The 71,010-nt window shown below is 44.4% G+C and overlaps 3 protein-coding genes across 4 annotated transcripts in view; 2 read left to right on the top strand and 1 right to left on the bottom strand.

Annotated features, from left to right (window-relative positions):
- Window positions 1–10,867: 10,867 nt before the first annotated feature.
- Window positions 10,868–30,725, bottom strand: DNAJB11 (DnaJ heat shock protein family (Hsp40) member B11). The gene is made up of 10 exons (XM_002716458.6): window positions 30,454–30,725; window positions 25,950–26,106; window positions 21,189–21,286; window positions 18,496–18,628; window positions 14,912–15,054; window positions 14,340–14,422; window positions 13,676–13,733; window positions 12,592–12,703; window positions 11,987–12,146; window positions 10,868–11,313 (listed from the first exon to the last, which is right to left on the bottom strand). The coding sequence occupies exons 1-10, from the start codon at window positions 30,519–30,521 to the stop codon at window positions 11,249–11,251; spliced, it is 1,077 nt and encodes a 358-aa protein (XP_002716504.1). The 5' UTR covers window positions 30,522–30,725; the 3' UTR covers window positions 10,868–11,248.
- Window positions 30,726–31,196: 471 nt separating this feature from the next.
- On the top strand, window positions 31,197–65,731 carry TBCCD1 (TBCC domain containing 1). Of its 2 annotated transcripts, none has more exons than XM_070072455.2 (8): window positions 31,197–31,323; window positions 36,661–37,039; window positions 45,520–45,675; window positions 50,476–50,842; window positions 54,811–54,997; window positions 55,150–55,647; window positions 59,143–59,292; window positions 65,127–65,731. In XM_070072455.2, exons 2-7 carry the CDS (start codon window positions 36,704–36,706, stop codon window positions 59,270–59,272), a joined length of 1,674 nt encoding a protein of 557 aa, XP_069928556.2. In that variant the 5' UTR covers window positions 31,197–31,323; window positions 36,661–36,703; the 3' UTR covers window positions 59,273–59,292; window positions 65,127–65,731. The 2 variants fall into 2 exon arrangements, with proteins under 2 accessions (XP_069928556.2, XP_002716505.3); XM_002716459.6 differs by lacking the exon at window positions 31,197–31,323 and adding an exon at window positions 33,773–33,896.
- A 3,327-nt stretch (window positions 65,732–69,058) lies between these two features.
- CRYGS (crystallin gamma S) overlaps window positions 69,059–71,010 on the top strand; it is a 5,382-nt gene continuing 3,430 nt past the window's right edge. Inside the window, 1 exon segment of the mRNA NM_001099960.1 lies at window positions 69,059–69,121. Within this exon segment, the coding sequence (NP_001093430.1) occupies window positions 69,101–69,121 (21 nt within the window). The 5' untranslated portion in view covers window positions 69,059–69,100.

The raw sequence follows: 71,010 nt of genomic DNA, 5'->3' as shown, positions 1-71,010 counted from the left end.
ATTAAATCCAGCAGAACAATTCTCCAACTTGGCGGGGGGGGCCCTCATCGGAAAGCAGGGTCGATGTCATACTCAATCTTGTGTCCCCGACTCCTGCCTCCCACCCAAACAGGCTCCCTCACTGAGGGCTTCCGGACCAGACTCCACTCAGTGCAGGTGAGGGTGTCCAAATCCAGAAACCTCTCTACTCTGGAAGTCCATTTCATTGTTGAATGACTCAGGTTACTAGGAATGTTCTCCTCCTGTGGAAGCAACACCTGCCCACCTTGTAACCTCCTAGATGGACCCAGATTCGACCCCAGGAACTGCACAGACAAGTTCAACTACAGACTGAACCCCTGATTTCCATGTTGGGACCCAGGGATTTAGAAAGAGCTCTGTTGTGTTCTGTTGCCCTTCTGTGTTCTTTCTGTTCTCAGATGAAGTAGCTTTGGGTCAATCTCATCATTCTATTGAATAGCCAAGAGGTGCACCACTGGTTCAGCAATAGGATGAACCATCTTGTGATCAGCAGTCAAATTCCTTACGTAGGTAGTTCTCCCAGTGGGTGAGAACTTGGGTACGCAGGTGTGGACCAGCGGACAATTCGAGAATCACGAGACGGAGTTTGGCCAACTGCTGACGTCCTGGTTTCCAGAGGCTTATCTGGACCCTTAAAAGGATTAAGAATGGAATCAGCAAGTGGGTCGTTCTCCTCCCTGACTGGGCTTCGGGCATGAGGAGAGAGGGGTTGGGGGCTAATGCAAGACCTGGACAAGGGAACTAAGCCTCCTGCTTGTCCCGAATCTGGCGAGGCCCTCCGTGGGGAGCATTTTCTTCACTCTTTGTTGTCTGACCCCTTGAACACACTGAAGGACGTGGGAAATCTTTGCTTCTGGTGTTCCTGTGTCAACTTATGAGTGCAAAGAGCCAGCCCTGCAATGTGAGCAGTTTCCTCTGTGCTGGAATTGTACAACAGGCAGTCCCATCGTGTTCTGGGTTAAGCAACAGATCGAAGCTCCAGGCCTCAGGTTCTAATGGAACTAGTGGGAAGACAAGGGTAATACGGAGAGAGGCCGGATGCGTGGGGACAGGTGCGTGGGAGAAGCTCACCTTGGTTAGGGACCCTACATTTAGAGTGAGTACAGACACACAGCCAGACTCTGGTACAGGGGATTCTGCTGTCTCAATCAGGGTGGTAGTGCTCAGGGAAAGAACCAGTGGTGCCCAGGAGCAGGCAGCCATGTCCAGGGACAGGCAGCAGTGTGCTGAAGGAAGCGTTGGTGCTCTCACAGTCCCTACGTCATTTGTTCACTGTTAGCGATCATGTCCATGCCTTGTAAATAGCTAAAACATGGCACATTTTGAGAAGTTAACAGAGAATATGAGATTCAATCAAAAGAAATTTAGGATCATTCCACTTAAGAAAGGTTAGGAAGTGGTTATTCAGGAAAGGCGAGACCAACAGAAAATGCATGTAGTGAGATTGTGGAGAGAGGAGGGAGCATGTGCTCTTTGTAGAAAACCCAAAACTAACAGCTCAAGGTTGGTTTACTTTCTGTTGTAATCAACTGGCAAGTTCAAAGGTAGTTTGTTATTCCTATGTCCGCTGTCCACAAACTCAAAGAATAGTCCAGGGTAGAGCTGTTGGCCAGGGGACCTGAGAAGGGAATGTGGGAGAGGAGGGCGCAGTGTAACCTGGAGTGGGTGGAGGGGGCCTTGGCCCCCCTAATTCTCATCATCACTTCCCTGCCTTTGCCAAGAATGACTGATACTTCCTCCACGGAACATGAAGTGCCATAAAGCGTGAGCACTGCTTTATGGCACGTCAGCTGCCCCCACTCCTCCCAACTTCCAGGCAGCTACTTTGAGCCCCATTGTCTCCTGGCCTCAGTTCTGCTTCTCTCTCTCTCTCTCTCCCTCCCTCTCTCTCTCTTTTCCATTTGCAGGCCAGACTGCTTTGTGGGGCAGAAGGGTAGAGCCAGGGAGCCTGCCAGCTACTCTGGAAATGGGGCCACAGTCAGACAGGGATATTTTGCAACCAGAGTATCTCAAGTGCTTAGTTTTGTCCCCACCAGAAGCATTTGGCTAACTATTCAAGCAAGTGTGGTGTCAAGTTCATGCTGTCTGACACTGTCCACTCAGCTATGTTCCTGCACTAGGGGAGATCGCCTCTTAGGGCACAGAGACCATGTTTGCTGCAGCCACAGCTGGCCTGCCACCCTGTCTTCATGGCAACTCTTCTGCCGTGGCTGGCTTGTGTGTTATGAACATACAGGGCTCTAGCCCTGTGCCGCTGATGGGGGAGAGACAATGACACTGGCAAACAAGAGCATGGGTGAAGGAGGCAGAGAAGGGTGGAGGCTCCACTCCGGAAGTGGAAACCAATGACTCAGCACTGGACCCTGGGAGCCATTAGGAGCCATCTGCCCATGAACCAGAACCATCTTCAGCAAACACTGGCTCAGGGTGGGTCCCTCAGGAGTTGTATGTTGGGAAGGGGTCTGAGCTCAAGGATCAGTTGCCAGTGCTGGGTGAGGCACGGTCTACACCTGCCCTGCCCCTGCCCTGCACCTGCTGGGCTCTTCCACACTGAGGCTGGCTTAGACATCCCCAGTTCCCAAAAAGTTCATGCACATAGCAACTGCTTAATCTGCATTTAATGAATCAATAGAGTATATTTTTCCACCTTATATTTCCCATTGGAAAAACCTACACTTGCTCCCACTTGTTTTGTTTTACCAAATTAAAGTTGTAAAAGTTTTCCCAGTCAAGCTCGTCCTCTGACCCTTGCTGTAACCTTGCCCACTTCCTCTCTGCATCACATACCGTGTGCTTCTCTGGCTGGAAGAGTACGAGGAGCCCCTCCCTGAATCAGGGGGAGGGGCAGCACGCATAGGCCTGGAAGCCAAGCCGTGTGGGGAGCTAAGATGACACCTGCATCAGATACTAGAGGCCAAGCAGCCGTCAAAGATTCCATAATGACTTCTTTTTTTTTTTTTTTTTTTTTTTTTTTTAAAGTGTATTCATTTTCATCTATCTGCAAGGCAGAGAGAGAGAGAGAATTCATCCACTGGTTTATTGCCCAAGCCAGGAGCCCAGAACACCATCTGGGTCCCTCATGTAGATGGCAGGGGCCCAAGTACTTGAACTGCGCTACCTACTGCCTCCCGGGGTGTGCAGTAGTAGGAAGCTGGGTCAGAAGCAGAGTAGCTGAGTTTTGCTTAAACTGTCGCTCTGATATGAGATGCTGGGATTCCAAACGGTGGCTTAGCCCACCGTGCCACAGTGCCGGCCCCCATGATGCCTTCTAAAGTTTGCGGAAAACGGAAGTCAAAGTAAGTTTATTTTGGTATAAAATATAATTGAAATCCATGCATACAAAGAACATCCAAAAGTTCACGGAAAATACGTATTATTAAAAAATTCTACATGAATTTCAACATTTTTTTCACATCAAAATTAACTTCTCATCCCATTTCCGATGAACTTTTTGAAATAACCGTGTGGTTGGCAGAATGTGCATCAACCCTGACCCTTCCTAGTAGACAGCGCCCTCTCATGGAAATAAAGATGCATTAACAAAATGTTCCCTGTGGGCAGAGGGCTCTAGCAAGCTCCGACTGTGATAAGGTCTCTGAGGACAGCCAGTTGGCTGCTGGGTGCTGTCAGTCAGAGGAGGCTGCAATTCTGAAATACCACTGTAGCAACTAATGCATTTTCTTACCTGAATTGTAAAAGCCCCTTAATGAGTTTCTTAGGAAGATGTTTGGCTCAAGACTCCTAAAATTAATAACCACACACAAACCAAAGGAAAAACAGACAAAAATAAAGAACACAGACAAAGTGGGGAAATTTTGAGAACATACGGTCAGGAAAGAAATAATTTCAAAGCTAAAATATTTTTTAAAACTTGTATAAAACAATTTTAAAATCAACAGAAAACTTTGAAATTAAAGACAATTCCGATTAAGTTTACATTTTTATAATACAGCCAATACATGCAAAAAATCCCTTATTTTCCATATAAAGGGTGACATGCATGTACAACATTTAACAAAGAAAATAATTTTTTCTCTGTCCAGTGTGGGATGTTATTTTTTTAAAATTTACTTATTTGAAAGGCAGAGTTACAGAGAGAGAAGGAGAGACAGAGAAAAAGAGATCTTCCATCTGCTGGTTCACTCCCCAGATGGCTGCAATGGTCAGGGCTGGGCCAGGCTGAAGCCAAGAGCCAGGAACTCCATCCAGGTCTCCCACATGGGTAACAGGGTCCTAGTACTTGGGCCATCATCTGCTGCCTTCCCAGACACATTTGCAGGGAGCTAGACTGGAAGCAGAACAATTGGACTCCAACTGGTACTCCCATGTGGGACCCAGCCCCGTTGGCAGCTTAACCTGCTGTACCACAACCTGGCCCTAAAGTATGCTATTTTCAGCACATGCCAATCTGTGAACCAGCCTGGGAAGGACTCCCTTGGCCTGACCCTGCACCCCCCGGTCACCTCTGACAGCTGGTCTGAAGGTCTGGTCCTATGTTTCTAGGTCTCCATGCACAGTTCCTGTGGCTTCCTCCTTCACAGAATGTTTTCAGGACTCAACCTGGCTCTAGCTCCTCCTGTCTCTTCAACCATCGCTCTGCACTTGCCCGTGGCAGTTATGAATGACGTAAGCTGCAGGGACTCTGTGCAAACAGCTCTGGCAGTGCTGGCACTTAGGGTGACCAACTGCCCTGGTTTGCCTGGGATGGAGGGGTTCCGGGGGTATGGGACTTTCACTTCCAAAATGGGAAAAGTCCTGGGCAAATAGGGATGAATTCCCCCAGTGCTGGGCTGCAGGGAAAGCCACATCAAGTGCTATGACTCAACTGCCTATGCAATAGCAGAAGGTAAGAGGTCTGAGGCTTTGCACTGCACGCACACCTGCTGGACGGCACGTCTCGAGCCAGCTCCTGAGAGCGCTGGGGTCGGTTTGTCTACCATTTAGTGTATGTCCATCCCTCCTAGCAGTTCCTGCCTTTCTGGGCAGGGTGCAGGCTGAGAACGCAGTGTGGGCTTCCATCTGTTCTCTACAGGTGTTCTTCAGCAGAGGCATTCCCGAGAGGCTTCAGGAACCAGATCTGTCATTTGAGGTCCTTCTCAGGTTTGAGCATCCACAGCTTTGGTCTGCACCCTCCTGTTCTCATGCAGATCACTGATGTCTGCCTATTTCCCAGATCCTCCAGCCGAGAGAGGGCCAACCCCAGAGGCCGGAGCGCCGTGACAATTGCTCAGGGCCCGTGCCCGAAATCCCAGCGGTCAGAATCCTTTGCTCCTTTGACGGCGGGCGCGGAGGCTGGGCTTGTGGACTACGGAGAGCCCTTCCCTCTTAGCGAGTTCCTCTGACCCCCAGCAGGCCTTATGAGCATCCCGTGGCTTCTCCACTGCAGTTCGGACATCCCACGGCCTCACAGATGCTGCTTGTGTGGGCATCTCATGCGATCACCTGGAGCAAATCGGATTTTCCAGAATCAGCCAGGGGCGTATTGGATGCTTACACACTCCTTCAGAACCCTGGAGATGTTCTTTTGCCGAAACATTGAGTCTAATCCATCCCCTGCCCAAGAATGCGGGTGCCTTTGTGGCTGTCCTGTGAACAGAGATGCAGCGGAAGAGATGCCCCTTGATTTAAGAGGCTTGATTTATGTCCCCTCTTCCTTTGAGGACACGTGACTCAGGACCCCTGAGCTTCCCTGTAGGAAGTCCAGTAATGCCAATGCCACATGTGCAGGGGCCACCTTGAGACAAAAATGGCCAAGGAGCCCCGCTTGAGCAGCACTCAGCTCCCGCATCCTCCTAGAGCCACCTGCCGGACGTCTTCACATGATCCCAGCCCCAGCTTTTGAGCTGTCCCAGTGCACACCAAGGGCAGCCCAGGAGCCATGGCCCATGCTGCAGAGTCCTGAGAAAAAAAATCAGTGTAGCTGTTTTCAGCCACTAAATGCGGGGTAGTTTGTCCATGGCCAGTGTAACTGGGCCTTCCCCCATGGTGTCATGAGGCTCTCTCCTGAGACCCTCGCTTCTCTTCATTGCAGGGGAGGTTCCTTCCCTAAACCACAAAGCACAGAGGCATCTCACACTCATGATATGAAACCTTAGGGTTTCTTACAACAGCCGTGAGGCTTATACCTTTTATTCAATCATTGCAATTATGGTTCCTCTGCCCACAAAAGTTAGTGTTGTGTTGGGAGACATCGATCCAAGTGGCACTGACAGCATTGCTGTCACTCACGCTTCCCTATCGAGCTGTGAACAAAGCTGGTGCACCCCACCCCTGACCCTCCAGAGCAAGCATCAGGCAAGAGTCAGAAGCAGGTCTGGCCAGCTTTACGGTGTCCTGGCCCTGTCTGAGTGACTGGTACACTCAGGAGGGCAGCTGGCACTTTAGTCTCCCTTCTTGGGATGCTCACGAGCAATAAAAGCATTGACCAGACCAGGACTGAGCACGGAGCTCCTTTATGCCAGCAGAGCGTCTCTCCCTTCCAGGCTGGCGGTGGTCCACGAATCAACGGCATGTTCAGCCATACCCACTGAGGTTCGAATCCTGCCACCCACCTTCAGATTGTCCCCGAGGATATCACAACGTGCACCATCAAACACCTTGCTAGAAACCTTGTGTATCACAGGTTCTCGTCTCCCAGCTCAACGATTTAACTGGGAGGGGAGGCAGAAGCTTGAAGTACCTGGCATGTTCCCGATCACAAGGTCTTGCTCCCAGAGGTGATTCCCACAGCTGTAATCAGTTCCTAGGAGCCATCCTCTACTTTTAACTATGTTATTCTTTTTGGTAGAATCAAGCACCAAATCAAATCCAACCCACTTGGAATCTGCCTTCTCTACATTGGGCTTATGGGAGTCTAAGAGAGGAGGGCAGATACGGCCAAGGTGCATTGCTTATTAAGATTTGTTTTGAAAATTATCTGTATTGTTGTTTTTCTTAATAGCTTGATTTCTAGTGGCAATAACCAAAGATGACTTAAAAAAAAAAAAAAAGTCTGGAGCTTCAGGGCTGATTTTGTATCTCTCACAGCATTATTTTAGCACCACCTGGAGACAAACATTGTGCATTGCAGAGGGGAGGCAATAAATAGCAGAGGAAAAAAAAATCAGAAACCTTGCAAACCTCAGTAAAGCAACATAAGAGGTACTAATTGGCTCCTTTTCGCTGGTGTGTCCTAAGACACACCTTCCGGTTGTAAATGTTCCATGATCCAACAAGCCTATGAGACAGGTACTATTACCACCATTTCTAGATGGAGAGATTGAGGCATGGTAGAATTAGAATTCTGAACCTAACTGTAGAGCATCAGCATTGTAACCACTTTGGTGCATAACACCTCGAATTTTGCATGTTTGACACACCAAAGGTCGAGTGAACAGCAACGGGCACCGGAAGCCCCAGAGGGAACAGACGGTTGTTCAGGGCAGAGGATGTTACTAGGGCTAGCAGCAGCAGCTTCTCTTTTTGAGGAATAGGATTCAATTTCTTTCCATTCCCATTCCTAATAACATCCAATGCAACTTTTCAAATAGTTCCCACATCCTGTTATTTTCCCCTAGTGATTGCCAAGTACTAACACCCGTTGAGGGTTTATGAATCTAGCAACCCAACCAGTAGTTAACACCGCTGAGGAGCAGAAAGTACATGTCTGAATAAAATGTCTGAAAACCAACATAGATGTTAAAAATGTCACCTTGCAGGCCGGCGCCGCGACTCACTAGGCTAATCCTTCCCCTGTGGCACCGGCACCCAGGGTTCTAGTCCCGGTTGCTCCTCTTCCAGGCCAGCTCTCTGCTGTGGCCCGGGAAGGCAGTGGAGGATGGCCCAAGTGCTTGGGCCCTGCACCTGCATCGGAGACCAGGAGGAAGCACCTGGCTCCAGGCTTCGGATCGGCGCAGCGTGCTGGCTGCAGCGGCCATTTGGGGGATGAACCAACGGAAAAAGGAAGACCTTTCTCTGTCTCTCTCTCTCACACTAACTATGCCTGTCAAAAAAAAAAAAAAAAAGTCACCTTGCATCACCTCCATTTTACAGATGAGAAAACTGAGGTTCAGAGGGGCACTTGTTTCCTCAATGTCAGATTAACTCGGATTCCAGGCCAGGTATCCACTCTGCCTCATCACATAGCTCCGTGGATTGACATTTTCCCTGCAGGACGAAGGAGCTGCTGTTTTCCCCCATAGTTAACCTAGCATCCCTTTTCCAGAGCGTGTGTTTTCTCTACTTACAGACTTGTGGCAGGTGAGAGTGCTTGTGGTCAAATGCTGGAGCCCCTTGTAAGCTGCAAGACATAACCCCACTTCCCCATCTGTCAACTGGGGATGATGAGTCCCTCATCCACAGGTAAGTCCATCTGGATAAAGCCCTAAGAACCCAGCTTCTAACAGACACGCAGTGAGTACTGTCTCACTCAGTGAGTAAGCCAACAAGTTTTCACGGCTCCTCACTTGCACTCTGCTACATATGAAAGCTTCCAGCTTGTAGGGGATTTAAATGTGGATTCCTACAACCTCCTAAACCTCGGAGCACTTCCTGCAACACTCCTGGACAGAGGGTATCTTCAGTGTACTTGCTCACCACCACTCCATTTTGGGACAGCACTAACTTTTGGGAAGGCAGTTGTACCACAGTGCAGAAAACTTGGACTTTGGAGTCTGTTTTTATGGTCCTCTTATCATCCATGCTCCTGACACGAGGGTTCATTACAACAAAATCAATGAAACTTTCCTATCTTTCCAAGTTACAACATGCTGCAGACAAAGCACTCCACTGCAAACCAAGGCTCAGAGTCCAAACATTAAAGTATATATATATTTTAACTAAGTAAAGCATGGCAGTCTAGAACAGGGGTAAAAAGGAATGCCAACACCCTGTTAATTCTCCTTTGCAGGAAGAGGACCAGCTCTATTAGGTCTTTCTAGCCAACATTAGTAACTCTAGCTTCCACTAGCGTAGTGTCATCACTGAACTGAATATACATCTTGGAAAAATGGGGGGATCAGTCAGTACAAATAATCACCAAGAGTTTCCGGGGCTAAGTTCATGTTAGGGAAACAGTAATGATCATTTCTAAGAAACGATCCACTAGCGGACGTTTAATACATAATGAATAATGTACAACAAACCTACTAAATAGGGCCAGCATTGTGGCACTGTGGTTAAGATGCCACCTGCAATGTCACCATCCCATACTGGAGAGCAGGTTCAAGACCTAGCTGCTCCACTTCTGACCCAGTTCCCTGATAATGCAGCTGGGAAAGTATGGCCCAGGTGCTTGGGCCCCTGCATCCATGTGAGAGACCCATGATGGAGTTCTAGGCTCCTGGCTTAGGCTTGGTCCAGCCATTGCTGCTGAGGCCATCTGGGGAGTGGATCAGCAGACAGGTCTTTTTCTGTCACTCCACTTTTCACTACTACATTTTTTTTTTTTTTTTTTTTTTTTTACAGGCAGAGTGGACAGTGAGAGAGACAGAGAAAGGTCTTCCTTTGCCGTTGGTTCACCCTCCAATGGCCGCCGCGGCCAGCGTGCTGCGGCCGGTGCACCGCGCTGATCTGATGGCAGGAGCCAGGAGCCAGGTGCTTTTCCTGGTCTCCCATGAGGTGCAGGGCCCAAGCACTTGGGCCATCCTCCACTGCACTCCCTGGCCACAGCAGAGAGCTGGCCTGGAAGAGGAGCAACCGGGACAGAATACGGCACCCCGACCGGGACTAGAACCTGGTGTGCCGGTGCCGCTAGGCAGAGGATTAGCCTAGTGAGCCGCGGCACCGGCCTTGTCACTCCACTTTTCAGATAAAGCTTAAAACATTAAATAAAGGCCTACTAAACTCACATATGTATATATATTGTTTGCTTTCTAAAATACTTTTAAATAGTACTGAATACTGCATGGCCAAAGGCAAGGGGACTGTGGGAACCATGCAGATGGTTGGAAGGCAGCTCTACACACTGCAACAACAGTTCACCAGCATTGAAGTGTCGTAAGCTGAGGTCAAAGTTCAAGATGCAGGAAAAGTAGAGTGTGATGTGACTCTATAGGGACTCTATAATGTAACACAGTGAAGGTGGTCCAAAAGCCAAATGTCCAAGTCATGGATTTAGATTCTGACAGTAGAAAATGCAAGCTGCAACTACTTTCTAAATTTCCTTTCTAGAACCAGTGGTAATCCTACTTCTAAAAGACACACAGAAACCAAGGTTCTAATCTTGAAATCAGCTGAGACACATGAAAAGTGGTTTTCTAAAGAGTACTCCTATCAATTTTATTATTCCCAAAATAAATGGGGAAAATCATTTTCTCAAGGACAATCAGATCTTTGTATAACCTTGAATCCTATATCCCAATTTCATTTTTAAAAAGATTTATTTATTTATTTGAAAGTCAGAGTTACATAGAGAGAGGAAGACAAAGAGAGACAGATCTTCCATCCACTGGTTTACTCCCCAGACAGCCACAATGGCCAGGGCTGAGTCAGGCCAAAGCCAGGAGCCAGGAGCTTCTTCCAGGTCTCCCATGTGGGTAGCATGGGCCCAAGTGCTTGGGCCATCTTCTACTGCTTTCCCAGGCCATTAGCAGGGAACCAGATAAGAAGTGGAGCAGCTGGGATGCAAACCAACGCCCACATGGGATATGGGCATCGCAGGCGGCAGCTTTCCCTGCTGCGCCACAGCGCCGGCCCCTTGTGTACCCCAATTTCTATTCGGTTTCCTCCAGCTCCTCTGCAGAAGACGCCATGTGTGTTGACTTGTATGGGGGTTGGATCTTTACCATTCTTTTGTATGCTGTGCATCCAGCCTGCTTGACGGGAGGAGGAAAACCCAACTCACAGGAGAAAAAACAGGAGTCAAGAAAAAAATAACAATAACATGTATTTAAAAACAGACTTCTCCAGTTGGCATTTTAAATGGAATCGCTAACAGTGAACTCCAACCCTCTATATTGAGTTTCTTTTGTTTCTGGGGTCCTCTTGCAGCTTTAATTCTTGAAACTCAGGCGGCAGCACCAGACGTCAAATCCCCAAAGGGAGAGGTATTAGTAAACCTTATGCTGGTCATTCTTGTCTGAATGCAAACGGACAAATTTCTTATACCCTCTTATTCATTTCATGATGATCATTAGAAAAAAAATTAGGACAAACTTGTATAATGCAAATAAACACACACAAAAAAACCCTGCTGATAATAAATATCGCTGATTCACTTATTTTTAACAAAGTCCAATTTTATTCACTCTTAATATCCTTGGAGTCCGTTATATACCTTCTGCACCGATGCTTGTTTCAGTAGCTGTTTGATACCTGAAGAAAGAATGGACAAATGACCACATTAGAAAACATGTGCCTTCTGTGGCATTTGGAGAACATGTTTATGAAGAGACTCACAAAGGACCTTCTGACAACCATGGATCTGAATTAAACAAACAAAAACTACCAGTCTCCAACTTCATGGGCTATCCCACACATTCCCGTGTGACCCACAGGTCCCTGTGGCTTTCTGTGTCTCTGGCCCACAAAGCCACAAAGCCTGTGGGATCAAAGAGAGAAAACTCTTCAGCTAAGTCTTCCACTGCTTCTTCCTTGTTCTCTTTTCAGCGTTTACCACACTCCTTTCTTTCACTATTTAAGTTCCCCAGTTGGGCCCTCTTTTCAACCAGTCCTCACAGGCATCTCCCCCATGGCTCTCACGCAGCTGCTCTGTAGCTCATCTTCGCTTTAAGTTGGGTCCACCTCGTTTGTTACAAGTGATTCTGTTTCCCCCCATGCACCATACCACTTCCTAGGTTTCCAAGTCTAGTTTACACGGCCTTTGTAACACAGCAACAGGAGATTTTAAACACTGCCTTTACAAAGACGGTCAAGTCCATTCCTATTCTTGTGTTCCGTTAGTGCTAATGGTTGATGTCTCACGTCCCTGCAGGGTTTATGGCCACCTTATTCTCATACACACACGCGCACTCATTACACCCCGTACCTTCTCTGGTTTCCTGTGTTAACTGTTCTTTTGGAAAATCTACATCAAAAGTGATTATCAAAGAGCCCTTGATGTTGTTGTTGTCGAAGTTGGGAAGGCCTTCCCCTTTCTTCCACAGTTTGGCTCCTGGCCTGGTGACCTTATCCCGGGAAATATGCACCTGGAAAGCAAAAGGGAGACTTGAGGAGGACGGGTCCACTTGGGATATATCACACAGCTTCTAGCGGGCGCTTGTGCACAGACTAGTGTCACAGCTCAGCAAAGACAGAATGAAGGGACAAGTGAAACAGGACATGAGAGTCAAAGAAAGAAGGTTTTAAAAAAGACAAAGAAAAAATCAACACATGAACAAGTGAAGAAGTCACACTTTCGCCAATGGAAACTGTAAGGACATGACTACCAAAGGCTGTGCCACCAACGCAGAACAGCTGAAGGCCTGTGGCTGTCGCTGCTTGGCGGGCAGCAGTGACCTAAGGCAGGAAGGCAGAGCAAAAGCATCAAAGGGTTCCCTGTGGTTCTAAATAACTGAAATGGCCAAAAGCATCTCAAGAGCCACCCAGGGGAGGCTTTGCAAGAATAGAAAACGGGAAGGTTGGTCCGTTTACCTTGTGACCATCCAAGTGAGTGATATCCATCTCAAAGCCGACCAGAGACTCGACCAGTGAGACTGTCACATTTGTGTACAAATCGTCTCCTCTCCTTTCAAATATCGGGTGCCTAAAAACACAAGGTAAAAATGATTAACTTCCATTTTTTTCTCCAGGAACACTGAACAAGTTGTTAGAAACATCTTAGAGAAAGATAAACATTGCTCTCTCAAACAATAAGCATTTATTGGAGATGCCTTTGTGCAGTATTAAGCAAGACAATGAAGTCACATATCAGACGCTACAGTTAGGTGCTCTCAATCAGAAGCCAAAGCGTACAACTGGAAGGACTGTCATTAGAAAATGGAAAAGAGAGAGTGACAACTCCTGGCAGTGGCGGCTGGGGGATGGGCAACAGGAATGGTGGCTGTGGTGGTTTCTGAGCTGCCTCGAGAGGCAGATGAGGTGTGTGCAAGGTGAGGGAAATTCTGCAGAGCCAAGGACTTGAGAAGTTACCAGGCTTATTCCAGGAGCAGCGCATGGGCCAGTGTCTCTGGGAAGTGATGAGAAAGACAAGGTCGGGAAGGAAGGCTGGGGGAGATCACAGGGACTAAGGACAGTGGTGAGGGACAGGTCTCAGGCAGTGGAAGGCCGTTCCTCCAGATGCCAGCGGGAACCCTGTTCCAGCAGATCTTTAGATCAGAGGCTTCACTGATTTCCAAGGTGGTAACAAGAGAGGATAAACAAGAAAGCCCGAGGCCCAGGAAGCAGTACTTTGTGCTTAGGGAAAAGTCCCCCATTCTTTCACGGTGCCAGAGATCCTCAGCTAAAATTTCAGTTCTCCTTGACTTTTATTCTTGTTTGCTTCTCTTTTACAAGTCCTTACTTGTTCTATCAATTTTTTTCCTTAAGACATCTTTTGGACTTGTAAGTCCTAAGTAAATAATAAAGGGGGCTCAATCCTGGGGTCCAACCCCACATTTTCAGTACTGTTCAAGAGTTACAAAGACTCGTTCAGGGCACGGAACAGAGAAGAACACTGGATGCTCTGATGCCTGCGGAAAGCAGGGGCTAGAGAAGCCTCTGGAACTAGGTCACTTACTTGACAACCTTGATTCGGAACCGTAAGTCTCCAGGCTCCCCGTCCACATGAGGCTCGCCTAGTCAGAACAGATGACAGCATACCGTAAGTCACACAAGTCGAATACCACAAATCTATTTGGCAGCTGAGAGAATTCTTTTAAGCCACCACCTTGGCATTGATTCTGTCAAGTTTATCTGTGAAGGAAGTGTCTCTGCCCGGTTACAGCGTTTCAGATTACTAGTGAAGATAAGATCACTTTGTGCCTCAGGCATGGTAATAAATAACTTGACCTATTTCTCAAACAAAGAATGATTCATTGATGCCCTGAACCTGAAGTCTGAAAGCTTTTATCCTTTTAGAGTTTTAAATTTGAGCCCAAAGGTACAGTCTGGCAGCGAATCTTCTTTCACTGTCAAGTTAAAATTAATCCATAAAGGTCTGGACACTTTAAATTCTGGTGAAATTGAGGCCACCTGATAGTAACTTTTGGGCATGATATTTGAAGGACAAATAGTAATGACACCGCCTCAGGTGACTAACCGTGATGGTCAGAAAAGATTCTCCATGTGTGGTGAATTTTATATGCATTCACTACGAGGCCATTAGGATATGGGGTGAGACAAATATTCGTAAGTGGAGAGCAGAAAGTTATGATCATAAAACATCAGTATCAATATCCCACCTTCTCCAATAAAGGGGTACTCCATGCCATCTCTCACTCCAGGTTCTATTTCTACTTCCAGAGTTCGTTCTTCATTCACTAGTCTAAGACAAAGAGAATTTAAGAAGAAAAACAAAATGAAGATACAAATGAAAACCCAAGATACAGATAATTAAAGTGTTATCTATGTTATCAGGACTTTTTCTTGGAAGACTACAGTGTACCTCTCCTCTGCAAAGACCTCTGAAATCCACTTACACCTTCTAAATGTCCAAACTTAGGGCAGAACTACTATATAGTACACAAACACATAAGACTGCTCTGCTATGCAAGCAGGAAGAAAATGAAACCTCAGCACTTGGTAAGTCTACTCAGACATAGACAGCACTGCTTACTGTTTCAGAAACATTAAAGATACGCATATTCTGAAGAAACACTTCTGGAAAAAGTTAAAATGTCCATTCCTGCTCTATCCTTCGGTAGAACATGGTAAGGGGAGTGAGAAAGAGCTGGGGATGGACCACTGACGCCTCATTAGACAAAAGCGATTACTCGAGTGTTTCTTGGCGGAACCAAGAAGATGCTTCACTTACTTGACGTTAGGGCACTCATCGCAGACCACCTCCTGGGTCATCTGGAAGCGCCCTGGGCCCAGCTGGGTGGTCCGCATCTCTTGCCGACAGTTGCACTTCCGTTTGCCGGGAGCCTGCCTTGCCACAGGTTTGTTTCTAACTACCTAAGAAGTGCATAAACAACATCAGCTTCACTGTCTTTGGGGACCTCAGCCAACCAGGGCTCTGGCCACTGGCTGGACCTGGAGCTGCCCCTTCCCAGACAAGCCATCCCTCAGAGAGACCAAGAGCTCACAGGACTCCCTGGGGAGCACAAACAGGAATGAGGCAAACACATATTTAAATGACTCAAATTCTGAAGTTTGAGAGGTAAAGAGAGAGCGGAGTAGGGAAGAAGAGACCCAGAGTAAGGTTTATAATGTCAGCACTTGTGAGCCCGACTGCGGTAGTTACAGAATTACATCTGCTGAAATCGAGGCCTTGTAAAGCACAACCCCTGAAGAACAACCACAGCCTTCAGGGCTGGTGTGCGGCTGCCGTCTGATCCCAATGAAGACAGCTCCTTGTTCTAGGTAACCCGACCCTGGCCTGTTTTCCAGTGCTATCTCCATTCAGATACCTTAACACATAGCAAACACATAGCTGCCATCTCTTTGTAGCTGACTGCAATCAAACACTCTGATCTCTCGAGGTGTGTGAAATTAATATAGGGGCTAATGCTGTGGCATAGTGGATAAAGCTGCCGCCTGCAGGGTTGGAATCCCATATGGGCACCAGTTTGAGTCCCGGCTGCTCCATTTCCCATCCAGCTCTCTGATATGGCCTGGGAAAGCAGTAGAAGATGGCCCAAGCCCTTGGGCCCCTGCACCTGCGTGGGAGACCCAGAAGCTCCTGGCTCCTGGCTTCGGATGGGCCCAACTCCAGCCACTGCAGCCATTTAGGGGGTAAACCAGCAGATGGAAGACATCTTTCTCTCTCTCTGCCTCTCTATAACTCTGCCTTTCAAATAATAATTTTTTTAAAAAAAGATATATATGTGAAGAAGTACATCCCTGTTTTTGCCTGTTTAATTAGTCAAACACCTAATCACGAGGTGCACGCATACTCACGCAGCAGCATGACACCAATGCTTGGAGCAGTCCCTTAAGGATTACCAGTGTATGAAAGCCCGGGTCAGCAGAATAAAGCCTAACAATGATAGGAATTAGAGCAAATACTTTACAGCACTTATTACATACCAAGCAATGCTCTAAAAACTTTTACATATTCACCTAATCTTCACGGCAACCTTGTGAGGTAGGTACTGTTATCTCCATTTTACAGACCAGGTGGCAGGTCCAAGGTCACATAACTAATACATGGCAGGACCACAGTTCCAAACAAAGCAGACTACTTGCAAAGTCCATGCTTCTAATCATACCCTATCTCTTAAGGTAATCGTTTCTTAAAACATTTTTAAATAGTAAGGGTATTCACATTTTTCCCATGATTATATTACAAAGGGGGGGGGGCATTCACTGTAAAAAGTAATATACATGGGTATTTTAAAAAGTCCAGGGAAAAATGGAACTAAAAGTTAAGTTTTTTGCTGAAAAAAAATTTTTAAATTCAAGCATAGCTTTTTTCATAATATAAATTCTCCATGAACTTTTTAAGACCTTTTGTATGGATGGATGGCTTTAAAATATTTTATACCAGAATACACTTATCTTTTCATACAATTTTTCAGGAACTTTTAATTTTTTTTCTTTGAGAAGCAGACAGAGAGACAAAGAGCTAGAGAAAGGGAGGAAGATGGTGATAGAGACAGAAGAGAGAGGTCCCATCCACTGGTTCACTCCCCACAGTGGCCAGAACTGGGCCAAGCTGAAGACAGGAGCAGCCTTTCATGTGGGTGGCAGGAACTACCTGAGCCATCACTGCTGCCTCCCAGAGTCTGCATCAGGAAGAAGCTGGAATTAGGCAAAGAGCTGGGGCTCCAACTCAGGTACTGCTTTATGGGACATGAGTGTCTTAACCACTAGGCCAAACATCCACCCCTCCACAACTTTCTGAACTATTTTTGTATTTTGCGTATTAACAAAAACTGAAGAACAGCAGGTTAGGAAAGGAAGGTGGAAGTTAATTAGGCTCCACTGTTTCTCCTACCTAAACAACCTCTTCAATGTGTGGAGAAGACCTAAGAAATTGTAATGCCCCTTTCTTCTATCCTGCGGTCTGAACAACAGTATTACGAGCCAGTCACATCTTCTTTGACTAGCTAGCTCTCTTTCAAATGTTCAGAGCAACAGTCACAACTAAGAAGATGTTCCTTGTCAAGATGGCACAGAAGCTAGGCTGCCAGCTCTTCCAAAATCCTAGAAAAACTACAAGGAAACACAGGTTCCAGGAAACAGTCACAGAGATGTCACGAGAACATCCCAGAGTTAGTATGTGGGTCGGGTAGTGCCTACACCCCAGTCAGGGCAGCAAGACGATACTAGCAAAAAGCAGTTGGAGTTCTGCATTGGCCTCTTCCGAACTGCTTTGGGACAAGTACTATTTGCACCACTCCACAGAAAACCCTAGACACCAAACAAAATACTGAAAGGACAGACAGACACAACACAGTCAAAACCACTGAGCAAAGACTCACCCCAACATGCTCTACAGGGAAAGATACTGTTGATGTCCATATGGGAATGAGCTCAAAGGCCAGAATAACTAAACCCTGTCCCCCAAGACAATAAACTGGGTTACACATATATTTTAAGCACATGTACTAGAGAAAACAGATCAAGAACCTAAACAAGCATGACAATGCATAAGGAGGTAAGGAAGACAAAAACAACATGAAACAGTAAGAAATAATAGAGCCAGGCCCAGAAGATAATGAATGGCATCCCTCTTCGACAAAATAAAAACCAAAATGGTATTACTCAAGCATGCATGTATGTGTGTGTATATATATACATATATAAAATACATATATATATAATAGAACAAACAAGAATAAGGACAAAATTCAGGATAGCAATTATGTCAGAAGAGAGGAAAAGGAACAGGATAAGAAAACAGCATGTAGGGCGATTAAGTCATGGATCTCGGTTTAGTTTTTGGTCTTGGTTGTGAGTTGTTAAACAATGATAACAGTGTATCATGATCCAAGGATTATGATTAACTCAATTCTGGGCATCTGATCACTCTTCTTCACCTTTTACAAGACAGAGAACATAGGGGCCAGCACTGTGGCGTAGTGGGTAAAGCTGCTGCCTACAGTGCTGGCATTTCATATGGGCAACAGTTCGAGTCCCAGCTGCTCTACTTCCAATCCAGCTCTCTGCTATGGCCTGGGAAAGCAGTGGAGGATGGCCAAAGCCCCTGGGCCCCTGCACCCGTGTGGGAGACCTGGATGAAGCTCCAGGCTTTGGATTGGCCCAGCTCTGGCTGTTGTGATTATTTGGGGAGTGAATCAGCAGACAGAAGACCTCTTTCTCTCTCTCTGCTTCTGCTTTTCAAATAAATAAATAAATCTTTAAAAAAAAGTTTAAAAAAAGACAGAGAAGGTATATAGAAACTTATTAGATTCAGTAAAAAACGAGTTATGGGAGTCATAATGAACTTACTTCCACAAAATTTCCTGCATATACTTCTTCCAAAGTGACTTCTAGATCTACAATAATATCGCTTCCTCTTGGAATATTTCTGTCTTGTTGACGAGGGGTTCCTCCAAACATGAAACCAAAATCTCCAAAGAAGCTAGAGAAAAATGTGAAATCATCAGGAAAAGTACTCAGAGTTTACATCTCGAAATTATTCAGGCTTCTTCACATTTTGTTTCCTACCAATGTAAAATTTTCAACTTTTTCAAAACATTGCAGTCATACAATTTTTAATTTACACAATATCAGCTTCAATGCCCTCCTTACCACAAAAAAACTTAGGTTTTAATACAATCTGGCCCATGCACATGGTACAGCATACACTGTCAATGAATTCAATGCTGAACTCAATTGATGAAATAATTACTAGTACTAAGTACTCATTAAATCTTGGGTATGCAGTTAAATAAGCTAAAAAATTATCACTCTTAGTAAAATTGTAGTCCTTGAGGAAAAGAAAGTTCTGACCTCTTTATAAGATCAAAATTAATTTTTCTAAGTAACAAATGTACCACTTTGAGATTGATACAGTGAACTTTAGTTGTATAGGTGCTCTAATCTTAATGTTAATTTTTGGTGTTGGTATGGTTTGAATATTTATCCCCCTGAGCTTAGGGGTTGAGTCCCTCAAGTCTTATGTTAATATACCAGTTGTGGTGTTCAGAGGTGGGACCTTTGGGAAGTGACTGAGTTGGGTCATTACAGTAGAGCCCTCATGATTAAACCCTGGTGACTTTGTGAGACCACACAGGGGCTGGTGCCGAGGGCACAGCAGGTAAAACTGCCACCTGCAGTGCTGGCATCCCATATGGGTGCCGGTTCAAGATCCAGCTGCTCCACGTCTGATCCAGCTCCCTGCTATGGCCTGGGAAAGCAGTGGAAGATGGTCCAAGTGCTTGAGCCCCTGCACCCATGTGGGAGACCTGGAAGATGCTACCGGCTTCTGGCTTCGGATCAGCACAGCTCCAGCCATTATGGCCATTTGGGGAGTGAACCAGCGGATGGAAGACCTCTCTCTCTGCCTCTGCCTCTCTAACTCTACCTTTCAAATAAATAAATATTAAAAAAAAAAATACCACACCAACGTGACAGATACACAGGCTTCCTGCCACTGAGTCCTGAGCTCCAAATGTAAGAGCACCATCATGGGAGGCTGAACCAATGGGGACAGCTTGCGCTCAGACTGTGAACCTCCAGAACAGTAGCCAAAATAAATCTTCTTTATAAAGTTAGGTTGCCTCATATTTTTTGTTACACTAACAAAAAACTGACCAATACAGGTTGTTATACAGAAGTTTCAGATATTAGCACAGTGAAGATGACGACTATATAGCTCCTTTCTTCACCAACCAACCCTGGTGAATAGAGTCCCTAAACCTTAGACAGTGAGGAGGGAGGACAGGGTGGTGGTGGCAGGAGTAGTTTTTTCTTTCTGGCATCCCTTGGTACCATTATGAATAGCCAATGGGAACAAGCACTTGCTTAGTAGGACACAACAATCATGTCAATCCTGGTGGAGAGAAAGTCATCCTAGTCACATTTCTTAGACATATACATCTTTATCAGTCCTAAAATCTACTGTCCTCCCCAAATACTAAATGGGAGAAGCTAGTGTATGCAACAAGGATCTTACTTCTTCTTTTTTTTTTTTTTTTTTTTTTTGACAGGCAGAGTGGACAGTGAGAGAGAGAGACAGAGAGAGAAAGGTCTTCCTTTGCCGTTGGTTCACCCTCCAATGGCCGCCGCTGCAGCCGGCGCACCGCGCTGATCCGTTGGCAGGAGCCAGGATCCAGGTGCTTTTCCTGGTCTCCCATGGGGTGCAGGGCCCAAGCACCTGGGCCATCCTCCACTGCACTCCCTGGCCATAGCAGAGAGCTGGCCTGGAAGAGGGGCAACCGGGACAGAATCCGGCGCCCCAACCGGGACTAGAACCCGGTGTGCCGGCGCCGCAAGGTGGAGGATTAGCCTATTGAGCCACGGCGCCGGCCCAAGGATCTTACTTCTTTTAGAAAGTTTCACAGAACCCTGAGAATCTGAAGAAAGCAATGAAATTTCTCTCCATAAAAATGCAAATTCAAACATCTTTTTTTATAACTTCAGATCTGAAACCCAAGATTAAGATCTCCTGGTACAGGCATCATCAAACAAATCAGAGTTTAAAAAGCGGTTAGGAGAAGTGTTTATTATTCCAGCCATCAGGACTCCCAGAAATGTGTGCACGCCAGGAAATGAGCAACCTCTACCCTAATTCCTTCCCACAATGCTTGTTATCATCAGCGTCCCCTTCTGGTTGACAGGAAAAAGGCAGCTCTGGGTATGGCAGTGGGAATGTTTTCTTTTTTTCTTTCTGCTTATGAGAAAAATTTTGCTTAATGTTCAGAGATTCCAAGCTAGCAAACAGGTGATGATGGACTGGTTTCTGGCATCTATCACCCAAAACTGTCAGGGTTGATTTAACTGATATGGTTAGCTATATGGACAGCCTTCTTGGTGCCATCTCTCTTCCTCAAGTTTGTGAAACAACTGTCTTCCCCCAAGGGGGATGATAACTGATCTTCAAAAGCTTTTGAACTAGGGAGTACGGATAACTTTTTTTAATAAACACTAAGTGATCCACTCTCAGACACGAATGCTTGGCAAATGGGCAGATCACTCACTGTGAAAATATGTCTCCATGGGAGCTCTGATGACCATCTTTTAGTCCTTCCTCACCATAGGTGTCATACTGTTTCCGTTTCTCACTGTCTGACAGAACCTGGGGATAAAAGCCGGCAGAAGAAAAGATCATGAGTTGTTAATATTCAGCTAAGGTTCGTTCACATGCATGTTTTTTGTTTTTTGACTCTGACACTGTAACTAAGATTTTAGGGAAATGTAGTTTTCATTATGCATGCTATTAAAGCCTGTTTATACATTATTTTCCCTAACAGACTAAATTATTGGTATATTGTCCATTCCACATTGTCCGATTCATGTTTTTAGTTTTATATTATCAAACCTCAGACTCACTCAACAATTATATCTGAGATTAGGGATGTGGCTGTGAAAGTCCAGGTGGAAACAGGTAGATGGATCCCTCTTCCCATGCAGTTTGAATCCAGTGCTTAGGCTGTTAACCAGCATGCTGTATTATCTTTCTAAACTATACACCAGGACACGCCCATGACAGATTGTCACCAGTGACAGAGCAATAAATCAGAACAGATCCCACATGTCCACACCATCCACAATCCCCCACACATGTGAGGGGACTGGCACATTGAGTCAGATGCCAGGCCTTCCAGAGCAGGTCTATATTCTGTATTTCCACATTCTGGTATATGTAGAAACCCATTTTCAAAGAATGTTATCTGCCTTTTTCACGTATATTAAATTTACAATATCTTAAGGCTGAACCAGAGAGAGATGAGTAAGGGACACTGCTCTATGAAAGTTGCTCAAGGTCAGTTTCACTGTGGAAGAAGAATTTTCTAAGTTTTAATGGTTTTAGAAAACTATATTCACATTGATGGCTAGAAGCCTTTGCATTGAGTCTACTATTTCTATGAAACTAAAGAATGTATAAACAAAGGAAGTTTCCATACTCTTTAAAATTTGCACATATATACCTTTGAAAATAAAAATTTTTAAATCTTTCTTTAATATACATAAACTTTTATTTAGATAAAAGGCTGAAGGGAAAGTTATTTTTTGAAGATTTATTTATTTATTTGAAAGTCAGAGTTACACAGAGAGAGAAGGAGAGGCAGAGAGAGAGGTCTTCCATCCACTGGTTCACTCCCAATTGGCCACAATGGCTGCAACTGGGCCAATCCAAAGCCAGGAACCAGGAGTTTCTTCCGGGTCTCCCACATGGATGTAGGGGCCTAAGGACTTGGAACATCTTCTACTGCTTTCCCAGGCCACAGTAGAGAGCTGGATTGGGATAGGAGCAGCTGGAACTCGAACCAGTGTCCATGAGATGCCAGCACTGCAGGTGACGGCTTTACCTACTATGCTACAGCGCCAGCCTTGGGAAAGTTATTTTAAACCCACATGTGGCCGGTGCCACGGCTCACTAGGCTAATCCTTCGCCTTGCGGTGCCGGCACACCGGGTTCTAGTCCCGGTCAGGGCACCGGATTCTGTCCCGGTTGCCCCTCTTCCAGGCCAGCTCTCTGCTGTGGCCTAGGAAAGCAGTGGAGGATGGCCCAAGTGCTTGGGCCCTGCACCCCATGGGAGACCAGGATAAGTACCTGGCTCCTGCCATTGGATCAGCGCAGTGCACCAGCTGCGGCGGCCATTGGAGGGTGAACCAACGGCAAAGGAAGACCTTTCTTTCTGTCTCTCTCTCACTGTCCACTCTGCCTGTCAAAAAATAAAATAAAAAAATAAATAAATAAAATTTGAACTAGGGACATGAAAGGTTGTTACAGTTAATAAACTGCAATTTCATCAATGATCTATGATCATTGGGGGTCAGGGATAAAGAATATAGTAGATTCTTCAGACAGCAAGCTAATTCAGCTTCCCTAGAAAATATTTGAGTGCTTGGTTCCTACCAAACAACAGAATATTCATGAGAAATACAGCACAAAATATGGAATCCGTATAATCAACAAGAAATAAAACAGTACACAGTACCCGGGCCATCAACCCTCTTCAGTGTATTCAGGGGCCCCGAGTTAAGAACTTGTGTCCTAAAAGATCCCTGAGGGTATGAAGGAAGACTCCAGCAGCTCCAGGGCTCACCTGGGTGTTAGTCATTGCTTCAGTTCAGCAGTTCCTTTCATATAGGGGTAGGGGATGACCAGCCTGTAGGCTGTGTAAAGTTAGTGAAATCATTTGGTCTGATCCCACCAGACCAAATTCAATAAATTCAAATAAATCTATGGCAGGCTCATTTTTAAGCTGATGGTTTTATATGGCCTGTGAATGTTGTTATAAATATCCAAATGGCCCTTTGCAGAAAAAAGGTTCCCCATCTCTGAAGAGGGCTTAGGATTCCTTCTTCTTTTTTAAGATATATGTATTTATTTGAAAAGCAGAATGGCAGAGAGAGGGAGACAGGGAAAGAGAAAGATCTTCCATCTGTCAGTTTACTCCCCAAATAGCCTAGGCCAGGTCAAAGCCATAAGAGAGGAACTCCATCTGGGCCTACCACAATACCAAGCCCAGGATTCCTTCCTTTTGAGTTCTTTGTACTACTGAAATATTCGGGGGAGATTTGCTTTCAGCTTTCTCAGTATGAAGGAATTTCAACTTGAATTCAAGAGTTTTAGCTTGGCCGGCACCAAGGCTCACTAGGCTAATCCACTGCCCAGGGTGCCGGCACCCTGGGTTCTAGTCCTGGTTGGGGTGCCAGATTCTGTCCCGGTTGCTCCTCTTCCAGTCCAGCTCTCTGCTGTGGCCCAGGAAGGCAGAGGAGGATGGCCCAAGTGCTCAGGCCCTACATCCACATGGAGGAACAGGAGGAAGCACCTGGCTCGTGGCTTCGGTTTGGCGTGGTGCGCCGGCCATAGCGGCCATTTGGGGGGTGAACCAATGGAAAAAGGAAGACCTTTCTCTCTTTCTCTCACTGTCTAACTCTGCCTGACCAAAAAAAAAAAAAAAAAAAAAAAAGAGTTTTAGCTTGATGACTTCTGGAGTTAATTTTTTTGTGTGACTTTTTTTTTTTAAAGATTTATTTATTTGGGCCGGCGCCATGGCTCACTAGGCTAATCCTCCGCCTAGCGGCGCCGGCACACGAGGTTCTAGTCCTGGTCGGGGCGCTGGATTCTATCCTGGTTGCCCCTCTTCCAGGCCAGCTCTCTGCTGTGGCCAGGGAGTGCAGTGGAGGATGGCCCAAGTGCTTGGGCCCTGCACCCCATGGGAGACCAGGAAAAGCACCTGGCTCCTGGCTCCTGCCATCGGATCAGCGCTGTGCGCCGGCCGCAGCGCGCTGGCCGCGGCGGCCATTGGAGGGTGAACCAACAGCAAAGGAAGACATTTCTCTCTGTCTCTCTCACTGTCCACTCTGTCAAAAAAAAAAAAAAAAAAAGATTTATTTATTTGAAAGTCAGAGTTACACAGAGAGAGGAGCGGCAGAGAGACAGAGAGAGAGGTCTTCCATCCGATGGTTCACTCCCCAATTGGCCAAAATGGCTGGAGCTGTGCTGATCCGAAGCCAGGAGCCAGGAGCTTCCTCCAGGTCTCCCACATGGGTACAGGGGCCCAAGGGGTTGGGCCATCCTCCACTGCCTTCCTGGGCCATAGCAGAGAGCTGGATCGGAAGTGGAGCAGCCAGGTCTCCAACTGGCGCTTCAGGGCAGGGCGTTAACCCACTGCGCCACAGCGCCAACCCCTTGTGTGGGTTTTTTTTAAAAAACAAGAATGAAAGTAGACCCAGCTCTACTATATTTCACGGTGTTCTAGTGATGATTAAATAAGATGAAACACATGAAAATGTTTTGACCTCTAGATTAGAGGTTGAAAAGTCAAACTATGACTGCATTTTATTCTATCTGCATAAGAAAGAAATTTAGGGGCTGGCATTGCGCAGTGGCAAGCCACCACCTGCAATACCTGCATCCTACAACAGAGCGCCTGTTTTGAGTCCCAGCTGCTTCATTTCTGATCCAATTCCCTGCTAATGTGTCTGGGACAACAGCAGGTGACAGTCCAAGTACCTTGGCCCCTACCACCTGTTGGGGAGACTGGGATGTAGTTCCTGGTTTCTGGCTTCAGCTTGGACCAGTCCTGGCTGTTGCAGCCATTTTGGAGTGAACCAGCATATGCAAGATTTCTCTCTGTCTCTACTCACTGTCACTTTGCTTTTCAAAGAATGAATCTTAAAAAAAAAAAAAAAAAAGGAATTGATCAAGCTGCCAAAATTTTTACAATCTGGAGAATTTATACAAAAACCTGTATGTATGATTTCTTTTATAAAATTAGATCTGGCAACAGTGTTTGCATGTATATATGGCAAAAACTAGCTGGGCTGAGTAACTTCTACTCCCTTGAAATGGGACAAAAAGGCTTTAGTTAGTCCTCATCAATCCTCACTGTTCCCAAGGACGCAGACCATCCATTGTCCTATGTCATCTTACCCCTGCCCTGCGTTACGTCCTTCTGGTTCAAATGGGCATGGGCATTTGCAACTCTCACATAAGAGTTGTTTCAATCTGGCTCTAGCTCCCAATTCATTGATCAATAGATCAGTTAGTCTACTTATCAATATCTCAATTTTACTCACATTTATTCATTATTTTTAAACATTATTCTCCTTATTAAAATAAATAACATGAAAAAGGCAGGAGATGGTATCCACTAACATGAGTGTAAAATCTACTAAAAGTAGCATCAAATATCACTTTCATCTATTGCTTATTTTTAAAACCAGAAGTGACCGAAAGAGAGTGTTTCTGTGCTATGTGCTATTTATCTTTTTTCCTGACTTACCTCATAAGCAGCACCCAGATCCTGGAATTTCTCCTGGGCTCGTGGATCATCAGGGTTCCGATCAGGATGAAGCTGCAGGGCTAGTTTCCTATAGGCCTTCTTAATATCCTTTATTGAGGCACTTCGAGGTACCCCCAAAATCTTATAGAAATCACGCCTGAGAAGGGTGGAGAGTATTTCATTAAAGAGTTATGTCTTACACTTGTACTTTTAAAAATTATTCTCCAATTTTTAAATTAATTTTTAATCCATCACAGACTTATTGTCTTATTTTTAAAATATTTTTATTTGTTTATTTGAGAGGCAGAGAAAGAGAGAGAGAGAGAGAGAGAACACGCTCCCATTTGTTGGTTCACTCCCTAAATGCCCACAATGGCTGGGCTGAGTCACAACTAAGCCAGGAGCCGGGATTGCAATCCGAGTCTCCCACATGGGTGGCAAGAATTCAACTGAGCCATCACTGTTGCCTCCCAGGGTTAGCAGTGGCAAGAAGCTGGAGCCAGGAATTGCAACTGGGAATCGAACCCAGGTACTCTGATGTGGGATGTGGGCATTTTTACCATTAAGCTAAATGGTGGTCCCTATTCCTTACAGTTTTCAAAAGTGAACAGCTCCTCCCTGCACCCACTCCCATTACATTTAGGTTTGTTTCTGAGCAAAGTACAAAATTGAAGGTATATGTGACACACACATACTCTATACACAAAAAGAATGATTAAAATAGAACACATCAGAATGTGTAAGGAGTCTTACATTTTGAAAGGATCACAATGGTAGGCTATGGACTTTTTGGACAATGTTAGATTATCTGCAACACTTGCGGTACTCCCCTTTTAGAAATTCAGACAAGAGTGGGGCCGGCGCTGTGGTATAGTGGGTAAAGCTGCCACCTGTAGTGCTGGCATCCCTTATGGGCGCAGGTTCAAGTCCTGGCTGCTCCACTTCCAATCCAGCTCTCTGCTATGGCCTGAGAAAGCAGTAGAAGATGGCCCAAGTCCTTGGGCTCCTGCACTCATGTGAGAGACCTGGAAGAAGCTCCTGGCTTCGGATCAGCACAGCTCTAGCTGTTGTGGTCAATTGGGGAATGAACCAGTGGATAGAAGACCTCTCTCTCTGCCTCTCCTTCTCTGTGTAACTCTGACTTCCAAATAAATAAATAAATCTTTTTATTTAAAAAAATTTCAGACAAAAAACCAATTTTTTATTTTATGGTCAGACATTGTATTGGGATGATAACCATATATCAAATTAACTCTCCCTTTTACCCCTATTTTGGTTCCAAATGACTTTTGACTATTTCTAAAAGTCAAATAACCTCCAATTTTCATTATTCAAAAAAATAATGTCACATAAATGTCCTAAAAGTATTGCTCTTGGCATTGTTAAGGTGATTGAAGTTAACTTTAGAGGTTAAAACAGAAGTTACACTAAATCCAAATATAACTCTAAAGAGAGAATAACATTCATCTGGATGCATGAATTATGGTGTGTTTTGCTGAAAGGGAAAGACTATCAATCTTGCATTTATTCCTAGTAGTTACTGCAGTTTGTCTAAGTCAAGCCTTTATTACAGACATGGCTAAAGCCTATATACAGAAACCTTTATGTCTCTGCAGCTGTGAACACGCATAGGGTATGAAGTGGTACAAAAGATGGCCATCTACTGAACTTACTGCTAGGAATTGTGCTAGAGTGCAATCAATTGTAAAGGGGAACTTTGTAAGTAGTGGTAACGGAAAGGTATAATAAACTTTCAGGGATCACACCTGGCCCATTGAAAAGACCAACAAATATTCCTTGAATGAAATAAGAATGCTTGAGGCTGATGTTCTGGTGCAGTGGGTAAAGCCACTGCCTGTGACACTGGCAAGCCATAAAGGTGCTGGTTCAAGTCCTGGCTGCCCCACTTCCCATCCAGCTTCCTGCTAATGTACCTGGAAAATCATCAGAAAATGGCCCAAGTTGTTGGGCCCTTATACCCATGTGGGAGCCCCAGAATAATCTCCTGGCTTTGATTTAGCCCAGCCCTGGCCATTGCGGTCATTTGGGGAGTGAGCCAGCAGATGGAAGATCTCTCTCTCTCTCTCTCTCTCTGTAACTCTTTCAAACAAAATAAATCCTAAAATCATGTTGCAAATTAAAAAAAAAAATGCCCACAAACATCTGCTCCTTCTGCCACAGTCATTTGAGCCATCAAAATTTGCTCTAAAAATATTTTCTCAGTAACAGAGACGGCAAAGTTATTCACAACAGCCATAAAGATTTAGCAGTAACAGTCATTTTATTGTTTTATTTAAAATATGTATTTGAGAGAAAGAGGGAGAAAGAGAATGAGAGAGAGCAAGTGTTTCCATTTGCTGGGTCACTGTTTGAAGGCTTGCCAACAGCTGAAGTTGGGGCAGGGCTGCGGCTAGGCGCTGGGGACTCAACCTAGTCTCCCATGTGAATGGCAAGGACTCAATAATAATTTGAGGCAGCCTCTACTGCCTTCCAGGGTCCACACTGATGGGAGGTTAGAACTGGGATCTGGAGCCACACATTAAACTCAGGCACTGCAATGGTAGATGGGGCCTTCTTAACTGCTAAGTCAAACGCCCGCTCTCAACTAAGAATTTTAGGGGCCAGCATTTTGGTGCAGCAGAGTAAGCTGCCAGGAGCAAAACTGGTATCCCATATCGGAGTGCCACATGGGAAACCTGGATGGAGTTCCAGGCTCCTGGTTTCCACCTGACCAGCCTGGGCTGCTGTGGCCACTTGGGGACTGAGCCAGCACATGGAAAATCTTACACTGCCATTCACGTGAATAACTACATGTTTTTAATTGATAATTTAAAAATACACCAGGGAAAAACGCTCAGGATGTCAAGCTCCTGATGATGCATGACAGAATATTTTTTTTTAAATTTCAACAGTTCTTGATTACACTTTAGGAAATAAAATCATTTAATTATTTCATGTGTTAGTTTTTAAAATGATCACCCAGAGGGATTCCATGAGTCTTAATTATGGGTGTTCTTCCTCTAATCTCAGAATGTATACTTCACATCTCTTGAGATAAGAACCAAACAAACAAAAGAAATGCTAAAATTCATAGCAAAAGGGCTAACAGTATGAGTGGGACTTACTTAGAAGGTACTTGATATGAAAATGGTTAAATGGCAGCTCAAAAAACGCAGGAAAAAGATGGCTGGTATAGCTCAGTGTCAACATTATAGTCAGGAGGAGCCCTTACCAAGAACGACGATTTAAAGCACCAGTAGCAACGGTAGTTATAACAACATTACAGTGCTCAAGAGCTGCCTGTATGAATAACCAAAATTCAAAGCTCCACTAGTAACAATATTTATACTGATGTTTTATTAAACACCTTACTTGCTACTTTAAGTGTAAAAATTACTAACAAAAACATACTAAGGAAAAAAATCAGAAAGCACTATCTAGAAGTTAACTTCTCAGAAACTGAAGATGTTTAAAAGGAAAAACGACAACAAAGTCATTTTAAAATCTTTTAAGAGATTAAGAAGCACTTAAGGTCCTACCAGGTAGTACCTTCCCATTTAAAATAACCTCTAAATTGCTAGAAACTGAGGTCTGCTCTTCCTTGCATCCCAAAATACGACCCTGGCACACCACTTCCTGGGTTGCCAGGTTTTTAGGGTCCTGTTAAAGCCTGGGAGGACCCTCAAGAGCTCACCTGTTCCTAGTGCATGCCTAAGGGTAGCACATTATTATTCTCATGTTAGAGACGAGGACTTAGCTGGGTCCTTCGAGGTTACAGAGTTCACAAGCGTAGGCTAGAATCCCAGTTCACCACCTGTTGGAGAACTTCTCTTCCCGCTCAAAAGCCAAGCCAGCTTCTCCAGAATGTACCATGGAGAGAGACAGCGGGGCATGAGGACGGCTTAGGCTGACCGGCTCCGAAGCTGGGAACTACAAGGCTCTCCAACGGATCCGTCTGCTTCCTCGACCCCAATTCCTTCAGCCCCTGCAGCTTTCCCACTGCTCTGCTCACTCGGCCCGGCATGACGACCCTCTCACTTTAATGCCAGCCTCCCCGTGGTTCCTTGCAGGCTCCGTTTTTCGGTTCAGTAGGGCACAGCGACTCACCTCTTAAATCTCTGCCTGGCAGTCACCGCCGGGCGCCCCCTTCCCTCTCTAGCACCCGGCGACACTGCTTCCGCTCACAGCCCCCTTCTCCCCCTCAAACTCACTCCGCCCCCCAAACGCCGTCTTTGGCACTGCATCCAACTCCCACTCCTCCGGGCGAATTTAGCTTTATGGAGCCTTTGGATCTAAAGCCCCTCACGGGGATCACGCACAGCTCTCTCCCCGACCCATTAGCCTGTCCCACGCTACCAACTCACGGCCGTCCCGCGGCGATGCCCTCTCGCCACTCCCTCATCTGGCAAAGCCGCTTCTCCTACCGCCCCCTCAGTGCCCACCCTGCCGCTTCCCAGCGAAGGCTGACGCTCCAACCCCGGGCCCGCGGGTGCCAGTTCCTCACCCGGCGATCACGGCCCCGATGAAGTACAGCAGCAACAGGCAGAAGGTGCCCAGGTTCTGCGGGGCCATGGTTCCTCCACGCCGGACCCTGGCCCAAGCACTCCTCACAGCTTCCTCTGCCGCCGCGTCTGCTCACCAGCCCACGCGGCCCTGTGAGGCCGTCTTACGCCGGGGGCCCTCTCGCTCGGCCCGCAGAGACAGCTGGCTTGCCCCCCTCCCGGCCAGACCACTTCCCGGGAGTCCGAGTCCCGGCGAGAGAAGCCCCCAGCAAGCGAGAGCCAATCACTGGCCAGGACATCACACGCGGCCGGCACCTCAGGGCCAATCAGCACAGTACACTTCACCTCCGAGGCGGTGCGCGCAGCCAGTTACGCTTCAGAACTGCAGCCTCAGCTCCCGGCCAATTAGAAGAGGAGACGTCAGAGGACCGCGCCGCCGCAGGAGGCTCCCCGGTCTCCCCGGGGTCGTAGAAATCACGTAAAAGGCGGAGGGTGGGACCTAGAGAGGGCACCTGCGATACAGGACCCAATCGCCCGCCTCCTCGGACTTCCCACCAATCACGAGGCTCCTCCAGCAGCACTGGCCAATTGTGGGAGGGAGATTTTATCTCGGTTCGAACTCTTGGAATTTCATTCATAGGGAACTCCGCGCTGCAGGCCTGAGCTGCGGGACTGCGGCGGAATGGGCGGGGACGAGGACTCCAAGCCAACAGTACACAGGACTCGCTGCTTAGCAGATCTTACTGTAGGTTCTCATAACAACCCCGGAAATCGTCTCGGTTGCATAGACAAGAGGCATAGGACAGAGCAGCGGCCGTGGAAACAGACCGACTTAATTTAAGCTTGGATTCGTCTTCCATTACGCCGTAGCGGTGAGACACCCCCGCCCCAGTCTGAGCCCAAGTCTCTTAATTAACACAGCGGAGACAAAACACATACTGGCAGTGTTGGAAATTTTAACGGGAAATGTTTTTGTAAGACGTCTAGCACGCAACCAATAAAAACTTAGTACAGTCTTAGGGAGAATTCTTTGCCTTCCCCGCCTTCCTCCCAGTTTTGGTCATCACAATAAACGCACCACCTTGTTCAGGAAAAACAGAAACAGAAGCACCGGCAGGGTGCCGTCCTTGATCCCTTTCTTGCATAACTGATCCAGATTTTGAACCTGTCCGTCCGCTCCTCTGCATCTCCATGAATACGCCTCCGGGCCCACTCTGTATCTCTCACGTGGCAGGACCTCCTAACAAGTCTCCTTGCAGCCACTCTATTTGCACCCAAATGGCTGTGGCCCAGGATGGGCCAGGCCCGAGCCAGGAACCTGGAACTCCATCAGGGTTTCCCACGAGGATGCAGGAGCTCAAACACTTGGGCTATCTTCCGCTGCTTTCCCAGGCACGCTAGTAGGAAGCTGGATTGGCCTGGCGCCCGTATGGGTTGCTGGTGTCGCAGGCCGTGGTTTAACCCACTGCACCACAACACCGGCCTCCCTCTGTTCTTAGTTTCTTAATACCTGTTTTTACCCCGTCTCACTCCATGTTTTTAAAAATCATGTCAAGTCATGTCATTAACCTGCTTAAAATTCTTGAATGGCTTTTCATTGCGCTTCAAACAAAACCCTAACTCTATTCTGGTTTACAATCCTTATATGATCTGTACCTTGCCTATTATACTCTTTACTTTATCCCCACAAAACTGGCTTCCTTTTTCTTTTTGAACACACCAAGAACATTAGTACTTTTATACTAGCTCTTCCCTCTATCTGAAATACCCTTCACCGTGACCTTAACTTGGGTAACTCCGCTTAAAAATTTGGATATTAGCCACCTAAGGCTGCCCTGATCAACCAATTAAAATTAGTCCTTACTGAGTTCCTTACTCTTACATTGCTCCTTTTTTTTTTTTTTCCTTTTTAAAGATTTATTTACTTGAAAGAGTTACACAAAGGGAGAAGGAGAGGCAGAGAGAGAGAGAGAGGACTTCCATCCACTGGTTCACTCCCTAGATGACCCCAACAGCCGGAGCTGTGCCAATCTGAAGCCAGGAGCTTCCTCTGGGTCTCCCACGTGGGTGCAGGGGCCCAAGCACTTGAGCCATCTTCTACTGCTTTCCCAGGCCACAGCAGAGAGCTGGATCAGAAGTGGAGCAGCCGGGACTCAAACCGGAATCCATATGGGATGCCGGCACTGCAGGGCAGGGCTTTAACCCACTGCACCACAGCGCCGGGGGCCCGCTCCCTTTTATTTTTATCCCTGCCCTCCATCCTGTGACAGTGAAGCGGTAGTTTTATGAAAGCCTGAAGCTACTGTTCTGTTAATAGTTATATAAAGTACCGTGGAGTAGTGCCTGGCACGGAGTACATGCTCAAATAGTCTTGAGTAAAAGTTGCTTGTCTCTGTGTGGCTACCTTCTTATTCAGGTCACAGCTTCAATTTGGCACCGCAAAGGGACATTTCCTGTACCCCTGCCCTCAACCTTCACAGGTTTATTACTATCCGAAATTATCCCTTTTTATTCCTTAATATGTACAGTATTGTCTATTCTGTTATACACACCAGGAAGGCAGGGGTTTTGTGTGTTTTGTGCGCCAGCGCTATGCCAAACACACAGTGGCTGGTGCTCCACAAACAATAACTGTTGCAGAAAATCAAGGTGTAGAGAGGTGGTGAATTGCTCAAGGTCCGTGAATGGTGCGCCTGCATCGTAAACCTGCTCTGTTTAAATCTGAAGTCTCTGCTTTCCGGAAGAGAGGCCACATAAAAGGGGAACGGAATTGCATTTTATGGTCTGATTTACCTTTGTATCTCTCACACCTAGAGAGGCTAAAACGAATTAAGCAAGCGGGAAAAGTCTGACGTCACGAAATGGAAGGAAGGAGTGGTGCCTTCTGCTGGGTGGAATCCAAAAGAGCCTTAGGGAGGCAGGCACAGCGGGAAAGCCGCGAGAATGCGTTTGGCTTTAGACGCCGGCTTTGACCTCGGCTCCGTTTTTTGCTGTGTGACCTTAGGGATGCGTTACTCTCCCCTCCCTACGCCCTACCTGCATCAGCAGTGAAACAAGTGTACTTAAGGAAGCCTGAGGTGCGCATCCGATAGAAAGCGCTTTAAAAGTCCAACCGCCATTACTGCTGATCAAAGCGCGTAACCCTCCCAGCCGCTACTCGCTGGCCACAGTTCTGTGGGACAATAGGAATCCACCTACGCCCTGGATTCAAAGACGCGACAGCAAAGACTGGGGAAGAGGGGGCTGACTCCACGTCTAGCCTCCAGGACTTGGCGGCCCCTGTCTTGCGCAGACGCAGACGCAGACGCAGGCGCCGCTCTAGCAACAAGGTCCGCCGGTCTCGATGGTACGAGGCCTCACGCTTGCGCGAAGGGCGCGGTGGCAGACGCTAGGCGGGCCGGCGAGCGGGACGCGCTGGGCAGCGGAGCGGCGCCGGCCTTTGCAGGTAACCGCGCATGGGCTGGCGCCGGGGAGAGCGGGCTGGGCGGGTTAGACTCCAGGCTCAGGCCGGAGAGGCTACCCTGGCGCTCGGCGGGTCTTGGGTCGGCGACCTAACCTGTCAGCTGGGACGTCCGTGTTCCCCAAGTTCGGTCGGGGCGCTCGGCGGCACTAGCCGGGTCCTGCCCCGGATCGCATCGGAGGGGGCGGGCGAAGCCTCAGCCGCACCGGGGATCTCCGGTCTTGAAAAGCTCTCATCCCTGAGGGCAGGAGCTCCAGGTTTTGATTACGAATTTAAACACACCCCGCCCCCACCGCCAGTCTCAGAGTTAGAATGGAGGGTTGCGCCCTCAGGGACCGGAGCTCAGTCCCTCACGGAGCAGCCAGCCTGCTTCCCGTACTAGAGCTCGGTTCTCCCTCCTGTAATTTCGTCCAGGTTGATCGGAAAGACTCCGAGTCACAGCTGTCAACGGAGGCGGCTGCCAGCTGCCCTCCCGCGAGTTCACGCCACGGATTCTCCCAACACTGGGTGTCCAGAGTAGGTCCGCAGCAAAGCATCGCGAAGTCCGGCCTAAATTCTAATCCAGGGTTGTGCCAGCTGAGGAAATCCCTTAACTTCCCTATGCCTCGGCTTTCTCCTCTGAAAATGAGGATAATCCTAGGTATCTCCAGGGGGATATGAGGTTTGCAAAATATTTAATGTGCTACCTGGCCCGTAGAAAGCATCCAATGGTAATTTTTTGAACAGATTATTTTCAAGAAAAGCACAATATTATTAGAATCAAATGCCAAAATTACAGCAATAAAACATTTTGCATCAGTCATAAGAAAAGTTTTTTTTAAAAAACATTTGAAAGAGTTACAGAGAGGGAGGGTCAGAGAGAGAGAGAGAGAGAGATCGATCTTCCATCTGCTGGTTCACTCTCCAGATGGCCACAATGGCCAGGGCTGGGCCAGGCCAAAGCCAAGACTTCTTCTGGTTTCCAAAGACTTGAGTCATCTTCCCCCAGCTTTTCCCAGGCCTTAATGGGGGAGCTGTAACAAAAGTGGAGCAGCCCATATGGGATGCCAGTGTGGCAGCTGGTGGCTTTACTCCCCAGGCTGTACAACGCCGGCCCCAGAGAGGTTTTTTTTTTTTATTGATGTTACTGCTGAGGGTGCTCAATGAAGTGGAGATGGTGGAGTTTGATAAAACTCATTTGGAAAGTAATGGGACTATATATCAATGAGCTTCAGAAATATCAGATACAAATGCACTTCTGCAAATTTTCTCTAGGAAATAATTCCTAATGCAGGAAATACTAAGAAAGGTAGTGGTCATAGCATTATTTATAATGGTGAAAACAGCTGATAGAAAATTTGACATACACTAAAGTAGAATAGGTAAAAGAATCCTCGTAAAAATTTAAAAACACAGCAATGCTTAGGAAAAAGACAAAAAGGAAGCATAATAAAATGGTTAGTGCTGAGACTGGATGATTCCCTTATTTTTTTAAAAGATTGATTGATTTATTTGAAAGAGTTAGAGAAGGAGAGGCAGAAAGAGAGAGTTCTTCCATCTGCTGGTTCACTCACCAGTCGGCAGCAACGGCTAGACCTGGGCTGATCTAAAGCCAGGAGCCAGGAGCTTTTTCTGTGTTGCCTACACGGGTGCAGGGGCCCAAGCACGTGGGCCATTTTCTACTGCTTTCCCAGGCCACTGCAGAGAGCTGGATCGGAAGTGGAGAAGCCGGGACATGAACTGGTGCCCATATAGGATGCTGACACTGCAGGTGGCAGCTTTACCTGCTATGCCACAGCACCAGCCCCTGGTTCGCTTATTTTTAATTTTATGAATATTCCATAAAAATTGTGTATCATAGGTATAGCAAAAACAACAAACAAAATTAAAAATATTACACCTGATCTGAGCATGATAAAATATTGCAGAAGAGGTGTGTCACTGAAACAGGGAATGTAGATGCCTTAATTGCCCTTGATCTATTTTTGATGCTTGTGTTTATACCTTATATTAAGGCTTCCTATTGAACCTTTTTTTCTTTTTTTAAAGTTTTTTATTATTTATTTGACAGGCAGAGTTACAGAGGGAGGGAGAGACAGAAAGGTCTTCTATCTGCTGGTTCACTCCCCAAATGGCTGCAATGGCCGGAGCTGAGCTGATCTGAAGCCAGGAGCCAGGTGCTTCCTTCAGGTCTCCCATGTGGGTGCAGGGGCCCAAGCACTTGGGCCATCTTCCACTGCTTTCCCAAGCCACAGCAGAGAGCTGGATCAGAAGAAGAGTAGCCAGGACATGAGCCAGTACCCATATGGGCACCAGATTTGCCTGTTATGCCACAGTGCTGGCCCCCTTCCCTGTTGATCTTGTATGGTTTGCTAACATTCAAGTCTTCAACCATTCTCTGTGTGTAAGTGATTGCGTTCTGTGACATTGTACTCCCCTGTTTTGACCAGTGCTCCTACCCAGGGTACAGCAAGGTTTCCTGTGATAGGATGGCTCCCTCCACCCTCTGTTCCATCTTCCTGTCCTAAGCAGGGGGTCCACCTCAGACTGAAAGCATTTTCACATCTTCCCTAAAACAACCATTTCTAACAATTTAAGTAAGATCATTTTTTCCCTCAAATAGGTTGTAATGAGAGCTGACCAAAGATCTGTTCTTTTAAACTGATGATGTAGTACATTTAAAAGCAGTGAAGGGAGGGGGTCATCTTCCAAGAAAATGTGTGAGGGATACTTGTTTCATATCAGTCAGTGAAGAAACTTTGTTTCCTAGGTATGCAAAGAAGCCTTGTCACCCAGATGTCCTCAGAGCTAATATGGATCAGTCCGGAGTTCTCCTCTGGGTAAAAGCGGAACCCTTTTTAGTGGGTGCCTTGCAAATGCCCCCTCCCTCCAAGTTCAGCCTTCACTACCTCAGGAAGATCTCCACCTACGTGCGCACGCGGGCCAGCGAGGGAGCGTACCCACGCCTCTACTGGTCGGCATGGAGGCACATCGCGTGCGGGAAGCTGCAGTTGCCTAAGGACGTGGCATGGCTTTACTTTGAAATATTTGAGGGTCTTTCGGTGAAGACCCCTGAGGAGCGCCTGGAATGGTCTGAGCTTCTGTCCAACTGCACGTCTGAGGATGAAGTTGAAAAGCAGAGAAACCAGGTATGGCTGGGTTTATGTGTGTGTGTTAAATTTGGGAAATAAAGCATCCGTCGGTTTTTCTGCTAGCTCTGTGTAGTTTGAGGTTTTAGGTTGATGACCGTTGTGATCTCAAAGTATCGTTTGAGTTGTAGCAGTTCCAGTTTGGCAGTATTTAATGTATTCAGTGAATTAATCCTTATTTAACAATTCTAATCCACCTATTCCCAAAGCAGTAACATTATAAGATTCTTGTAATTAAAAGAAGGAAATATTTTCATTGACTTTAACAATATTTTGGGATGAGTGAGTGTTATGAGCCATTGATATGTTATGGTCAGATCAGCTGATTGTTTTTAAGTGAGCATCTGCTATGTGCAGAGATGATTAGGACGGCATCTCGGCTCTCACAGACCTCATAGGCCAGGAAGGAAAGCTGGTATGTAAAAAAGTGCTGTTTACTAGTGTGATAATAAATAAAACAATAGAGGTAGGCATAAAGTACGGAAACAGAGAATGATTCTTATCAATTATTAGAAAAGGCTTTACAGAGGCCGGCCCCACGGCTCACTAGGCTAATCCTCCGCCTGCGGTGCCGGCACACCGGGTTCTAGTCCCAGTCGGGGCACCAGATTCTGTCCCGGTTGCTCCTCTGCCAGGCCAGCTCTCTGCTGTGGCCCGGGAGGGCAGCCGAGGATGGCCCAAGTCCTTGGGCCCTGCACCCGCATGGGAGACCGGAAACACCTGGCTCCTGGCTTTGGATTGGCGCAGCACGCTGACCGTAACGGCCATTTGGGGGTTGAACCAACGGAAGGAAGACCTTTCTCTCTGTCTCTCTCTCACTGTCTAACTCTGCCTGTCAAAATAAATAAATAAATAAATTATAAAAAAAAGAAAAGGCTTCACAGAGTATATTAATTAGGAAATACATTAATAAGTAGGATAATTACAGTAGCAAGCATTTCAGGGGCTTAAAACAGTAACTTTATTTTTCACATTCTTGTAGTAGTGCAACACAGTTGTACCTGGTTGGATGAATTTCTGGGATGCTGTTATTCAAACAGTGACTCCCAGATCTTTGCTTCTGTGTTTTAAAGATTTATTTGAACGGCTGGCGCCACGGCTCACTAGGCTAATCCTCCACCTGTGGCGCCGGCACCCCGGGTTCTAGTCCTGGTTGGGGCGCCGGATTCTGTCCCGGTTGCTCCTCTTCCAGGCCAGCTCTCTGCTGGGGCCCGGGAGGGCAGCCGAGGATTTCCCAAGTGCTTGGGCCCTGTACCCGCATGGGAGACCAGGAGGAAGCACATGGCTCCTGGCTTTGGATCGGCGCAGCACACTGGCCGCAGCGGCCATTTGGGGGGTGAACCAACAGAAGGAAGACCTTTGTCTCTCTCTCTCTCACTGTCTTACTCTGCTTGTCAAAAAAAAAAAAAAAAAGAAAGAAATTTAACAAGATTTATTTATTTGAAAGACAGAGTTACAGAGAAGCAGAGGCAGAGAGAGGTCAGAGAGGTCTTCCATCTGCTGGTTCACTCCCCAAATGGCCACAATGGCTGGAGCTAGGCCAATACAAAGTCAGGATCCAGGAGCTTCTTTCTGGTCTCCCATGTAGATATAGGAGCCCAAGGGCTTGGGCCATCTTCTACTGCTTTCCCAGGCCATAGCAGAGAGCTGAATTGGAAGTGGAGCAGCTGAGACTCAAACCAGCACTCATGGGATGCTGGCACTGCAGGCAGCAGCTTTACCTGATGCACTACAGCACTGGCCCCTTTGCTTCTGTATTTTTGAGTCATTATTATCATTATTATTTTTTTAAAGATTTTATTTATTTGAGAGGTAGAGTTACAGACAGTGAGAGGGAGAGACAGAGAGAGAAAGATCCTCCATCCACTGGTTCACTCCCCAAATGGCTGCAATGGTCGGAGCTAGGCCTATCTGAAGCCAAGAGCCAGGAATTTCTTCCAGGTCTCCCACACGGGTGCAAGGGCCCAAGCACTTGGGCCATCTTCTACTGCTTTCCCAGGTCATAGCAGAGAGCTGGATTGGAAGAGGAGCAGCTGGAACTCAAACCAGTGCCTATACGGGATGCCTGTACTGCAGGCGGAGGATTAACCCACTGAACATAGTTCCCACCCCTATCATTATTATTTTTAAAGATTTATTTATTTACTTGAGACAGACAGAGGGAGAGACAGAGAGAGAGTTATTCCATCTGCTGGTTCACTCCCCAGATAGCCACAATGGCCAGAGCTGGACCAATCCAAAGCCAGATAGATGCCAGGAGTTTCTTCTGGGTCTCCCACATGGGTGCAGGGTCCCAAGCACTTTGGCCATCCTTTGCTGCTTTCCCAGGTCATCAGCAGGGAGCTGGGTCAGAAGTGGAGCATTCAGGACTCAAACCAGTGCCAGTATGGGATGCCGGGACCGCAGGCAGCTTAACCTGCTATACCACAGTGCTGGCCGGCCCCTAGAGTCTTTTTTTTTTTTTTTTTTTTTTGGACAGGCAGAGTGGACAGTGAGAGAGAGAGAGACAGAGAGAAAGGTCTTCCTTTTGCCGTTGGTTCACCCTCCAATGGCCGCCGCGGCCGGCGCGCTGCGGCCAGCATGCTGCGCTGATCCGATGGCAGGAGCCAGGTACTTATCCTGGTCTCCCATGGAGTGCAGGGCCCAAGGACCTGGGCCATCCTCCACTGCACTCCCTGGCCACAGCAGAGAGCTGGCCTGGAAGAGGGGCAACTGGGACAGAATCCGGCGCCCCGACTGGGACTAGAACCTGGTGTGCTGGTGCTGCAAGGCGGAGGATTAGCCTAGTGAGCCGTGGCGCCGGCTAGAGTCATTATTAATCAGCTTTGCAGGAAAAAACATTCTAGTGTCTTAGTAATGAAGGCTTCTTTCTTGCACATTTTGTGTGCCTGCTGCTCTTTAGCTGTGACACTTCCAGGCTGTGGAGTGGCTGTGTAATCTCCTTTGGGAACCCAGCAGAAGTAAACTCTGTAGGTTATGACTATTCTGGGCACAGAAAGGAATGGTCACAGAGGAGGCAGAAATTTGTAATGCTTCATTTTTTCTTATTTAATGTACATATGCAACTCAATGAGTTTTGGAATAAGTATATACTGTGAACCCATCACCATCAGCAAGGCCATACACATATTCATCACCTCTCCAAATTTCTCGTCTCCTTTATAATTACCAACTCTTAACCTGCTATGATCTACCCTCTTAGAAAATTTCAAGTATATCATACGGTATATAAATTCTAAACTATGAGTTATAATCATTATGCTTTAAAGATCTTCAGGACTTAATTATCTCATTATTACTGAAACTTTGTAACCTTGACCATGACCTTTCCATTTGCCCCTTCTCCCAGCCTTTGGCAGTCATCATTCTACTCTGTCTGCTGTGAATTTAGCTGTTTCAGATTCCACGTGGAAGTGAGATCATACAATATTTGTCTTTCTGTATCTGGCTCATTTCACTTAGCATAATGTTCTCCCAATTCATCCATGTTGTTGAACATGGCAGGAATTCCCTCTTTGTGAAGGTTTAGTAATGTTCTTTTGTGGATACCCCTTCACACACAGATTTTCTTTACCCGTTCTTCAGTTGATGGACATTTAGGTTGTTTCCATGTACTGGCTATTGTTAATAACAATGCAGCAAACATGTGAGTACAGGTATCTCTTCAAGACCCTGATTTTATTTCCTTTTGATATAAATGGAAGTAAGATCGCTGAATCATGTTAGTTCCATTTTTACTTTTTAAGGAACATCCATACTGTCTTTCATAACAGCTGTGCCAGTTTACATTCCAATCAGCAGTATAACATGTTCTCTTTTCTCCACATCCTTGCCAGTTTTGTTAAATCTTTTGTTTTTCTAATAATAGCCATCCTAACAAATACATTTCCCTGATGGTTAGTGATATCGAGGGTCTTTTCATATACTTGCTGCCCATTTGCGTGTCTTTAGAGAAATGTCTATTCAAGTCTTTGACCATTTTTTAATTAGACTATTTAGTTTTCTTGCTTTTGAGTTGTAGGGGTTTGTTACATATTTTGGATACTAACCTCATTATCATATTAGCCATATGGTTTACAAATATTTTCTCTCATTCAATAGGTTGCTCTGCTCTTCTCTTCTCTTCTCTTCTCTTCTCTTCTTTTCTTTTTTTTAAAGATTTTATTTATTTGAAAGGAGGAGTTAGAGAGAGGGAGAGACAGAGAGAGCGAGCACTCTTCCGGCCACTGGTCACTCCCCAAATGGCCAGAGCTGGGCCAGGCTGAAGCCAGGAGCCAGGCGCTTCCTCCAGGTTTCCCACATGAGTTGTAGGTGCCCAAGAACTTGGGCCATCTTCTGCTGCTGTACCAGGAACACTAGCAGGGAGCTGGATCAGAAGTGGAGCAGCTGGGACTTGAATTGGCACCCTTTGGGATGCTAGTGCTGCCTGTCATTTAAAAGGGTGAATGTTTTATTTGTATACAGAAGCTTTTTAATTTGATGTAACACCGCTTTTTTTTTTTTTTTTTTTTTTTAAGATTTATTTATTTATTTGAAAGGCAAAGTTACAGAGAGGCAGAGAGAGAAGTCGTCCATCTACTGGTTCACTCCCCAAATGGCTGCAACAGCTAGAGCTGGGCCGATCCAAAACCAGGAGCTTCCTCCGGGTCTCCCATGTGGGTACATGGACCATCTTCTAATGCTTTCCCAGGCCATAGCAGAGAGCTAGTTGAAGTGGAGCAGCCAGGACTCGAACCAGTTCCTGTATGATGCCGGCACTGCAGCTGGCGGCTTTACCTGCTATGCCACAGTGCTGGCCCCCTACTTGTTTATTTTTGGTTTTGTTGCCTGTGCTTTGGAGTGATATCCGAAATACCATCACTAACACCCATTTTATGCACAAGAAAATTGAGGTATGGTAAGGTCATACAGCTAGTAACTATTCTAAAAGCTTCATATCATTCGTCAAAATAACCATTGTGGACATCCGTTCTGTGAAGCAATAGGTTTCTTAATTTACCTTTTCTAATTACAGAAGGAAAATTCTGTGGAGTGAAGTGAGGCAAGTGGTCTTACAGGGACTAGATTTAAGAGAAGTTAGAATTTAGGGAATAACTTGGAGTTGACAGATGTTTGAGTGATTTGGCTCATCCATTTGACAGCCATTTTCTGAGCACCTCTTATTGGACATAAGCAATGTTAAGTGATGAATATGCAAACTGAGTGAGACCTGGGACCTGTCTCAAGGAACACAGAGTCACTGTAGTGAGAAGACAACGCAAACAACCAACAACCACAACACAGTGGGATAAGGCCTGCAGCAGGGATCTGTAAAGAGGTTCTGTGAGCATGACAGGAACAACTAGCTCCACCTGGAAAAAATTAGCTGACCATGTATGTGTGAGTTTATTTCTGGGTTCTCATGATGCTTCTTAAAAGTTTTGCTCAGATGTAATCTAAAAACTGCTGCCCAGATGTAATGTAAGCTGTGACTGCTTTCCTTCCATTGGCTAAACATATGTATGTCACATGGCGAAGCCTCAAGTCAATGAGATGGGGAAAAGAAACCACCTCACAGGAGGTAAGGAAGACCCTATGGCCATGGGTAGGGCTTCTTTTAAGGATGGAGACGTGAACACTGGTAAATAATAACACAGGTTACCACAGCTGTGGCCAGGGGTCATCAGAGTCCTTTTGTTCTATTTGTTTTGTGAGAGTTTTGTGGATCAAGCTTAATAGTGGTAAATATAAATTCACCACATTCTATTGACTATAACTCAGTTGTACTATATCTAACTACAAGGGATGCTGGGAAATGCCATCTAATTGTGTGTCCAGGAAGAAGGGAAAGAAAGGCATTTAGTTAGCATCTAGCCAGTTTCTGCCTCATGGGGTAATATCTAAACAAACTTTTGGAAATTGGGGAAAGTTTGTCACACAACTAAGAAGGGAAGGGCATTTTCGTTATTCGTTAATAAAATATAAGGTTCTTCCAGAAGTGTTTATTTTGATGCCCCAAAATTGAAATCAGTGCTCAGTTCTTTTCATTGCACTCATTTTCTGTGAACTTTTTATTGATCCTTCATATTTGTTGCCTACAGGTACAGTAACAGGTATTTTAGACATAGAGCTGAATAAAACCTTCAAGAAGTTCCAAATTTTTTCAGTACTAATTATGTACCAGGTTGTTTGCTAGTTACTAGGGATATGCAAATGGAAAGGTAAAGTATCACAGGGAGACTGTTTAAAGAAATAATGTTATAACAAATAACTGTTAAAATAGAAGTATGTATAAATGTAGGGAGTTATCCAAAGTGAAAAAAGTCAATTCCAAAAGATTACATATTGTCTGATTCTATTTCTATAATCTTGAAAAGATAAAATTAGAGAATTGGAGAACAGATAAGTGGTTGCAAGAGTCTGAGGAAGGGCTGTGGTGGGAGAGTATGGCTGTAAAGGGCAACACTACAGATCTTTGTGTTGATGGAAATGTTCTGTTTTGAATGTGTTGGTGTCAGTATCCTGGTTGTAGCGTTGTGCTATGGTGTTTGCAGTGGGGGAAGCTGGGTAAAGGGCACAGGGCAGCTGTGTTTTATTTCATACAATTGCATGTGATTCTGTAGTTATTTCAAAAAGTTTAAGGAAGTGAAAATCTATAAAATACATTGATTTGGGGCTCCATATTGGCAGTGAATAGGTCTAGATGATTCTGAAAATTTATATTTTTTGATTAAATGATAGTAATGTTTATCTAGTTTGGGAAATAGGGTAAATCTGACTGTAGACTGATACATCACTTCTCTTTCTTTGTCTCTCCTGTATTTCTATAGTGATGGGTATATGAGGATAATCAAAAACTTCAAACCACAACCTTCCTCAAATAAGAAATAATTTTATATGTATATCAAGCTGTAGTGATTTTTTTTTCTTTAAGTCAAACACTCCTTTAAGAATTTGATGGGAGCTGGCATTGTGGCATAGAGGGTAAAGCTGCCACCTGCGACACCAGCATCCCATATGGGTGCCAATTTGAATTCTGTCTGCTCCACTTCTGATCCAGCTCCCTGCTAATGTGCCCAGGAAAGAAGCAGAAACTGGACCCAGTACTTGGACCCCTGCACCAACGTGGAAGACCCAGAAGAAGTTCCTGGCTTCTGGCTTCTGTCTCAACAGCATTAACTGTTGTGGCCATTTGGGGAGTAAGCCAGCAGATGGACAAACTTTCTGTCTCATGCTCTCTCTCTCTCTCTCTCTCTGTAACTCTGCCTTTGAAATGAATAAATAAATCTTTTTAAAATAATTTTATGAAAACCTGAGGCCTACTGCCCAGCAAAAGGCACATAAACCAAAAAATTACATATACAATTTCAGGTGTTGCACTAATGTCTTAAACTTTCTTAATAAACTTCATAACCTTGGGTTAAACTTAACATGTCTTCACTGAATTTCCTTTTTCCTTTCTAACACCTATTCATATATCTACTCAAATTACTAAGTTTTTAATTTTTTTAAAAGATTTATTTATTTTATTTGAAAGTCAGAGTTACAGAGAGGCAGAGAGAGAGAGAGGTCTTCCATCCGCTGGTTCACTCCCCAGATGGCCACAATGGCTGGAACTGTGCCAGATCTAAAGCCAGAAGCCAAGAGCTTCCTCCCAGTCTCCCACACAGGTGCAGGGGTCCAAGGACTTGGACTGTCTTCTACTGCTTTCCCAGGCCATACCAGAGAGCTGGGTCGGAAGTGTAGCAGCCAGGACTAGAACCAGCTGCCAGCACTGCAGGTGGCAGCTTTACCTGCTATGCCAGAGTGCCGGCCCCAGTTTTTATTTTTTAACTTCTGAAATAATATACTTTAAGAAAGTTTGTACTTCATCCTGTCCTTCAATTTTTTTAAATTTATTTTATTTATTTTGACAGGCAGAGTGGACAGTGAGAGGGAGAGAGAGACAGAGAGAAAGGTCTTCCTTTTTTTTCCGTTGGTTCACCCCCACAATGGCCGCTGTGGCCGGCACACTGCGCTGATCCGAAGCCAGGAGCCAGGTGCTTCCTCCTGGTCTCCCATGCGGGTGCAGGGCCCAAGTACTTGGGCCATCCTCCACTGCCTTCCCGGGCCACAGCAGAGAGCTGGACTGGAAGAGGAGCAACCGGGACAGAATCTGGCGCCCCGACCAGGACTAGAACCCCAGGGTGCCGGCGCTGCAGTCAGAGGATTAGCCTAGTGAGCCGCGGCACTGGCCCTTTTCTTCAATTTTGAGAGAGGATTTCTATGGTCATAGATGGCAGCACAGCTTTCTGGGAAGGTAAATGGCTCCTGTTGGATTAGTTTTAGCAATTCCTGTATCTGGGTGGCAGAGACACAGGTATCAAAAGCTAGCAATGCTTCTAAATTTGTTTTTTAAGACCAGCAAACTTGTCAGTTTAGTTTACAATGTCCACTTAGTTGTACACTAGTGATTGATACTGTTTTAATATGTATTCATCCTTTGTTTTCTTTGTGGACAGCTATCAGTGGACACCCTGCAGTTTCTGCTCTTCCTATACATTCAGCAATTAAACAAGGTCTCCCTGAGGACATCTTTGATTGGAGAAGAGTGGCCTAGTCCCAGAAGTAGACCTCAGTCTCCTGACCTGACTGAAAAATCAAATGGTCATAATAAGGTACTATTTGTATCTGATCTCTTTGTCTGAAACAGATAGTTTGTAAGGGGGATAGTTCACCTTCATTCAAAGTTATCTTTTGGGGGGTGGGGGCAGGCATTTAGCCTAATGCATGGGTGAGGACTGTCTAATCTGCAGACCATATAAGACTCACAAAATCATTTGATCTCGCCCTGCCAAGGCAACCAGAGGTTGGACTCAAAATTCAATAAATCTATAGTAGGCTAATTTTTTTAAAGATTTATTTTATTTATTTGAAAGACAGAGTTACAGGGAGAGGCAGAGCCGGAGAGATAGAGAAAGAGGTCTTCCATCCGCTGGTTCACTCCCCAGATGACCGCCACGACTAGAGCTGAGCTGATCCAGAGCCAGGAGCCTCTTCTGGGTCTCTCACACGGGTGCAGGGGCCCCAGGACTTGGGCCATCTTCCACTGCTTTCCCAGGCCGTGGCAGAGAGCTGGATCGGAAGTGGAGCAGCCGGGACTCAAACTGGGGCCCATATGGGATGCCGGCACTGCAGGCTGGGGCTTTAACCCATTGCGTCACAGAGGTTAATTTTTAAGTTGATAATTTTGTATGACCCACGAATGATGTAAGTGTCCAAATGATCCTTGGCAGAAGAGTTTCCCCACTCCTGAAGTGCTTAAGATGGCCATCTTGCATGTTGTAGTACCTGGGCTTGATACCCAGCTCTGGTTCTTGACTCCAGGCTCCTACTGATGCAGAACCTATGGATTGTCCAAATAATTGGGTTCTTACCACCAATGAGGGAGACCTGGATTGAGTTCCTGGCTCCTATCTTTGAACCTGGCCCAACCCTAGCCATTGTGGGCATTTGGGGAGTGAACCATCAAATGTGAACCATTCTTGCGCTCTCTCTCTCTCTCTCTGCCTCTCATGTAAGTTTAAAAAAAATATTAAAAAACAATTATGTTTGGGTTCTTTATATAAGCCAGTGATTTAATGGTTTGTTTATTTTTTGCTTTTTACTATTTTTTCCTAATTATTAAACAAAATATGTACTTTCTTAATCAAATTAGAGAAGTGATTTCAGTTCCTTCACTGATATAAAAATTGCTTAGGAAAACATTCATAGTATTATATTAGCATCCCCATTTTTGCAAATATTAATAAGCTTGAATCCACTTACTTAAGATAGTATGAATGGGAAGATGTAGTATTTGCAAAATTTATTTAAATCTGAAAATTATAAAAATTTCTTCTCATAATACTTAGTCATGCTTAAGTAATTTTATATACTGTAACAATCCAGAAGTTCAATTTAACTGCCTCACGTTAAGTTTCAAAAAGTACCTTACTGTGTTTTTCTTTCTGTTTTTGTAAAGAAAATCAAAATGTGTTTACTTGTTTTGTAGAAGTATTTTAGTATGTGCTGGCTCCTTAAAACTTTTATGGCATTCAGAAAATCTCTTTGATATTTTTATAATCTCCTTTTAGATAAATATGTTTTCCCTTATAGTCCTTGATGCTTTTAAACTTATAGTGTTGTCTCTGATTCTTCCATCTCACTTTTTTTTTTTTTTTTTTTTTTTTTTTTTTTTTTTTGACAGGCAGAGTGGACAGTGAGAGAGAGAGACAGAGAGAGAAAGGTCTTCCTTTGCCGTTGGTTCACCCTCCAATGGCCGCCGCTGCAGCCGGCGCACCGCGCTGATCCTGGCAGGAGCCAGGAGCCAGGTGCTTTTCCTGGTCTCCCATGGGGTGCAGGGCCCAAGCACCTGGGCCATCCTCCACTGCACTCCCTGGCCATAGCAGAGAGCTGGCCTGGAAGAGGGGCAACCGGGACAGAATCCGGCGCCCCGACCGGGACTAGAACCCGGTGTGCCGGCGCCGCAAGGTGGAGGATTAGCCTATTGAGCCACGGCGCCGGCTTATCTCACTTTTTTTTTTGTTTGTTTTTTTTTGACAGAGTGGACAGTGAGAGAGAGAGAGACAGAGAGAAAGGTCTTCCTTTTTGCCGTTGGTTCACCCTCCAATGTGGCCGGCACGCTGCGGCCGGCGCACCACGCTGATCAGAAGGCAGGAGCCAGGTGCTTCTCCTGGTCTCCCATGGGGTGCAGGGCCCAAGCACTTGGGCCATCCTCCACTGCACTCCCTGGCCACAGCAGAGAGCTGGCCTGGAAGAGGGGCAACCGGGAAAGAATCCGGCGCCCCGACCGGGACTAGAACCCGGTGTGCTGGCGCCGCAAGGCGGAGGATTAGCCTAGTGAGCCGCGGCGCCGGCTTCCCATCTCACTTTTCTTCATAAGTTTTTCTCTCCTTGGCCCTTAAATTCTGTTGTTGCCCCATGATTTTTCCTGTCACAATCTTCTCTTCTCACTTGATGTAGTCATTCAGTATCATTCTTTCTGTTCCTGTGACTTCATCTGTCTCAGTGACTCCCAAGTTTGGCTCCATCCCAGAGATCTTGCCTCTTAATTTTACCCTTCATATAGAGGCCCATAACTATTCCTTAAATTCAGAATGTTCCAGTCCAGATAGATGAAAGAAGTCAATCACTACCTACTTTATCCACACAGAGTTCCTGCTGAATGGGCACTGTTAGGAGATGATGGTTTTTTATTTTTATTTTTTTAAGATTTATTTTTGTATTTGACAGGCATAGTGTACAGAAAGACAGACACACATATCTTCCATCTTCTGGTTCACTCTCCAAATTACTGCAACAGCTGGAGCTGGGTTGATCCGAAACCAGGAGTTTCTGCCGGGTCTCCCACATGGGTATAGGGACCCAAGGATTTGGTCCATCTTTTGCTGCTTTCCCAGACACATTAGCAGAGAGCTGGATGGGTGTAGAGCAGCTGAGACCTGAACTGGCGCCCGTATGGGATGCTGGGATCACAAGTGGCAGCTTTACCCGCTACGCTACAATGCTGGCCCCCGAAAATGGTGTTTTGAGCTAAGGTAGCCTGCATTCACATAGAGTTCTACCTCTTAATAATCACATGACTTTAGGCAAGTTTGTTAACTTGTCTAAACCTTGTGTAAATGGGAAGACTATTTAAATAGCCATGATAATTCAATCCTGTATTAAGTTGGGGACTTACTGCATAGTAAGCACCAGTAAATGGTGACTCTGCTTTGTACTACGGCATGATTTCTCCCAACAACTGATTGGATCAGGGATGGAGACTTGAGTAGAGTGGCCTGTTCATTGCTGTGTATTTGAAATTACATGAAGTCTGATCTGAAATGATGTGGAGCAGTCAGTCCTCAGGAAAACCAAGTTACCAGTTGGTGATGGATCCTTGAGCTGAAAACTCATGTGGTATTAGCTCCAGAATTGCTGCTATGCTCATAAGTCACCTGGGATTATGAGGGGTTAGAAACTGAGGTAATCAGAAAAGCATAAGATGCTTGTCATCAGAGAAAAAGAAGAGAACAGAACAGACATGCAGAGAGATCCTGGATCCTGAGAGAGAACCCAGTGCCAGATGGCTTTCCAGTTCCAGTTCTGCCCTGTTTTTCAGTTTGCCATTTTAACTTCAGCTGCTATGTCCTGGCACACTTCCTGTACCCCACTTGGGACCTGCAGTTCTCTGAACGGAGCAGCTGCTTTTGTTCCTGTGCACTGTAGTATATGCTGTTCCCTGTGCCTGCGATGATCTTTTCCTTGTCTGTTTGCTTGACTGCCGACATCTGTCAAGAATCTATTCAGGAACTATGTTGTAGTGCAGCAGATGAGGTCACTGCTTGGGACGCCTGCCCCCCACTCCACTGCAGATCCATCTCTCTACTAACGTGCCTGGGAAGGAGCAGATGATGGCTCAACTGCATGAGTCCCTACCACTCATGTGGGAGATCTGGATGGAGTTCCTGGCTTCTGTCTTCAGCCTGGAACAGCCCTGGCTGTTGTGGCAGTTTGAGTAGTGACCTGACAGGTGGAAGATTCTCTCTCTCTCTCTCCCTCTCTCTCTATCTTTGCTTCTCATTCTGTCATTCTGTCTATCAAGTACATGAATAGGTAAATATTAAAAAAAAAAAAAAAACAACCCTGTTCAGACATAATTTTCCATGTGGAGTTAGTTGTTCCTCTCATGCTCATAGAACATCTTTACAGATCACTACTGCAGGTCTTATCCCTTTGTGTTGTGGTTGTTTGCGTTGTCTTCTCACTACAGAGACTCTGAGTTCCCTGAGGACAGGTCCCAGGTCTCACTCAGTTTGCATATTCATCACTTAACATTGCTTATGCCCAATAAGAGGTGCTCAGAAAATGGCTGTCAAATGGTGAGCCAAATCACTCAAACATCTGTCAACTCCAAGTTATTCCCAAAGTTATGCTTTTCTTAAATCTAGTCTCTGTAAGACCACTTGCTTCATTTCACAGAATTTAAGCTTCCTTCTGTAATTAGAGAAAGTAGGTTAAGAAATCTAGTGCTTCATTGAATGAGTGTCCACGATGGTTAGTTTTATGTTTGTTTTGAAGCTTTTAGAGTAGTTGCTAGCTTTGTGGCAAGTTTATTAACCTTCCTATGTCTTTGTTTTCTAATTTTTATAGTGGGAATGATAATGGCATCCATTTAGGATATTTGTTAAGATTAAATATGTTAAAGTATGTGTAACAATGCTTGACACACATTAAGAATTACTTACTACTTTTTAGTTAAACTGGGAAGAGAATCTATACCTATCTAACACACAAAAAGATTTATATAGCCACCTAAATTCTATTTTGGGCATGAAGCAGAGTAAAAATACAAAATAGTTAAAATGTAAAGATTTTAGATCTCTTGGAATCTCTTTGATCTGTTAACAGTGCTTTCTTTTGATTTTTTTTAGAATTGGAATGATTACAGTCACCAGGCTTTTGTCTCTTACCATCTGTCAGATCTCCTTGAACTGCTTTTAGATCCAGAACAACTCAGTGAATCGTTTCATTCAACTCATAGTAGTCTAGTCTCTCGGGAAGGTGTCATGGCACTGAGCTTTCTTATTGAAGGTACAGTAAGTGGAGCCAGGAAGATCTATCCACTTCATGAACTTGCGCTGTGGCAACCGCTGCATGCAGAAAGTGGCTTCTCAAAGATCTCTAAGACTTTTTCTTTCTACAAGCTGGAAGCCTGGTTGAGAGCCTCTTTGACTGAAAATCCATTTGGTACATCTGCTTGCCTCAAGTCTGGAAAGAAATTGGCTTGGGCTCACCAAGGTATTTTTAAATATTTTAACTTATAGTAAATTGAATGACAAGTTATGGAACCTAGGGTTTTCTGATGTATTAAAGGTCATATGTCTTCTGTAGGAAACCTAAAAACACTATTGCTATAAAAGAGGAAAATATCTGTCTTTTACGTGACTTTCTCTGCCAAGGCAGCCACAGTCTCCTGACAGTTGATTTGTTAGTCAAGGTCCTTCCGGTTGTAGTTAACACAACTCCAACTGCAGTCAGTCTTGTCTTTGCTTTACTTTTCTCTTTTCTGACTCTCTGCTTCTCACCGCCATGTACTCACTCACTTGAGGATTTCTTGTTTTCCAAACAATACAGCAGAATTTGGCTATTCCACAGTAGCAACTTCAGAGAGTTGGTGTGGAGATGAGGTCTTGTTAGCTACATAGACACAGAGTAGATGTTTCTAAGTTGGAAATTTAAATACACAGTAGAGGGAATCTGACCATGATTTCCTGTTAGTTCCTTTCCTGAGAGTCCAGTGGTGGCTAGGTAGGTGAGCTCAGATGTTATGTTTGAAGAGAGGAAGGACTGGGCACACATTTCTTTGGTGCCTACACTCTTGAGGCAAGTGTCAGGCAAAATGAATGAAAAAAAAAATACTATACCAGAATGCATTTCTATAATCTCTGAATTTCAAAGATAAAATAAGCTTCCATATAAATGTAAAGGAAATCAGTTTTGTGTCATAATTTTATAATGCCAAGAATCACCATCTAAAGAATCTTAAAAAGATTATAATCCAAAAATTGTATATCCAGCCAACTGTTGTACTAGTGTAAAGTCAAAGACTTTCAGATATGTATGGACTCCATAAAATATGGGAAAGATTATATAACTCTTTTTTTTAAAAAAAAAAAACCATTTATTTAGTTGAAAGAGCTACAAGAGGCAGAGGCATAGAGAGATAGAGGTCTTCCATCCGCTGGTTCACTCCCTAGATGGCTATAACAGTTGAAAGCTGCGCCAATCCAAAGCCAGGAGCCAGGAGCTTCTCCCGCGTCTCCCATGAGAATGCAGGGGCCCAAGGACTTGGACCATCTTCCAGTGCTTTCCCAGGCCATAGCAGAGAGCTGGATTGGAAGTGGAGCAGCAGGGACTTGAACCAGCGTCCGTATGGGATGCCGGCACTGTAGGCAGTGGCTTTACCTGCTACACCACAGCAATGGTCCCTACATAATTCTTAGTATTAATAAGAGAATATATGTCCAAGTGAGTTTCTGAACATCCTTAGGGTACGTGCTAATGGGAAAAAAGAAAAAAAGGATATTCAAACTCAAGGATTATAATAAAATGTTAACAGTGATAAGTAGTAGGATTACAGATGATTTTTATCTTCTGGTATTTCCTACAATAATCATGTGTTAACTATATAATCATTTGTGTAACTTATATATATTTTATGTAAGTTTATATAAAATAAACTTATAGAAATCATTTTAAAAGAAAACAATATTTTAAAATTATTTTTAATATTTATTTATTTATTTGAAAGAGTTACACAGAGAGAGAAGGAGAGGCAGAGAGAGAGAGAGAGAGGTCTTCCATCTGCTGGATCTCTCTCCCAAATGGCCGGAGCCACGCCAATACAAAGCCAGGAGCCAGGAGCTTCTTCTGGGTTACCCACATGGGTGCAGGGGCCAAGGACATGGGTCTCCCACGTGGGTGTAGGGGCCCAAGCACTTGGGCCATCTTCCACTGCTTTCCCAGGCCATAGCAGAGAGCTGGATCGAAAGTGGAGCAGCCGGGGCTTGAACTGGTGTCCATATGGGATGCCAGCACTGCAGGTGGTAGCTTTACCCCTTATGCCACAGTGCTGGCCTCAAAATGATTTTTTTATTTTCTTTTTTAAAATTTTTTTCCCGAAAGGGACCTTTTATTTAAGGAATACAAACTTCATTCATTTTATAAGTACAACATTAGGAATATAATGATTTCTCCACCATACATGCCCTCCTACCCACACTTCCACTCCTCCTCCTCCTCACTCTCCCATTCCCAGTCCCATTCTCCTCTAAGATCCATTTTTAATTAACTTTATACACAGAAGACCAACTCTATACTGAGTTGAGTTCAACAGTTTGCACGGAAGAAAAGAAGAACTGTTCCTCAACAGTTGAGACAAGGGGTGTTCATAGTCATTGCATCTCAGAGTTAATTTCACTTCCCTTTTTTTTTTTTTTTTTTTTGAGAAAATTAATTAACTTTAAGAAGCACCCAAGAATGATACATCCATGTGAGCACTTAGACATAACTATAACTTATGAGACATAAGAATATCCTCCATTTAATATATTAAAAGAAAGTTAGTCCTTGAGAACAAGTTTTATTAATTAAGGAAGCACCTAAGAAAACAAAGAATGGAGTTGGACACTTAGGCATAAGTAAAACTTATGAGACATAAGAGTATCCTCGGGGCTAGTGCTGTAGCATAGCAGGTAAAGCTGCCGCCTGCAGTGCCGGCATCCCATATGGGTGCTGGTTCAAGTCCCAGCTGCTCCACTTCCGATCCAGCTCTCTGCTATGGCCTGGGAAAGCAGTAGAAGATGACCCAAGTCCTTGGGCTCCTGTACCCACGTTGGGAGACCCAGAGGAATCTCCTGCCTCCTGGCTTTGGATCAGCACAGCTCCAGCCAACTGGGGAGTGAACCAGTGGATGGAAGACCTTTCTCACTCTGCCTCTCCTTCTCTCTCTCTGTAACTCTGATTTTCAAATAAATAAATAAATCTTAAAAAAAAGAATATTTTCCACTTAATACACTAAAACAAAATTATCCTTGAGAATAAGTTTTACTGTTAACTCTCATAATACAACTCTTTGAGGACAGAAGTCTTGCATGGGAAGTTAGTGCACAGTGACTCCTGTTGTTAACTTAACAATTAACACTTTTGTCAATGATCACCCAAGGCTCTTGACATGTAAAATTATTTTAAAAGAAAGATAACAGCATACTCATGTGACTTCCCTGCATTTGGCCAGTACTGTTCACTAGGGGGTCCAGTTCACTAGGGGGTCCGGTTCACTAGGCTTGGAGCGCAACCTGTACATGTTTTTTTTTTTTTGCATGTTGGTTTATGTAAGACAGTGTATTAGGAAGATAATAATAATCCTTGAAATAAACATGTGGACTCAAATAGAGCTCATGGAATGATTTGGGAAGTAAACAAGGGAGGTATAAAATTCATATTATGGCGACCTGGGGAGGTTATTATGGTTGGACTGACAAAAGTAAACTATCTTGGAGAAGATTTGGAGATGGGCCAGTATTGCCTCTTACCAGCAAAAGGACCTCAGACACACATTACATAACTTGAGGGATAGATATGAAAACTATTCTTTGTGTTTTTTTAAAATATTTTATTTATTTATTTGAAAGTCAGAGAGTAACACAGAGAGAAGAGAGGCAGAGACAGAGAGGTCTTCCATCTGATGGTTCACTCCCCAATTGGCTGCAACGACCAGAGCTGCACCGATCTGAAGCCAGGAGCCAGGAGCTTCCTCTGGGTCTCCCACGTGGGTGCAGGTGCCCAAGGACTTGGGCCATCGTCTACTGCTTTCCCAGGCCATAGCAGAGAGCTGGATCAGAAGAGGAGTTGCCGGGACTAGAACCAGTGCCCTTATGGGATGCTGGCGCTTCAGGCCAGGGCGTTAACCTGCAGCGCCACAGCGCCGGCCCCTGAAAACAGTTCTTAGCTCTACAGGCAATCTTTAATGGATTATAGATTTAAAGATTATTTTGTAACAGAAATTATGAAATGTTATAAATATACAACAAAGGGAACAGAGAATAATATAACAAACATCTGTTTACCCAAAGCCTAGGCCTACATTTTTATTTCTCCATGTATCACATTTTCAGAGATGGGTAAGTATAGACATGTGTAACCTTCTATGGTTATTTTTCTTTAATTTGAAATGATCTCATTTATTTTCATGTTTTCTTAAATAGTTGAAGGTACTGCCCGAAGAGCTAAGATTGCCTGCAATACTCACGTGGCCCCTAGGAGGCACCGCATGGTGGTGATGAGCCAGGTTTGCAAACAGACATTGGCCAAGAGCTCAGATACTCTGCTGGGGGCACATGTGAAGATTCACCGCTGCAATGAATCGTTTATATATCTGCTTTCTCCCTTACGGTAGGCACAGCCTTCCTAGTGTTGTGATGCTCTGACGTGTCTGTTCTAGCATGAATGCTTTTTTGGCTACCAGTGAATATTACTTAAGTCAGTTTTTTTTTTTTTTATCTTTTTCTCATGCAGAGTAATTTACCTCATCTTTTCATTTTCAGATCTGTGACAATTGAGAAGTGCAGGAATAGCACCTTTGTCTTGGGCCCTACAGAGACTGCTCTTCACCTTTACAGCTGTGACAATGTTAAAGTCATTGCTGTTTGCCGTCGTCTTTCCGTCTCTTCTACAACAGATTGCATCTTTCACATTCTGACGCCTACACGCCCACTTATTCTCTCTGGAAACCAGAGAGTAACATTTGCCCCCTTTCATACCCATTACCCGATGCTTGAGGACCATATGGCCAGGACTGGCCTTGCTACAGTGCCTAACTATTGGGATAATCCAATGGTCGTGTGCAAAGAGAACAGTGACACAAGTGTCTTCCGACTCTTACCACCTTCTGAATTCTATGTATTTATTACTCCCTTTGAAATGGAAGGGGACACAACAGAGATACCTGGGGGTCTCCCATCTGCATATCAAAAAGCACTGGACCTAAGAGAACAGAAGATTCAAATCTGGCAGAAAACCGTGAAGGAGGCTCATTTGACAAAGTGAGTGTTGTCTAGAAGTAGTAGTTTGTATTTTATGTGAAATTCCATAGGAAAACAAATTACTCTGTACATTTTTGTAGCTGTACTAAAATAATAAAAAGATATTATGTATCTTTTGTTAAGACTTGAATATCAGCCCAGTGTCCTTGGCAGTGTTGGTTTAGGGGATGGGAACGAGTGGATATTCAAGTATTAGACTCCCTTTAAAAAAGCTTAAGTTTAGTTGGCAGATGTCAAACTTTGATGAATTTCTGATGAGCCAAACCTACTGTTTGATGGATGATGAGTGAAAAATATTTATTTTAATTGGATCCTTTTTATGTTTATTACTATAAAGAGAACAGATTTCATGTGTTTCATAGGTACAGTTCCAAGAAGATACTTCCCTCCCTCACATCTCCTCCCCTCAATTTCCCTCCTTCCTCCTTTTCTTTTTTTCTTTAATTTTTACAAGGACACGCTTTCAATCTGTTCTATAATCAGGCTTAATTCACCACTAACAATAATATTCAACAAGTATTTTTTTTATTAGATTTTAGGTTTAGTATTATTCTTTGGCTAGCTGTGTCTATATTGTAGTGGAAAGTACTCAGATTTAGGAATTAATATTGACCCTGCCACTTGCTGTATGACCCTGAGTATGTCGTTTATCCTCTCTGGCTGTTCATTGTGGTGTATGTTAATGTATAAGTATATTTTCTATCCAATTAGATTAATGTGAAGATTTAATAAGATAGCATAGTAGTCACGTTTGTGTGTTTAGTGGTGTGTGGTGTGTACCCCACTATGTTTAGTTACGTGAGTGAGACCCTGTTTAGTGATGTGTGTCAGACACGACTTCTGGATGAGATTGTTTACCCAGAATGTTTGAGATCTGGTCTGTTAAGATTAATTTCATCTTAAGAGAAATAGTAACTGAAAAATATCTTGATCTAGCCATAGTATCTTCTGTATGTTTTTTCTTAGCTTTGTTCTCATCAAATAGATTAAGGAATAAAAATGTATTATGTGGTAAAATAATAGCATTTAGATTCCTTGCAACAGTTGCTACTTGGGAAAAAAATATAAAGATCATTAGCAGTCATAATACATGCTTTACCTGGAAGTCCATTGTTGTAATACTGCTAGTATTGTTATAAACATTCCACCTGGTCTGTAACCTCACGGATTGAGCTACCAAGACATTATTGCTATGGATTAGTTATTTTCATTCCAGCATGTCACATAAGGGCAATGATGATAATAATAGGTAGTAGGTGCAGAGCACTTAGTATGTGCCAAGTACTTTGCTAAATACCTTTTAGTACTAACTCACTTATTCTTCAAAACAATACCCTGTTACAAATGTAGAAGTGAAGAATGGAGAGATTAATGCAGGAGTCGTCAAAAATTTTGTAGGCCGGCACTGTGGCTCAATAGGCTAATCCTCCGCCTGCGGCACCAGCACACCGGGTTCTAGTTCCGGTCGGGGCACCAGATTCTGTCCTGTTTGCTCCTCTTCCTGTCCAGCTCTCTGCTGTGGCCTGGGAAGGCAGTGGAGGATGGCCCAAGTGCTTGGGCCCTGTACCTGCATAGGAGACCAGGAGAAGCACCTGCCGGCCGCAGTGGCCATTGGGGGGTGAACCAACAGAGAAGGAAGACCTTTCTCTCTGTCTCTCTCTCACTGTCTACTCTGCCTGTCAAAAAAAAATTTTTCTTTTAGAAAATGCATATTATGAAGAAAATCTATGCATGATTTTCAAATTCATTTTTGTACCAAAATAAATTTATTTTTAATTCCAGAATAAACTTTTAATTTCATTTTTCCAGACTTTTTGAAGTTCCCTCATACTTTACCCAGAGTCTCACAGGGGTCAGGAGTCACACCTGCTCGGCTTGATCCTTAAATGCATCTAGTGTCTTAATTTCTTTCAACTTAATTTCTTTATTGTTGTGTCATGTCAAAAAATTATTAATATTATAATATTATATAGGTGATCATTGGGAAAAATTTTAAAGCAGTTCTGTTGTTCCAAAGGTTTTTGTACTTAGATGCATACATCTTCCACATGTGAAAAGCATACACACATGTGTAGAGTGTGGCATATGGTAAACAGTAATAATAAATGTTGTCTCTGCATCAGTGCTGTCAAGCAGTGAGATCCATGAAGACACTAGAAACAATGAAAGTTGTCAGCCTCATTAACCAGGAAAGGGTGACTGGTTGTTTTTGTGCTTTGGACCTCACAAAAATTACTTTGTCCAGACTGAGATGGCATTGCAGAGTGGTTTGGTTCTTACCTTGGTGTATCATCATCCCAGAATGGCCTTGTCTGATGTTGGTGCTGTAATGAATTGTCCCAGGCCACGTCCTCACTACAAAGGCCTATTAGTGGTGCTAAGCTAATTCCTGGCAGTCAGGAGCTACTCTTCTTTGTTCTCTTGCTAACTATGCTGGAACTTCAAAAAGTTTATGAAGAAACTGAATTAAAAGGTAAATATTTTGGTGCAAAAAATGGGAAATATGTGTTGTTTTTTTTTTTGTTTTTTTTTTTTTTTTTTTTTTGACAGGCAAAGTGGACAGTGAGAGAGAGAGACAGAGAGAAAGGTCTTCCTTTGCTGTTGGTTCACCCTCCAATGGCCGCTGCGGCCGGCGCACCGCTGATCCGATGGCAGGAGCCAGGTACTTATCCTGGTCTCCCATGGAGTGCAGGGCCCAAGCACCTGGGCCATCCTCCACTGCACTCCCGGGCCACAGCAGAGAGCTGGCCTGGAAGGGGGCAACCGGGACAGAATCAGGCACCCCGACCGGGACTAGAACCCCGTGTGCTGGCGCTGCAAGGCGGAGGATTAGCCTATTGAGCCACGGTGCCAGCCTCGTATTTTCATAATACATCTTTTGAAGACCTCTATATTCTCCCCTTTTAGCCTTTGTAATTTTTGTTCTGCTAGTAATCCTTGTCAGATAATCGTTTAATTTCTTCATCTCTTCAGTCATACACCTCTGCTCACCCGTCTTCTTAGAGAAGTTTTTGTCCATTCTTTGGCCAAAATAGCATCCAGATATTCCCCCATTCCCTTACCCTGCTCTGTTGTTCTCCAAGGCACTTACAGCTACTTTATTTTGTATCTTTTGTTTATTTTACTTGTCATTTTTCTCTACCGAAATATCTGGTCCACAGTGTGAATGGTGCCCTCTGCAGCTATGCAGTATCAACCTGCTTGAATAGGAGCCTTATTTCTTTTCTTGACACATTTGTCCTGTCAGAACAACCAGCACTCACTTGGTCCTGAGTGCATATATGACAGTAAGTTTATAAAGCAGGCATTGTATCTGACCATATATTTTCTTTGTGTGTGTGTGTTAGTCCAATGTATTCTGAGCACAGCAAGAACAAAGATAACTAGAAAATAATTGTTTAACATTGTCTCATTAAAGCATCGAGTAGTCACTTGGAGTAAAATTTATTTGAATTAGTGTTTTTATATTCTTTTTGCTCTACATTGAAATTTTAGGGATCAAAGGAAGCAGTTCCAGGTTCTTGTGGAGAACAAGTTTTATGAATGGTTGATTAATACGGGACATCGCCAACAGCTGGACAGCCTTGTGCCCCCTACAGTAGCCTCCAAACAAGCTGCAGGATAGGACTCCTATGTCAAAACAAGGTAAGCATTTCTAATGTAGCCACTTCAGCCAGATTCTTCGGGGGAATCCTTCCAAGCCTGTACACACCAGTGCACAGGATATTATGTTACCAACCATTGTTAGATTTCTTTCTACCACTCCAGTCAGGGTACACAGATTATTAAATACTCATATTTACCATATTATAGTGAAACCAACAAGAATATTCAGGCAGAGTTTATAGAATTTTGAGCAAATATGAGTATGAAGTGTTACTTTTTTTTAAGATTTATTTATTTCTTTGAGAGGCAAAGTTACAGACTGAGAAGGGAAGACAGAGATGAGAGAGGTCTTCCATCTGCTGGTTCACTCCCCAAATGACCGCAACTGAGGAGCTGGGTGAAGCCAGCAGCCAGGTACTTCCCCTGGGCCTACCACGTGAGTGCAGGGGAACAAGTACTTGGGCCATGTTCCACTGCTTTCCCAGGTCATTAGCAGGGAGCTGGATTGGAAGTGGAGCAGCCAGGACTCATATGAGATGCCGATGCTACAGGCAGAGCCTTACCTACACCACAGTGCCGGCCCCAGAGTGTTAGCTTTTGTGCTTGACGTAAGTTGTACTGTCTAAAGATACTACTTTCCCCCTCATATAGCTTTACATTTTATTCCCCCTCTGTAATATATCTTTCTTCTTTCCCAGCTGCCCCGGAACAATTAGTGAATTTGCTGATCTTTGTTAATTGCACATGTAAGTGCAATACACTAGAATTGATTAAATTAATCAAGACTGTGCTGTGTCTGAGCGAGTGCAAACAAAGGAGCTCCACACATTGATAACATTTGGTGGTCCTTTATTGCCGGTGGTGGAGAGTGGGCTCATGCCCTAAAGAACTCTCGACCCTGAAGCCCAAAGCAACAGGGTTTATAAAGGCAAAAACCACAAAATCGGGAGGGGAATTCATGGTTGCTAGGAACAGGGGGGAATACATTGTTACCGGGCTCAAGCTGACCTAAAACCTATGCAAAACTTGTATCAATTATAATCTTGACAATACCAGTTACAATCTTAACAATTCCAATTATAATCTTGACATTAATCTAGGTATTGATTTTAATCAAATTACATTTTTATCATTAACCCAGGTGCAGCCTATCCACTTCCAAGCTTGAGTGATCATGCTGGGGGTTTCTATGCTCTGCCAAGTGTGATGTAGTGGACTGCTATTGTCCAACTGTTTTAGATCATAGTTTCAGACCAGAGTCTCATGGTGTGGGGGGGCATCTTCCCAGAATGGAGTCCCTACTGTCAAGGTGCTACTTCAACTAGAAGACCATGTATTAAAAAGATGAGAACACAGAAACAGACATTTACTTAAGTTTTATCCAAATATGTGATATTCATTTTTTTTTAAAGATTTATTTATTTATTTGAAAGAGTAACACAGAGAAGGAGAGGCAGAGAGAGAGAGAGAGAGAGAGAGGTGTCTTCCATCCACTGGTTCACTCCCCAACTGGCCGCAACAGCCAGAGCTGTGCCGATCCGAAGCCAGGAGCCAGGAGCTTCCTCCGGGTCTCCCATGTGGGTGCAAGGGCCCAAGGACTTGGGCCATCTTCTACTGCTTTCCCAGGTCACAGCAGAGAGCTAGATTGGAAGTGGAGCAGCCGGGACTCGAACCAGCGCCCACATGCGATGCCAGCGCTGTAGGCAGCAGTTTTATCCGTTAAGCCACAGCACCAGCCCCGAGGTAGTCTTTTTAAAAATAGAAACTACTTACTTTGCTGTTGTAAAGTATTTTTAAAGACTAACAGTTTAAAAACAAAGTACATAGGGCTGACTTTGTGACCCAGCAGGTTGCCTCTGCTTGCAAGGCCTGCATCCCATATCTGAGTGCCAGTCTGAATCCTGGCTACTCTGTTTCCAATCCAGCTCCCTGCTAATGTGTCTGGGAGGGCAGCCTAGGATGGCCCAAGTGCTTGGATCCCTGCCACCTAAATAAGAGACCAGAATGGATTTCCTGAATCCTTGCTTCAGCCTGGCCAAACCTGGCTGTTGCAGTCATTTGGGAGTGAACCAGTAGATGGAAGATCTCTCTCTCTGTGTCTTTCCATCTCTCTCTCTCTCTCTCTCTCTCTCTTGCTCTGCCTTTCAAATAAAGTCCCTTTAAAAATTAATTAAAATAAAAACAAAGGAAATGAATAGGTAGTAGATCATAGAGAAATATGGACATAAATACTTAATTTTAAAATTAAAGTTACTGTTTTTTGATTGGCAGGGATCAAAAACTGGTGGTACACACCCTTGCAAGATATTTCATCCACTGGGGGAAGTTTAAACGTATGTTACCTCTTTAGGGGCCAGTTTGACAAAATCAAAATTAAAAATACCAATACTCTTTGATTTAGCAGTTTTACTTCTTAAAATTTATTTTATAGATATGCTTATGAATATAAAAGTCTGCTTAATTTATAATTTTTTTAAATTGATAGATAAAATTGTACCTTTATTCTGTACAATGTGATGTTTTGTAATATATACACACTGTAGAATGCCCAAGTCAGGCTAATTAACATATGTATTACCATAAATAATTGTCATTTTAATGGTGAGAATTTTTAATGGTCATTTTGAATGATGAGAACATCTACTCAGCATTTTTCAAGAATACAGCATACTGTTATTAACTATAGTCACCTTTTCTACAGTAGGTCTCTTAAACTTATTCCTCCTATCTAACTGGAATTTTATAACCTGTGAAGATCTATTTTTAAACATTGTTCATTGTAGCATCTTTTAAAATATCTGTAGACTGAAAACAAGCCGGATGCGCCTCCCTACAGGCTAGGTGCCTGATGAACTGATTTCGTCTGTGTCACAGAATGTACCTTTAAGAAAAATAAAGTGTATCTGTATGTGCTGACACTGAATAATCTCTAAGCTTAGGAGAATAATTAAAATGTTGCCTATGTTTTGAAAAAATAGGGATCATCATAGACATTTATGTGCCGATTATGTGCCTAAACATTTCTCAAAGGATATAAAGAAATTGTAAATGGAATTTGTCTTTGAGGAATGAGATTGGGTATGTAGGGTGGAAGAAAATGTACTTCTTTTTTTTTTTTAGATATTCACATAATATAAAATTGGCCTTTTTAAAAAGAAAAGATTTATTTATGTATTTATTTGAAAGGCAGAGTTGCAGAGAGGCAGAGGCAAAGAGAGAGACAGAGAGGTCTTCCATCCACTAGTTCACTTCCCAAATAGCCACAACAGCCAGAGCTAGGCTGATCCAAAGCCAGGAGCCAGGAGCTTCTTCCGGGTCTCCCACACGAGTGCAAGGGCCTAAGGACTTGGACCATCTTCTACCCAGGCCATAGCAGAGCTGGATCGGAAGTAGTGCAGTCGGGATGCAAACTGGCACCTATATGAGACGGCAGGACTGCAGGCAGCAGCTTTACCTGCTATGCCGCAGCTCCCGCCCCCTAAAATTTGCCTTTGAAGGGAAAGGATTTAGTGGCTTTTAGTAACTCACAAGTTTGTGTATGTAGTCTTTGCCATTAATGAATCCAGAATATTTTTATTACCCCCAAAATAAAGGCCATCCCCGTTCTAAAACTCCCAATATAGATATTTCATGTAAATGGAATGAATCCTCCAGCGTCGTGTTTTATGACTAGTTTATTTCATTTAGCATGTTTTCAAGGTTCATCCATGTTGTAGCATGTGTCAGGACTTCATTCTTTTTCATGGCTGGATAATATTCCATTATATGGATCTACCACTTGGTTTACCTGTTCATCAACTGACAGACATTTGGATTGTTTCTATTTTTCAGCTATTATGAATAATGCTGCTTTGTACATTTGTGTACAGGCTTTTACTTATTTTTAAACATTTTATGTATTTGATGGGCAGAGAGAACTTCATTAACTGGTTAACTCCAAAATGCCTGCAACATCACGGCTGGACCAGGCTGCAGCCAGGAGCCCGGAACTCCAGCCAATGGCAGCGGCCCAAGCACCTGGCCATCTTCCACTGCCTTCTCAGGCACTCAGGAGCCGGTTTGGATGTCAGGCAGCTGAGATTCAAACTGGTGCTCTGATAGGGAATGCTGGCCTCGCAAGCGGTGGCTTAACCTAATGTGCCACAATACCAGTCCCTGTGCACATAGCTTTGTATAGACATATATGTGCATTTCTCACGGGTATATACCTAGGGATAGAACTGTAGGGACACATGTTTAATATTTTAAGGAGCTTCAGTTTTCCAAAGTCTCAAAAAGACATTCTTGTTGTTTAAATATTGTTTATTTTTAAAGTGTATCTTTATTTAAAAAAAAAAAAAGCATTTCAATGTCTAGTCGGTATAAGAACTAAGAATCGAACTAAGAATTGCAGATCTGTGGCAGGCATTTGGCACAGCAGTTAGGATACCACCTGCGATACCTGCTGATGTGGGGTAGGCGGGTAGGCAGTGTAGGTCTGCTGAGCCGGAAGATGCTGCAAGCCTCAAATGCAGTTCTGTCCTCCTACTTCTCAAAATGCCCCCTTTCCCGAGATGCATCTGATTCATTCAGATCCTAAGGGGGACCCCATGAACAAATGGATATTTAGCTCCACATGGGACTTGCGGATGTGCCACGTAACTCCCAGGTGGCTTCATGCTTGTACGGGCACCACCCCCCTTCACAGAAGTGGCCAGCTACTGGGAGGAGGCTGTCTCTTCTGCAGCAGATCACTGCCGCAGGTGCTGCTCAGGTGCCCTTTCTCTTCCCTCTCCACCCCTCCTCATTTTAGGCCGTCTGGACCACTGCCCATTCACGATGGGTACTTCTCTGTGGGGGGCACCCCATGCTCGCATGTATAGGTGTGCTCACTTTCTCACCTTTTAAATAAAATTTGTTCTCAGTTTTTGTAACTTACATTTGTCTGTACTCAGAATGCCTGACTTGGTGTGAGACAAGAACCTGGAGTGAAATTAATACACCCCATGCCCACATCCCCACCTCCCACATCAGAGTGCCTGGATTTCAGTGCCAGCTCTAGCCCCCAACCCAGTTCCTGCTGACGTGCATCTTGGGAGGCAGCATGTGATGGCTTAAGTAATTAGGTTCCTGCCTCCCATAGGAGAGACCCAGATGGAGTTCCCAGCCCCTGGCTCGGCCCTGGCTGTTGAGGACATCTGTGGAGTGAATCAGCACATGGGAGCTCTCTGTCTGTCTGACTGACTCTGCCTTTCACATAAACAAATATGTATAAAATGTTAAAGCTGTGTCTTCACAAAACTTAAAAAATTACAAATCTGAAAACTGTAATTTTAAGACATTTTAGTTTAATTCTGCTAGCTTGCCAATTAATGTGACACTTAGAAAAGAGAAGTATATTGGGTCAGCACTGTGACATAGCAAGTTAAAGCCACTGCCTGCAGCACCAGCATCCCATATGGACACCAATTCACATCCAAGCTGCTACTTCTGATCCAGCTCCCTACTAATGCACCTGGGAAAGCAGCAGAAGGTGGCCCAACTCCTTGGACTCCTATACCCACGTGCGAGACCTAGAAGAGACTCCTGGCTCCTGGCATTGGACCTGCCCAGCTCTGGCAGTTGCGCCATTTGGAGAATGAACCTGCAGAAGGAAGCTGTCTCTCTGTCTCTCTCTCCCTCTCCCCGCCCCGTAACTCTGACCTTGAAATAAGTAAATGAATCTTAAAAAGAAGAGAAAGTTAACTTTAAACTTTCTGTGTGTTATCATTCTAAACTATTATCTGACCTTGATAGTTTATGTGATTTGTAAACATAAGGTTTTTTTCCTTATTACTTATATGAAGACAAAAGAAAGTGACTAATATTCATTTTTCTTTTTTCTTTAACTTCAGGGCCCTAAAAGCAGAAGATGAATGGAGGACGGTGTTCTCATCTGAGAACTAAATGGGGACGATGCTCTTCCTGCTCAGGAGACTTCAAGGGTGTTTTCTGTTTCAGTCATTTCCTTATTGCCATTCCCTACTCAGTTGTTACTGTTCAGGTTGAATTTTAGCTCAGTTTCTGACTTTCTAGTGAACATATTGCTTACAGAACATCAGAACACTCATCTTTGTGATGCTAATCTGATAAAGTTGATGAAGGCAGCCCCATAGTATATATGTTAATATTAATGTAATTATAGGTTTACAAGTGTATTTATATTTTAATTTGTATTATGAAAGGATTTCTTCCTTTCTGGAGTCAAAAAGGGTTTTTTAGTTCTTTGTAACTACTTAAAAGGAAATTACTACTCTGAAAAAATACTTAGAATGAAAGTATGATTTGTTGGTATTTAAAAATAGCAGAGATAGTTTTATACAAAGATATTTTAATCTTAAAGTATGAAACTTAATGGAATTGTGTAAGGTCTTTATTTTGTATTTCCTGTTTCAAATTTTTAATAAACTTGAAAAAGTAGTTTGCTCCTTTTAATAAAAAAGATTTTTAATTCTCAAAACTTTTCAGTGTCATTCTGTGACATTATATGAAGTAAATTTTACGTTTGATTGGGTAAGCCTGTTCTTTCAGATAAAGGAAATATGATCAAGTTAATGAAATGAAATCTGATTGTTGAACAACATTGATTCGTATACTTGGACATTTAATTAGTAATTATATCAAAAAAGGGCTGCTGTTTCTAAAGTGAAAATTATTCCTCAGAATATTTGTTAATTCTAACTGAAATTTTTAGTTTTTATTTTCAGATGAAATTCAAGCAATCAGAATTACCAAATAAACACTGGAATGCTATGTGTGTTTTGGAAATTGTTACATGTTAATGAAATTTATTATATTAACCAGATGCTTTTTTTAAATAGAAATTCAGAAAACTAAATAGGTGTTTTGTTTCTTAGGAATCCTCATATCTAGGCATATTTGCCATGTTTTCAATTGACTATAATCTTTTTTTTTCTTTCTTTTTTTTTTTTTTTTTGACAGAGTGGATAGTGAGAAAGAGAAGAGACAGAGAGAAAGGTCTTCCTTTTTGCCGTTGGTTCACCCTCCAATGGCCACCGCGGCCGGCGCGCTGCGGCCGGTGCATTGCGCTGATCTGAAGCCAGGAGCCAGGTGCTTCTCCTGGTCTCCCATGGGGTGCAGGACCCAAGCACTTGGGCCATCCTCCACTGCACTCCCTGGCCACAGCAGAGAACTGGCCTGGAAGAGGGGCAACCGGGACAGAATCCGGTGCCCTGACCGGGACTAGAACCTGGTGTGCCGGTGCCGCAGGTGGAGGATTAGCCTATTGAGCCGTGGCGCCGGCTTATAATACATCTTTTTTTTTTTTTTTTTTTTTTTTTTTTTTGACAGGCAGAGTGGACAGTGAGAGAGAGAGACAGAGAGAAAGGTCTTCCTTTGCCGTTGGTTCACCCTCCAATGGCCGCCGCGGCCGGCGCGCTGCAGCCAGCGCACCGCGGCCGGCGCACCGCGCTGATCCGATGGCAGGAGCCAGGAGCCAGGTGCTTTTCCTGGTCTCCCATGGGGTGCAGGGCCCAAGCACCTGGGCCATCCTCCACTGCACTCCCTGGCCACAGCAGAGGGCTGGCCTGGAAGAGGGGCAACCGGGACAGAATCCGGCGCCCCGACCGGGACTAGAACCCGGTGTGCCAGCGCCGCTAGGCGGAGGATTAGCCTAGTGAGCCGCGGCGCCGGCCTTATAATACATCTTACAGATCTCCCATTTGTAAATATATTTGTTGTATAGTTTTTGTTAATAAAAACATGAGGAAGATACCTTTGAATAGAATATATTTGACCAGGAAAATTAAAGTGGAGAAAAGTTGATTTGTTGTTTCTTTGAGTTTACATCAGATGTAATCTCATTCCCAGAGATATACATGTATCAAGGTCTAAAAGATGTTCTTTGAACAGGAGTCAATATGATATCAAGGGCAGGAAAGAATACCAAATAGGAAGCAAGTTGTGCTTAGCTAACCCTTTGCAAATTCAGGAGTTCTTTAGTACTCTGTCTTTCTACATACTGTGGTAACCTTGTGGATTTGAGTTCTTTCTCTCTCTCTCTCTCTTTTTTTAAATTTGTGTTGTGAAAGAACAGTTGTAAGAATAGGTCAGTTGGGACTGGCGCTGTGGTGTAGCTGGTATAGCCACTGCCTGCAGTGCTGGCTCCCAGCTGGTTTGAGTCCTGGCTGCTCCACTTCCAATCACCTCTCTGCTATGGCCTGGGAAAACAGAAGATGACCCAAGTCCCTGGGCCCCTGCACCCATGTGGGAGACCCAGAAGAAGCTCTTGGCTCCTGGCTTTGGATCAGCTCAGCTCCAGCCATGTGGCCATTTGGGAAGTGAAGATGGAAGATCTCTTTATCTCTCTCCTGTCTCTGTAACTCTGCCTTTTGAATAAATAAATAAATCTTTAAAAAAAAAAAAAAAGAATAGGTCAGTGAACTTCCACATACCCTTTGTGTAGATTTACCAGTTGTTAACATTTTGCCATACTTTACCACTCTTCTCTAGTTTTTTTTTTTTTTTTTTTTTTTTAATATGATTGAAAGATCTTCCATCTGCTAGTTTAATCTCCAAATGGCAGCGGCAGCAGCAACCAGGACTGGGCCAGGTCAAAGTCAGGAGCCAGGAACTCCATCCAGGTCTCCCACATGGGTGGCAGAAGTCCAAGCACTTGGGCCACCATCCACTGCCTTCCCAGACACATTAGCAGGAAGCTTAATTGGAAGCAGAGAAGCCAGGACTCAAACCAGCACTCTGATATGGGATGCTGGCATCACGAGTGGTAGTCTGACCTACTGCACCACGAAGCTTCCCCCTCTATATGGTATTTTACTTTTGTTGAACAATTTGAGAGTAAGTCTCAGACATTTTGGATCTTTACCCTAAATATGTTAACATGTATCTCCTAAAATCAAAGATAGTCTTTTACCTAGTCATACCAAGATGATCAAATTCAGAAAATTAAACATAGGTATAATAACATTCTATATAGACCATATTACATTTTTTTTTTTAAAGTTTACTTGAAAGGCAGAGAGACAGATCTCCCATCTGCCGGTTGACTCCCTTTATGCCCACAAAAGCTGGGGCTGGGCCAGGCTGAAGCCAGGAACTCACATGGGTCACAGTGCACCTAACTATTTGAGCTATCACCTACTGCCTTCCCAGGTGTACGTTGGCAGAAAAGTGGATGCAGGAGTGCAGCCAGGTCTTGAAGTCAGGCACTCCACTATGGGACACTGGCATCCCAAACAGTATAACGAGTATGCCTAACGCTTGCCCCTAAAATTTTTTTCTAATTGTCCCAAAAAAGTCCATTATAGTGATTTGTACCCCAAACATAAGATCATGCATTACCTTTTGTTGTCAAAGTGTTCTTGCCTTTGGAACATTTTACTTTTGTCCAGAAGTAGGTAGAGGGTAGTCTTTTGATTTACTAAAGCTTATAGCTTTGCTGACGAAAAAAATATGCTAGACATTTCAAAGAGGCCACTTGCAAAAAAAAAAAAAAAAACAAAACAAAACAAAACAAAACACCAACTTGCCCAGGGAAGAGAGAACTTGTTTTTAATTTTCCAAACTTTGGCTGGGATTTGGTATCTTGACTCAGCAAAGCTTATAGTGCAACAGGGCTTGGTAAGCATTAAAGGGGGTAGTGAAGCTTTGCTTTATTTCATAATCCCAATTGTTTTTCTAGAAACCATCAATAGCCTCCAAATGACTGACTCAATTTTTGGATCCAATTCTCATGACTAAGCAAATGTTTGGTTTGAAACCAGCCCACTATAAATGTGTGTGTGCCTCTGACTCCCTGTAGCTACCCCTGGATTTCTCAGCACTGGGGAAACCAACCTATGAACTGAAAATGTCTAAAACTGGAACAAAGGTAAGTAAATAGTCATACTGACTTTCAGCCTACCCACTTTTCACCTAATGGTATGTTGACAGAAGTGAGGAGAAAAGCTTTTGCTTCATTGCCCAGAGGTGAGTATGATAGTGATCCGAGACCAGGGTAAAGAGAAAATGACATGTTTATTATATTTACTACTTTAATAGAATTTTCAAAGACTTTACTGAGGATTTACATATGGTGCTATGTGGAATACTATACAGATGATGTGTAAATAGCATGATGATTTCTGCCTTCCAGCCACTGTTATTCCCTGAATCTCCACAGGAATGGAACATGCTGATAAGGAGTATGTGGAGTAGAAAACTTTCAGTAGTCGGTTAACTGTTTCTGAAATTGGGCTCAACCATTAGTGTTCTTATAGACCACGCAGGACAGGCAAATCAGGTGAATGACATCCCTGGTCCTCCTTCCGACGGTGATTCTTGCCCTTTCCCCAGGGTCCTCGTTCACGTTAGGGAAACTGCCTCTGAAATACTGGACTCATAATTGCTGGGCTGGAAATTGACGTCGCAGGGCTTTGGGAATGAGGGAATAGACCTTTTATTCTGTTTCTAGCTCTTCCATTCTCCAGGGAGCCTAAGGCAACAAATTAGAAATTTTCCAATCCATCAACTCTTGAGAGAATAAAAACGAAAATATGGAATGAATACTTGTATATGCTTCACATATATATTCCAGTGGTTAATATTTTGCCATATTTGGTCTCTCTGGCTCTTCACTACAGCTTTTGAAAAAAACAGCATACTTATTATACTTCTGTTTTAAGTATTTGGGCATGTAGCTCCTAAAAATTAGGAATTCCCCTATATGTAAACATGGTATCATGATCACCTAAGATTTATCATAAATACATGCCATATTCAGACTCTATGCACATTTTCCAGTTGTTCTCAGAAGTATCCTTGGAGCTGGCCAGCTTTTCTCTCGATGGGCGCGCCAATCAAAGATCACACATTGCATTTTGTTGTCTTGTCTCTTTAGCCTTTTAAATCCGGAATGATCCCCCACCTCTCACTTTCTGTTGTTTTTGAGACACTGACATTTTTCAAAGTCTGGACCAGGTGTCTTGTAGCAAGTGCTGCATCTACACTTGTCCGATTCCTTCCTTGTGTTTAGATTCACACCAAACACCTATGACAAAAATCCACACAGGCCGAGTTGTCTACTTCCCATGGCATCGTGCTGAGAAGTACCTAGTAATACATAATGTAATTGGTTAATGCGTGATTTTTTTTTTTCCATGTGGAAAGTAGAACTGATCACCATCCTTGTCGTCTGGAAGGTTTGGAGAGAAAAGCAGTGTCTTTAGTGTTCTGAGGTTCTGGAAAATCTGTCGTGCACATCCCACTGAAGCATTTGGTGTCCTTTGAGGAACCTCCCCACGCCTGGAGGAAAGCTGTGCATAACCACCCGCCCAGCCGGGCAGATGCTGACATGACCTGCTTGCAAAGCTCTCTGGAGTGGGAACAGTGTATTTCCGTTAGTTCCCGGAGCTGGGCTGCTTATCTAGTTAAATAGCCTGTTAGATAGGCCGAGGGACACAGTCAATGACTTCTTGTTGCTTCTCTCTTTCCATTACCTTGCTAGCAGTTTAATCAGAGCTTGGTGAAAGGAATGGATTTCACTAAGCATATTTTTGTTACTTCAGGGATACACAAGTCAGTTTTCTTTCTGTTGTTTTTGGATTTGTAGGCCATTTTTAAAAAGTTTGAAAATGTTGGGAATTCTGTAATAATTTCTAGGAAAACCTACATATTTCTTAGCTTTCTCTGAGATTTTTTTGGGGGGGTCCAGAGGTCAAATTTTCTCAGCTGATGATAGAGTAGGCTTCATTTCATGGTGGTTCCTCAGAAATCCATTAT

The sequence above is a fragment of the Oryctolagus cuniculus genome, chromosome 4 (assembly GCF_051225735.1).
Source record: "Oryctolagus cuniculus isolate XC-2025 breed Fujian yellow rabbit chromosome 4, ASM5122573v1, whole genome shotgun sequence".
NCBI classification, from domain to species: Eukaryota; Metazoa; Chordata; class Mammalia; order Lagomorpha; family Leporidae; genus Oryctolagus; species Oryctolagus cuniculus.
This window is presented reverse-complemented; position numbering and strand designations above follow the sequence as displayed.

Bases quoted from the DNA above. Each gene is read 5' to 3' on its own strand.
- DNAJB11 (XM_002716458.6), bottom strand. From the start codon at position 30,521: ATGGCCCCGCAGAACCTGGGCACCTTCTGCCTGTTGCTGCTGTACTTC. The intron at 21,287-25,949 runs GTAAGTCAGGAA...TTTTATCCCCAG, and splicing joins ATCTGGGTGCTGCTTATGAG to GTTCTGTCAGACAGTGAGAA. The intron at 12,704-13,675 runs GTAAGTGACCTA...TTGTGTTTTTAG, and splicing joins TTCCGAATCAAGGTTGTCAA to GCACCCGATATTTGAAAGGA.
- TBCCD1 (XM_070072455.2), top strand. From the start codon at position 36,704: ATGGATCAGTCCGGAGTTCTCCTCTGGGTAAAAGCGGAACCCTTTTTA. The intron at 37,040-45,519 runs GTATGGCTGGGT...CTTTGTGGACAG, and splicing joins TTGAAAAGCAGAGAAACCAG to CTATCAGTGGACACCCTGCA. The intron at 45,676-50,475 runs GTACTATTTGTA...GATTTTTTTTAG, and splicing joins AATCAAATGGTCATAATAAG to AATTGGAATGATTACAGTCA.